The sequence below is a fragment of the Mixophyes fleayi genome, chromosome 2, assembly GCF_038048845.1.
Source record: "Mixophyes fleayi isolate aMixFle1 chromosome 2, aMixFle1.hap1, whole genome shotgun sequence".
NCBI classification, from domain to species: Eukaryota; Metazoa; Chordata; class Amphibia; order Anura; family Limnodynastidae; genus Mixophyes; species Mixophyes fleayi.
The window spans coordinates 375,661,012-375,733,100 of record NC_134403.1 but is presented as its reverse complement, the minus strand read 5'-3'; the positions used below and the strand labels follow the sequence as shown (position 1 = coordinate 375,733,100).

Here is a 72,089-nt window from a genome sequence, read left to right as displayed (position 1 = left end):
CCCAGCACAGAACCTTGAGGTACTCCACTTAAGACTTTTGACCAATTGGCGAATGTTCCATTTATCGCAACTCTGTTCTCTACTCCTGTATGTTCCATCGTCATGTGACCTCTTTCTGTTTTCCTGCAGATGTCGCGTGGAGTCGAATAGTCAGTGTCCCCTCCAGCCCACTCCTGCGGGTGGAAGGGACCGATGTCTCAATCGCCTGCAGTGTAACTGAATATGAGGGCCCCAGCGAGCAGAACTTTGATTGGACGTTTTCCTCTGGATCCGGGGGCGCAGTGGAAGTGCTTAGCACCTGGGATAACACGTTCACACACTCCTCGTTCTCCAGAAGGGTGCAAGAGGGAGGCATCAAGCTGCAGAGAGTGAGCAACAACGTCATCCATCTCCACATCCATCAGCTGAGGACATCCGATGCGGGGAACTATACCTGCTCCACGCCCAGCACAGACGCCACCTTCAGCGGGAACTATGATGCCCACGTACAGCTGAGAGGTAAGGATGAGACGGGGGCTCCCTGGCAGTGTCTCGTTGTACCACTGATAGTGATGTCCGATATTGTGATGTATCACAAAATACTGAAACCATTGCTTTACATTGTATGTATAATTCACTGGACTGCTACACCTTATAGTTGGGTACACCCCTCTCAGGACCCGCTGTTGTCAGAAGGATTCTGGGCTCCTGGCAGTCAGGAGATAGCGGTCACCCACACACCCTAGCTGTCCCAGCACCTCCTCCCCACGCTGTCCGCTCTGGCAGTGGTTACAATCAGGATCTCTGGGGTCTGTTCAGGGTTTTTCTGGGGCAGGCCGCATATTATTCTGTCTGCCATGGTCATAATTCTATTATGTCGAAAACTTCCCCAAATCTATTTTCCATTCACTATTCTGTAATCTCAATCCATCCGATGCAGCGTACTCCTACCCCCTTGTGGCACAGATGGGTACTGCAGAGCAGTTGATGTAGATCAGAGGTGCTGGGGGACAGTGCCCAATAAAACACATATCACTGAGCACAATCATTACATCAATCATACTATTCTTTTTATCATTAATCTGATAGAGATATATATAGTATGAATCTGACAGAACCACATCGCTGTCTTCATACCTATAACAAGATACTATCGGGAGATTAGGTGGTCAGGAGATCTGGGAGATCTCTTTCACTGATGATACGCATGGCCTGTTTGACCCTTGTTGAGTGTCCTTCTATGGACAGTGAGGCAGAAATGTCCCCCCCCCTGGTGACTGCCCTGATGGGCCCTGAGCTGGTTGTCCTCTGCCACAGAGGTTCTTTCCCAGTACCACTCAAAGTAAATGGTGAAACGCTGTTTAAAGAATGCCTATAGATAGATATATATATCACAATGTCACCAGAACAGGATTAAGGCTTTGCAGGGGATCTGAGATAGAGGAACACCCATAAAGACCCTTCATAAAAGAGGGTGACAACCAACTTGATTTCCAAAGAGTCTCTGCAGCAGCTTCTCCATTTGGGTAACCGAATGTAACTGTTTCATTACCACTCGTTGTCTTTTGTCGGCCTTCATCTCATTCCTCCTTTTTCTCCAATACAGTGATCTCTGACACCCTAAGACTCGGGGGCCCTAAGGGTCGTCTGACAAATGTCCGCAACGTGACAGAAGGTGGCTCTTTGCAGCTCCGGTGTCAGGCGTCATTTGACAATTCTGCAGCTCACACCCATCTCTCACTCACTTGGGAACGCCAAGTAGGAGGCTCTGCTTCTGAGGTTCTGACACTTACACACCTGGGGCGTTTTCAGCCCGGCTCAGAGTATGACGCCCGTTACAGCAGTGGTGCAGTACGTTTGGACACGACTGGAGCTGATATGTACCAGCTGACTGTAGATGGTGTTCAGCCGTCGGATGCAGGAGAATACAGCTGTGTGGCCGGTTCCTGGGTCCAGGGGCCCGACGGCTGGGAAAAAATCCAAGAGAAAAGAGTATCGGTTGCCCTTGTGGAGGTCCAGGCAATTGGTAAGTAGTTGGTGGGGAGCGGAGATGTCCAGCTTCTTGGTGGCACATTATATTGCGCAAAAAATGGACTAATTTTAATTATTTGGCTAATAAAGCAATTGGCGGACTGTGCCCAGAAATATGAACAGGCAGAGATGAGGTGACCTGAATGTGACCCGGGGGACTGACTGGGTAATGCTGAAGCCAGATAATCTTCTCTGATGACTGGACTTGCGGTTTTAGCGTAAGCTGACTGTGCCAGCGATTAAGTAGATAATGGTAATACCAGCTTATCTTCTCCTGGTCTGTATGGGCAGTGACTGGGTGAGATGGCTGTCCTGGGGGGAGCTGGGTGGGCAGTGACTGGGTGAGATGGCTGTCCTGGGGGGAGCTGGGTGGGCAGTGACTGGGTGAGATGGCTGTCCTGGGGGGAGCTGGGTGGGCAATGACGGGGTGAGATGGCTGTCCTGGGGGGAGCTGGGTGGGCAATGATGGGGTGAGATGGCTGTGCTGGGGGGAGCTGGGTGGGCAATGATGGGGTGAGATGGCTGTGCTGGGGGGAGCTGGGTGGGCAATGATGGGGTGAGATGGCTGTCCTGGGGGGAGCTGGGTGGGCAGTGACTGGGTGAGATGGCTGTCCTGGGGGGAGCTGGGTGGGCAGTGACTGGGTGAGATGGCTGTCCTGGGGGGAGCTGGGTGGGCAATGACGGGGTGAGATGGCTGTCCTGGGGGGGAGCTGGGTGGGCAATGACGGGGTGAGATGGCTGTCCTGGGGGGGAGCTGGGTGGGCAATGACGGGGTGAGATGGCTGTCCTGGGGGGGAGCTGGGTGGGCAATGACGGGGTGAGATGGCTGTCCTGGGGGGGAGCTGGGTGGGCAATGACGGGGTGAGATGGCTGTCCTGGGGGGGAGCTGGGTGGGCAATGACGGGGTGAGATGGCTGTCCTGGGGGGGAGCTGGGTGGGCAATGACGGGGTGAGATGGCTGTCCTGGGGGGGAGCTGGGTGGGCAATGACGGGGTGAGATGGCTGTCCTGGGGGGAGCTGGGTGGGCAATGACGGGGTGAGATGGCTGTCCTGGGGGGAGCTGGGTGGGCAATGACGGGGTGAGATGGCTGTCCTGGGGGGAGCTGGGTGGGCAATGACGGGGTGAGATGGCTGTCCTGGGGGGAGCTGGGTGGGCAATGACGGGGTGAGATGGCTGTCCTGGGGGGAGCTGGGTGGGCAATGACGGGGTGAGATGGCTGTCCTGGGGGGAGCTGGGTGGGCAGTGACGGGGTGAGATGGCTGTCCTGGGGGGAGCTGGGTGGGCAGTGACGGGGTGAGATGGCTGTCCTGGGGGGAGCTGGGTGGGCAGTGACGGGGTGAGATGGCTGTCCTGGGGGGAGCTGGGTGGGCAATGACGGGGTGAGATGGCTGTCCTGGGGGGAGCTGGGTGGGCAATGACGGGGTGAGATGGCTGTCCTGGGGGGAGCTGGGTGGGCAATGACGGGGTGAGGTGGCTGTCCTGGGGGGAGCTGGGTGGGCAATGACGGGGTGAGGTGGCTGTCCTGGGGGGAGCTGGGTGGGCAATGACGGGGTGAGGTGGCTGTGCCAGGAGACTATATGGTATTGGCTAGGGAAGACGTGCTGACGTATGTTCTGGATTTCTCTGGTATATTGTACATTACTGGAACCATCACTTCTTTCCTGTCCCCCCAAAGATCTGAGTGTGACCATCGCGGGGCCTGAAGTAGATGTTATGGAGGGAAGCCCCTTTGTTCTGACCTGTCGGGTATCGCTAGACTCGGATGTGCCACTGATAACCCGGGTGCGCTGGTTTGGCTCCAATGCGGAAGAGTTGTCCAGCGGGCCGGACCCTGACCCTACCCAAGAGAATATTATAACTTATCAACTACAGGTGCCAGAGGCGTGGGAGGCTGGTGAATACACATGTCGTGCCACTGCCTGGGCTCTGCTTGCCAATCGGACCTGGCATCCTGTTGCAGAAAAGATGTCCACCCCGACCAGCGTGAGGACGATCAAAAAGGGTGAGTGACCTCTGCACTGGCCGTGATTGTACCCAGAAACATACTGAGGGCATATTTTATTTGGGCTCATGTACCCATTTATTCACCACATAGGTGCCCATTATATCCCCTGTCTATTAGATTGCAGATACAACAGACAGTACTCATGGTGGCGAGTGTAAAACTTTGTCCAACTTCTTTCCTGACCATCCGCTTCATTCGTTTCAATGTCTACATTTTCTCCTCAAATACAGTTAGTATAGTCTCCTGTGCTTTAATCCCTGGGGTCGGGAACCCTGTTTCTCCCAGGGTCGGGACCCCCTCCTTCTCCCATCACCTATGGTCAGTTTCGCTCTCCTCCCAGGGTCAGGGAACCCGCCCTTACTGGTCTGTTCCTCTGGCCCCTTTCCCTCCTTAGAACCCACTGTCTGTTCTGTAACTGCTCTCTCTACATTTACTTGACCTTAATGTCTGTTTTCTTTTTTTCTTATTACCAGACCTCTCCGTCTCACTGAACACTTCCGTTACACCTCAGATGTCAGAGGAACCCACCGAGTTATTGTGTCACAGCAGCATGTCCGGAGACCCCCACTTATCTGTGTCCTGGTATTTCACTCCATCTCAGGGACAGGACACCATATCTCTATTTCTGGGGTCCCTCAGCCATGACTGGAGCCTGCGCGTGGGGGAGCACTACCAGCAGCGTCTGGAGAGGGGGGAGTTAATCTTCTCCCGCCGTGGTCCCCATACCTTTGTCTTGCGCATCCAATGGACATCTGAGGAGGACAGGGGAAATTATCACTGTGTGGTTACAGCCTGGAAGCCTCTGCAAAATAACAGCTGGGTACCGGCCGCCGAAGTGACCTCGAAACCGGTTAATGTCTTCTGGCTGATGGAAGGTGAGCAAGGACAACTTATTGTTTTCTGTGTGATATTGACTCCAAATTTCATTTAACCATCGTTGCTATTAAAGAACATAAAACCAGACTGCTTTGCTCCACAGCATTGTGAAACAATGACTGAACACAATAGTGGTGTTTTGGGGTCTGACGTAGACTTCTGCCTCCAAATTTGCAGGTCGCAAACCTCTGCTTTAACTTTAAGTATGGTCTCCACTAACAAATTTTAAAAGCACATACAAATCGAACACTACAGATGATGCTACGCTGCCTCCGATATTGACCAATCAGTCCCAGTGCGCTTTGTAATGTATATCTGGACAAGTTGGGGAGCTGTCCCTTGTCCGCCACACTTCAAAAATGTTTTTTTATAAAGTTGTGTATTTTCTCTTGGTGGATGGTGATTATATCTCTGTGGAGCATCTCATGTATGGCACCAAGTCTGCAAAGTGAACTGTCCTCTCCTCTTTGTGCAGATCCCGCTCTGACTGTTAAGGCTGGGCTGATAAAGATGGTGTCGGTGGCAGGAGGGACCTTCGAGATGATGTGTACGGTGCAGGCTCAGAACATCCCTTCCCCCCAGTACTCTGTGCAGGTGACACGGACGCCCCCACAGCACACCGCCGACCCCACCACTGTCATCACGCTGAGCCGCGATGGGACGACCCGGCGGAAGATGATTAGTGTCAGTAACACGGTGCTGGAGAAGGGGAAGGAAGGAGCCTATCTCTTCAGACTCTATCAGGCACAGAACCAGGATGTTGGAACATACCACTGTACGGTGGCAGCTTGGACACAAGGAGGAGGCGGGGCTTGGAGAATGGTGCACAATCGGACGTCCAATCCAGTGCAGCTGGAGTTCCAGACTTCAGGTTTGGGATCTCTCATTATTTCACTTGCTGGGGTAATATTTTGGTGACTTGTATTACATGTAGTTGAAGGAGAGCAGGTCAGAGACACATACACCAAATGCTAATGTTATAGAAGTACTAATAGCAAAGCAAATACTCGATGACCACTTCATTAACCACTCTTAAAGGCAGTTTCCAGTTAAACCAGAAATATTTTCTTTTCTGTCCTGATTTAACACTTTGCGTTAGATGTATGTGTTGCTATATACTATGTAGGAATTATAATATTATACGTTTTACTTATAATTTTCATCCAGCCACTTACACACAGATTCTGCTATACATTTATACAGTACAAATGGGTAACCATATACACTCTTAGATACTCATATCCTAGGAATAAAGATACTTATATCAGGAAAGATTGTACATAGATGTAGCGTCATTTCAGACATTATATAATTTTGTTAACATAATCTTACACATAATATAAACCAGTGTAACACAGGTGTGATGGGAGGAAGAAGTTATTTTCCCCATACTCTGAATGAAATATATATGGAGTAACCAGCTCACAACTGGATTTATTAATACATATCCTGCTCTTGACATATACTACAATGTGACAACCAGCGAGGAGGCCTTGTGCATAAATTATACAACAGAACTCGCTCTCTACCACAAATTCTTATGTGCTCAGCACCGTTCCGTTCTCATGGTGACTCCCAATTACCAGCAGGTTCACTGTTTGTGCCTGTGACCCGCTCTGTGCAGCACTTATAAGTATCCCTCAATCTGTCATGAGGGTCTATCTGAAGGGGATGATTTTGATATAACTCCAGGACATAAGTTTGTTCTCTTTCTCTTATCAGGTCCAGTGTTTAATGTCACCGCACGATCGGACAGCCTTAGCATATACCGCGGCGAGAGATCAGAGTTCTGGTGCATTATTACCATAGATGGACCAGCTGTGGATCCAGGTAAGTTACCCTATGGCAGGTCTCGCACACGATGTAGAGAGAGGCTGGTTCCTTCATTTTAGCGGTTGGACGTTGTCCAGTTCCGAACCATTGACCCAATTTCCACATAAACCATTCCAAGGCTCACACAGTCCTAGATCTAAACAAAGCACATGGGAGGATTATATATCCACAGACCTGCTTTATGTCGCCAATATTGTCCGTTATTCCATCTCCCTCTCTCTGGGTTAATTGCATTATTCTGTGAGTGATGTCACACAATTAGACATCCTAAGAGTGGATAACAACTGATCTGTAGTATGGTAACATGGATTCATTTTAATAAGATGTCTTTGGAGTTAAAACTGGGAATCTTCTGAAATAACCTGAGACTGATTTTACGATGTCCTTTATACAACTAAAGCACGTTGAGCAGAACAGGTTTCTCTTTGAGGCAGCCAGCAGCTTCGCCGTACAGTAAAACGCGTTGCTACTGGAGGTATTCTAGTGTGAGTGAAATAAGTGTGCAGCGATAGAGATATCCTTTAATGCTTGGGGTAAATGACGTGACTGACAGAAGCAGCGTAGGGAGAGGTTTAATGTATAGTCAGATGTTCACCTCTCTGCGTTGCTCCTCTCCGCAGAAGACCTGGCCTTTGAGGTGTCCTGGTACGTCCAGAGACCAGGGGGCTCCTCTGTGTTCTTGGTGGCAGCGGATCGTATGGCTCAGGTCCGGCACAACAGAAGGAACAGCAGCAGCGATGTAGCCCTGGAGAGGCTCAGTGATATGGAGTACAGGTTGCGAATCTATAGCTGCGAGGAGGAAGATGCGGGCAGCCATTACTGCATGGTAACCCCCTGGGTGCGGGGCAGCGAGGGCAGCTGGAACAGTCAGGAAACCATCACCTCCTCCTATGTGTCCTTGAGCGTCAGGATGGATTGTAAGTGATTACACATAGTGCTGAGTATACCATGTGAATCCAGACTTAATATTCAGTATATTCTGCATTGCGGAGGAAAGATTTATTATTTAATATTAAATATATCTAAACTTCATCTTTGCTAACCTAAATATTTCATCTTTGGACAGGTAGATGACTAATATTGGAGGCAGTCAGGAGGGGGCGCTGTGCTGGTCCCCCATATGTGATAGATTCTGCTTTATATTGTAGTATGAGATGCAGCCAATAGGGGCTCTCTCAGAGCTATAGATTGTGCTGCTGGGGGCGCTGTCACCTACTGGACAGGTGTATGTAGTGCATGGTGTACAGATTATTTATTACGATCTGTATTAACTGTAACTTTGTCCCACAGTGCTGAGCGCGTTCAGATATCCGCTGCTGATCGGAGTCGGCCTGTCTTTGCTTGCGGGACTCTTATCCTGTCTCATTGGATACTGCAGTTCGCGATTCTGCTGCAAAGCCCAGCCGGTACAGGAGAAGCGCCGGGAGCACCGCAGGCTCATGTCCATGGAGATGGACTGACGCTAGGACCGTGGGGAAAGGCTACGTCCGGTCTTACTACGCGTTTTGCCACAGACTCTTATCCTGGGGGTTACATATATGTGACTTTGGATGTGGGAGGATGGAACCACTAAGACCAAGGCGGGGTCTTCCCTACGCTCTGCATGGACTATAACGACGGTACGACATGGGGGACGTCACCGGTTCCTCCGTTTATAAAGCAATATCTCCCCTAAGTACCCGATAGAAGCGGTTACATTACCCCCCACATTTATATCGTGGGGAATGTGAATACAGCCGATGAAAATAAAGGGAACTCCGCGAGCTTCCCTCCAGCTGATGTCGGTGCTATCTACGGCTGTGCAACACTACAGCTGCCATATTCTGTGTACAGTGCCACCAAACATACCTGTGTATGAAGTGCCTCTTCCAGCGGGACACGCCATCTACATGAGAAGCACATCTTGAGTTTTTACAAATTGTTTTTTTTTTAAAATTTATTTTTAAGACTGTTCAGAAATGTTTTTGTATAAATGCTGTTTGTTTGTACAACTGTTCCCCAATCCAAAATCTGATCCGGTCCTCGCTGTAAGCCTCTCCCGGGCGGAGGCTCTGGCCCGGAGTTAACTCTTTGTCTTCCATAGCAGACATTGCACTCCTAAGCGGCAGAGAAGGAATTGCCATATTGTGGTTTTTGTGTTTTTATTCTGTCCTCTCGCCGTCCAAGCAATAAAAGCAGTTTATTTTTTACACGCATGTCCGTGACCCATGTGCTGGATATGATGGTAGTTGTAGCACCAGCTGGTAAGTGGGGCTGTAGAGCTGGGTAACCTGTACGTGGAGGAAGAAATATATATATCGGGTGCCACGTTTCCTTACAGTGCGCCACGCACAATGGGGTTACTTACAAGAGGATACAATGTTGCACAGGGATAGTTTGTTTCATACTATGGACATAACCAACGCTAAAGGAAAATTATACATTTGGTGGAATTGTACCATATACACAGACCTAGTATACAGAGGCAATAAATTATATGTACACATTACACGTGCACAATGGATATGTATATAGGTTTTTATGTGTGTGTGTGTGTGTGTGTGTAGAACAAGGGCCACAACATGGTGTAAGACATAATACAAATCCCCCCCTTTTCAGGAGACAGGACACAGACAATGTATAAGAAGGTTTTTCGCGGTGGACAGAGCAGTAACCCCAAGTGGACTCTGGTATCTGTGACTACTGAAAGGGGAATACTTGGAAGAGTCGTTTACACTAACTTGTCCCTGAGCCTGCGAAGTACAAGTATTAGCCTGAGACCATTGTCTATTCATTTACCCAATCCCAAACGTGTATCTGTAGCCGAAAATACAATCAGCCTCTTATCGATAGTTTCACACTTAATCAATTTTATTTCATATGTTCACCTTTCATCTCAAACATAGAACTTAATGGCAGATAAAAACCACATGGCTCATCTAGTCTGCTCATTGGTAACCTCAAACCCCATTTCATCCTTAGTTCTCTGTAAGGATATCCTTATGTCTATCCCAAGCATGTTTATACTGCTCTACTGTATTATACTCTACCACCTCTGATGGAGGCTATTCCACTTATCCACTACCCTTTCTGTGAAGTAGATTATCCTCACATTTCCTGTGAATCTCCTTCCCCCCAGTGTCAGTACATGTCCTCGTGTCCTAATACTTCTCTTCCCCCCAGTGTCAGTACATGTCCTCGTGTCCTAATACTTCTCTTCCCCCCAGTGTCAGTACATGTCCTCGTGTCCTAATACTTCTCTTCCCCCCAGTGTCAGTACATGTCCTCGTGTTCTAATACTTCTCTTCCCCCCCAGTGTCAGTGCATGTCCTCGTGTCCTAATACTTCTCTTCCCCCCCAGTGTCAGTACATGTCCTCGTGTTCTAATACTTCTCTTCCCCCCCAGTGTCAGTACATGTCCTCGTGTCCTAATACTTCTCTTCCCCCCAGTGTCAGTACATGTCCTCGTGTTCTAATACTTCTCTTCCCCCCCAGTGTCAGTGCATGTCCTCGTGTCCTAATACTTCTCTTCCCCCCCCCAGTGTCAGTGCATGTCCTCGTGTCCTAATACTTCTCTTCCCCCCAGTGTCAGTACATGTCCTCGTGTTCTAATACTTCTCTTCCTTTGTAGAATGTTTGTTTCCCTCCTGCACCTTGTTATAACCCTTGATAAATATGAAAGTTTCTATCATGTCCCCCCTTCACCTTCTCTGCTCCACACTGTAGATATTAAGATCTTTTAGTCTTTCCGGGTAAGTGTTGTGCTGTAGGCCATGCACCATTTTAAATACCCCTCTTTGTATGGTCTACTTAGATTATTAATCATCATTCCATTATCTTTACAGCGTAAAGTTCTATCTGGGGGAAACCTGTCTGGTAACATCAATCCTGTACATAACTATTTGGTGCCTGGTGTAGAAGGTTAATCCACCAACTGGGCCGCTGCTCCAGCATCCATTCTTTCATCTCCGGTGCGACTGTTCTCTCCAAATTAAATGCACTAATTCTGCACCAGATCCATTAATTCATCTTATTGCCAACTGCCACAACTGTGAGGTCTTTTAACCAAGTCCCAAAACTTCTGCTGGTAAGTTCTCAGGGTAATAACAGCACTTGAGGAGGGCCCTGTTTACCACGTCATAATCTGCACAGTCCTCTGGGGTCACTACGATAGGCCTTCACTGCACGGACTTGTACTAAATACTTGACCTACTCCTTTTTGGGCAAATCATGGAGTCTACAGGACATTTCAAATACCTGCAAATGTCCGTCTATATCTCTAAATGTGGTAAAGTGGATGGACCCTAAACTGGGCGCAGCAGATGACTGTTCAAGGGATGTTGGCCCCCATCTTGATCATAAGATTTTCAGGTTATTCTAATGGATTCATCCTGGGGTAGATGATTCTCTGGTAGTATGGAATCCCACCTTATACCATAGATATAGAATTGTATTTAGAGTAATGTAATCCTATAGCTATTAAACATCTCTTAGTGACTGAGGCAGATATGGGGAAAATGCTGCAACAATGATGTTTTCAGGGACCAATCAGACTGAAATGCAGCATAGGAGTGCTACTTGTAACCTTAAATCTCACGCATATATAAACATTCAGGTAGGACTGGAAACCACCAGCGCAGTCCTGACAGAACCTGGCGTTCACCCCTACAATCTATTTTACACGCAGCGGATAGTCTGATTTTTCTCACAAAACATTCTACTGCTGTCCCATTGGTTGTCTGGATTTTACAGAATCCAAAATAAAATTCTACTAACATACAAGTTCATTAACAAAATTGCACCGTCATACATCTCTCGTGTCTCAAAATATCTCCCAACTTGACCCCCTCCGCTCTGCTCAAGATCTGTGCTTCTCATCCACACGTTACCTGCTCCCATTCACGGTCACAGGACTTATTTTCAGGATGCTCCCACTTTGTGGATTTACCTCCCTTGTACAACAAGACTTTCCTCAACCTCCAAACCTTCCCTGAGCGCTCACCTCTTCAGGCAGCTTATCAAATTCCCCAGCCACCTTCATCACCTCCCTGGTACCAGCTCTCCATATTATTCTACCCTCTACACAGGTCACACAAAACATAATATTCTTTCTATACTCCAATACCCCTCTGACCAGCATTGCTGTTTGGATCAATATTCATGCATCTTCTATTCTCTCCTAGTCCTATTTCTGTATAGACTGTAAGCTAGAGAGCAGCACCTACTTACCTGTCTGTTAATACTCTTGTCTTGTGCCATTACTGCGCTTCTTCCTAATTGTAAAGCTCTACGGCGTATGCTGGAGCTATATAAATAAATGTTAATAGAGTAGTGGTGCCAGCGGTCCCTCTAAGCTGAGCAATCTGGAAAGGAAAGAGTTAAAAGATCACTCTAATGAGGGCTCCACCCGAAAGGTTTGTATTCACAATCTGCAGGATGTTGCCAGGTTAAGCTGGGTGCACACTACGGAATTTTCCACCAACTTTTTATGCCGATCGATTTTACATGCGACCGATGGTCCGATCGCTCGGTCCATGGACTGCATACACACAGCCTTGTTTTAGAAGATAAAGGGAAGAGCGGACGTCCCTATAGCGACTTTTTACAGCCATGTTGTGAGCAATGACTGTAATTTCATACACATCGGTTGGAAGGTTATACACACTACACAACGGACACCAGATTGGAACGAAAATATTAAACGGTGCGACCAACCAAATGAGGCGACAATCATCCATTTGGGCAGACTCGACCATCGTGTCACTACACACTGACCCGACTTCTGAACGAGCGGTCGTATGTCGGCTGATTGAGCCGCTTATTGGACGAACACCGTGTAGTGTGTACCCAGCTTAAGATACAGCTTTAACTCTATCATTTCCAGATTGCGCAGCTTGACGGGAACACTGGTGGTGACCTCATCACGGCTGGGACACTACTCAGACCAGTTATCAGTGTAATAGTTTATTCGTTAACAGAACACTGTTCACCACATTCCATCAACTGTTACATTGTTACAGGGCCTTGGTCAAGTGGGATCAGGACCAATAACAGAAGATATTATATTGCATAGGCAAACCGAGGGGGCATTTCCTAGTGCCTGGAAACCCCCCTTCAAGACTGGGGCACTGTATAATTGAGGTGGCTGGACCCTGCTCAGGCTTCACACAGCTCTGCTTGACAAGGGAGAGCAGTGTGCACCTGACAGTAGTGCACGCAGCATTGCCCATGTATATTATGGGGATAGGAAGAGTTGGAAAGCAGCCAAGCACTGTCTAATATTATAGCCACGCCCCCATGCATGCTGGTCACGCCCACTGGTGTCGTGGTGTGGAAACCCCCCTCTACAAATCCTGCGTTTGCCCCTGTATTGGGATTAGGTTCCCCAAGGACCAGGGATGGGAGATGATTGACTGGTCTTATTTGGGGGTATGGGACTGACTAGTGTATGTTATGTGACTACCCCCCCCCCCCCCTCTCCAGGGATTCTCCCTGAGACAGACTCCACTGAGGAGCAATAACCAGATAGTATCTGAGTAGAGGACGGGCTCTGTTAAAGTACAAGTTCATCACATTAGTGTAGGACAGTGTTAGCTAACCTGTGTCACTCCAAGTGTTTTGAAGCTACAAGTCCCAGCATGCTTTGCCAATATATAGCAGCTTATTGCTGGAAGGGTATGCTGGGACTTGTAGTTTCACAACACCTGGAGTGTCACAGGTTAGCCAACATTGTAGAATGATTCTTCTCCCCCTTTCTGGCCACCAGGGGGCCCCCTGCACCTACACATCCAGACATTGTTGAGACCAGGCAGAGATAGAAATAACTTGTACTGAAGATCTAACCAATGATCATACAGTAAGTTCATCAACAAAGGGGGTCAAATGCAACATAATGGGGATCATGTCCACATGGAAACTATAATGGTCAAACTATATTGGTATTATCCATTGGGAACATTTATTAACTACTCACCTATTGCCAAAGCTAAGTGGGCAAGATACCCACACTCCTTCCCTTAACTCCATTACCACTACTCTATACTGCCAGGGTAGTAGTAACATGCACAGCAGATACCAGTCCTCAATGGGAGCGACCGGCAGAAATACCCCCTAAACACAATTATATTTCAGCCAAGTGTTCATGACATAGAAGATGCTGTATGTCAGTAATACTACGGCTGGGTACACACTATACACGTGTTACACTATTTACCGTCAGATCTGTGCTCTTCATCTGTCATAAGCATCAGCTGATAAGATCATAAACTCTATGGAGATCTATGGACACTGCCGGGGGAGAGTGCGTACACACTGCAGGATTGGAACGACATTGTTCCATCATTTATGGATACTTTTTTTTTTTAAATCAGGTAAAATTTTATTGCATTTTTTCCTTTAAACAACAAAAAAAACAAAAACCCAACACATTAGGTTATCCCCCCAACTATACCCCATACAGTGATACAAGTATTGTCAAGTATATGTACACCATGCAGTTAGAAAAAGCAAAAAAACATTGACATTCGCATTTCCAAGTAGAGATATATACATTTTTCCAAGATATAGTGAAATAATAGTACAGCTTTGGCAATACAAGCTACAATCGTTGATCTTAATAACATAATAGGCGGCTGGATGTCTGCCCCAAGCTTCAATCAGGAGAGTTCCACTTCCCTCAATCCCTCCGTGACATACGGGGATATCCTCCATCTATACCATATTCTTTCATACTTAATTTATGGATACTTTTAGTCCGGTTATAAAGTCAAACAATACGATGTGCTGTGGTACAATACATCATGATCGTGGGAGCGTACACACTAATGCGAAATCGGACCTAAAGGTCGTTAATCGTGTGATTGACTGATAATCGGGTGCAATACTGTAGTGTGTACCCAGCGTAACACAGCCGGCAGCCTACATTAGGTGATAAGAGCTTGCACTCCTCTGTATACTGCACATACATATGGAGGTCTCATTACACATTAAGATACTTTTCATATTGTCTGACAGTATTATAGGGATTGGTGGTCTGGACCAGTGACTGGGGCCGTCTTTACATGTGACAGCTTCTATATCTATCTGATGACAGTTTTATGGTGTATTGTTCAGCTCTTACCTGGCAGCAAATCATTGTAATCACATCTATCTATCTATCCTCTATTCAGTACAATGGGAAACAGTCACAGGCATCAAGTGTCATTTAGATGCAGACCCGGGACAGGCCACTAGGTGGCAGAAGTGAGAAGGTACCACAAGTACCGTCAGTTACACCAGGCGGCAGAGATACAGCCCCTAATTCCCCATCCTGGAGGTGTTTGTCCCTAATACACAAACTGCTCAGTAAGACTTATGTTCTGTGTATATGTTATATGGATAATTAAACAGTACAGCCTCTCTTGTCCTATACACTGACTGCATTTCTCACAATTACGTTCTTTCTTCTTTTTTTTTTTACTTTTTTTTTTTACTTTTTTTATTAGGTTTTCAAAGGCAAAAGTACAACATATATAAAACAATAGTCACTTAGGTATGACAATGATATACATTACAACATGAAGAAAAATTATACAGCAAAATATAATACTTCTGGGCCAAGTTGTGGGGGAGACAGACTAAGGAGGGGGGATCAGAGTGAGAATTACGTTCTAATATAAGTCTTTAAAGGGAGAACTAAAGTGACGTTGTCCATGTCCTCTGGTCATGTAATGCTGGGAGTTGTAGTGTACTTGTGTCCAGGTACAGACCAGCAGCAGCGTCACCCCTGCATGCAGGCGGTGCCCAGGTGTGGGGCCTGGTGATAGCCGGGTGGTGGTAGCACTTTGTGTCCTGTGACTGACAGGGGCCAATCAGAAGCTGTGTGTCAGCGCATGTCACATCTAACGTCAGCGAATGTCCCAGAAACACTTAGTCACCATTTTTTATTTTTGTTTTTCATGGTGTTTTAAATTTAGATCTGGGATCTACTAAGCACTAAGCTCTGGGAGGAAGCAGCCACAATTGTAATCTCGTGTATCTCCGTATATTTATATGGACAGTTTTCTTTCACTAAATTTATATTTGCAACACAATACAATTAAATATTCACATGGTACTCAGTAGTGAGTGTGTGCGTAATAGACTGTGTATATCTGTTCACATGGCTGGTTGTAGTATTCTACTATTGTGTCACTATACGTTCTGCTTCCCAACAAGCAGCTCTTACATCTCCATTGGGTGCTGCTTGCAAGATAACTGCGGTGAGGACGATATGAGAAATAGATTGTCAGCTTGCAAGCAGGGCCCTCTTACCTAGGGACGTAGCTCATTGTCACCAGGGGGGGGGATTAGATATGTCAATCTGCTCCGGAGGACCTCACTCTGATTTTCTGTTCTGAAACTGAAAGTCTAAACAGGGCTTCACTGTGGGCCCACCTTCCCCCCATCGCCGTACCCCACCTCACAACAATGCACCATAGGCTGCATTAGTTACACCACTGCTCAGCCTTGTTTTATTACAGTATTTAATTCCAATTGTGCAGTGCTGCAAAGTATGCAGGCGCTATATACATAATAATAGTAATAATAACCCCGTGGTGTGTGAAGTTACACAGTGCACCTCCTTCTCCAGCCCTGACTAGCTGATGGGCATGGGTGTAAATGACCAGGGGGTCCCTGCACATGCAGGTGTCTCTTTGTAGTTAGTGGGACACAGGTGATGTCACTTTGGTGCAGTGTAATAAAAGTCACAATAATTTGGGCACCAGACCATCTCTATGATAAACTGAACTCTTTATTTACACTCCTCTTCTTGCAGAACAATAATCACAATGGCTGCAGTAATAAAGAAATATATATCCAGCTCCTCACTCTCTCCAGCTCAGGTCTTTATGAGCAATATGAATATGGCTGCAAATATCTTATTACTCCTCCTGCAGAGTTCTTAATGTTATCTAGATGTTATATAACACAGTTCACATGTCTCTTACACTCCGTACTTCACTGCAGTTCCCCCTTCTCTGCAGGGGCACTCACATGGATGCTAACAGGCAGACAGCTTCTCAGTGTAGTTCTGACACACTGTGTAACTCTTAGCTGCTGCTCACCCCTCCTCTGCGGGGATGATTTCTCCTTTGGGCTCTGTATACTCTCAGCCCCTGACTCTGACACTTCTCACTGTGTACTCTCAGCCCCTGATTTTGACACTTCAGCTACCATGCCTCTTGTTTGTAGCAGTGGCGGATCCAGGGGGTCGCCCCCCTAGCAGGGGCTTGCTGCCGACAGCTGCACACTGTGCAGGTCCGTTCAGCAGTGACAGTGTGTTTTAAACACAATCAGAGCAGCGGGACAGCACACTGCCACTGCTGAACGGACCTGTACATACTGTGCAGCCGCCGGCAGCCTTAGACATCAGAAAGGGGGCGGGGCCTAAACCGCCCCCTAAAATCGCCCGGGGTAAAGTTATTGTCTAGATCCGCCCCTGGTTTGTAGCAACCCTCACTTCAGGGTCTCTTCCATATAAAATATTCCCCCTCTCTCTCTTGGGGTTACCTTTAGTGATATGGGGCTCTCCCATTCTCTAGGATAAGGGACTCCTCCCTCTGTATATTCAGACACACTACTGTATGCAGCAATCCCCATTTTTCTTTTGGGGTCCTCCCCCTTATGGGCTCCCCCACTCTTGCTTACGGGATAGTAGTGATTGTCTCTAGGCAGCAGCTGCCACTAACGGGACCCTGGAACACCCACCTCCACTGTCCAAGGTCCCCAGCTGTCACATCTGCTGGTCCTGTATGTCTGTCTCTCCCTGTGTCTCTCTCCTCCCTTGCTGACAGCCCCTTCCTCTCACTCAGTCTCTCACAGGCTGGGCTATCACCAAGCTTGTGTCACTTTTCACAAACACTTAACTCACCCTCTAGGTGACCCATCCTGTATTCACTGGGGTGCAGGGTTTACTAAGACGTCCCTAGGGAGCGTTACATAAGAATGAAAAATAGTAAGGGAGTGGCAATGCCCTTAACCAATATTGCTGCTTAAGATAATATTTACAACATTTCCACCACTTTTAGCAACAATTACACCCCAACATTAACAATGCAACAAAAGGAAAAAATGTGGTCTCTATACAGAATTGTATAAATGAATGTAATGGTTAGGAAATGAAAGGAGTAACCAAGTATGTTGTAGTGACTTTATTGAAGAAATCAACAGCAGACAGGAACAAACACAGGCTGTGATGTAATGCTGGTATGATAAATTAACCACAAAGTTATTTAGGAATCATGCAGTAATATGGCAGTCTGAGGCAAAATATGAACAAGACACTGGAGATATTCTGGTGCAAGTTTACACAGTCTTAGGCTATGCAAGGTAGTAGATAATATCTCTTGTAGCAAAGCTGGGGAAAATATTCAGTAATCACTGCAAAGCCCTATTAGAGAGCAGAGGACAGTGTGTGGCTGGGGATTCTGAGCTGATGCAGACCAGAAGGCAGGAGCCAGGAGATAAACAGAAATAGAGCCAGGAAGCAGCAAACTTTTATGAAGCAATCAGGTATCAGGAGTTCAAAATGAGCAGAGCCAGAACCAGTAAAACTGTACGGTGCAGTCCAGCAGTCAGGGTACAGAATCCGTCCTCGGTCAGGATCAAACAGAATAAGATACAGGATCCAAGAATCAAGTGTGTCAAACGCTATCACTGGCAACGAGTACATGACAAGTGAGAGTTCATATAGTGTAGTCATCCAATCAGCTCACAGGGAAAGACATACCACATTACAGCTCAGAACTATCTGAAAGCAGAAACAGTTCTTCAGAGGGAGACTCACCGGAGTGGCTGAAGTACATAGCAGATCTGAGTGCACACAGGATGCAGGGCAGATTAATCCTAACAAATGCCCCATCTCACTCAGCTATACACTTGTAGAATAATTTTATAAGTGAAAATTTTCAGTAGGTTTTCGTGACCTCATAGGAGACAGTCGCTCACTCCCACACACTGGAGAGGAATTGTATATAGGGCAATCTATATAAACCTGGGTTCCTGTCATGTGTTTTGGTCCTAAAGACCATGAATATCAATTAAGGTAAAGATGCTTCAGTCTTGTTCTGAAGCAGATGATCAACATGAATATGACTGAGACGGTTCCCACCTGGACATCACAAGTCAGGGGATTGTGTGGTAAATGGTTCTTGGAGTGCAGAGGTGCTGGGAATGCTGGATCTCCTGCAGTTAACGCGTTTCACCAGTACATTTTGGGTAAAGTTCAATGAGGTCAAATAAAAAAACAGTTTTCCTTACTGGGTGCATCATTCGCTGGATCTACCTCAATACCTTCAGTGGCTACATTCCTCGTTACTCTGTACTCCGGGCCACACACCCACTGGCGTTTTGCATGTGTTATGATTTATATTGTTATCCACTTTTCAACTAAGGCTCCTCACATCAATACTGCCAGCCCTGGAGAGCGGTAGACATACAATTCGATTATGACCTTACAAACAGAGGCTTCCGGCTGTCTTTCGACACCTTACAAAGCAAACATCCTGAGCTTTCTCACAAGCTCTTTAATTATATGCAAATAGGACACTTCTTGGGCTCCCTTCCATCAAACAGGCTCCCCAGAAACCTCACTGACTTTGAAGGTGTCGGAACTACTCCAAATAAAGTGGATTCCTTTTGTTAAGCAAAATTTGCACTAGCCGATCAAAGGTGCAGAGTCGAAGGAGCCCTGAGGCTTTCACCAAGATCTGCCGCAAGGCAGTGTAGGCTTTGCTGCTGGCAAATCGCAGGTTGTGGTCATCTGAACTGCGTTTGGTGTAACATAAAGGTATGACAGAGGCGGCAGTGAAGAATGGAGAATGATCAGATGAACTGGGAACTGGTGCATAGGAGAGTCAAAATGATCCCGGACAAATCAGAATCCAAGAATAGTCACAGACAAGCCAAGGTCAGAATCGTCAGAAAAATCCAATAGCAGATAATCAGAAATTAGCCAGACGCTAGGGAGAAAACTTGTTGCTCTGACACTGCTGCAGTGTTCAGAATAGGTTTAAATAGCTTAGCAAATTTGAAAAAACTACCTCTGGGAGCGGTCACGTGCCTTCGGCATTGCAGCCCAAAATTGCCGCGTTTCTGCTGTATGCACCGTGCACGATTGAGACGAGCCTCACTGGACTCTGGAAAGGTAAGTCTGAGGTGTGACAGAAGGACTTTGCATCCACACCCCCCAGATGAGATTTCCTCACTTTTCAGAATACTGTTAGACGAAGTCCTTAGACCTTTGGGCAGGCATGAACGGGAGTGGGAAAGAAACCTAGGCCCCCCCTGACGAAGAAAGACTGTTGGGAGAGAATCAAGGAAACAATTAGCATCCAGCGCCATCTCAACCCTAATTAAATAAAATTCCTACAAAGTGTATTACCGGGGGTGCTACACACCTACCTGAAAACCTGGGACGATCTTCTCTTCTGCCCCTTCACTCTGTTGGAGGGAATGTGGTCAGAGAAGTCTGTACTACCATACTTGGTGGACCTGTCCAAAGATCTTCTTGCCAAACCCTTTGGTTAAAGAATCCTGTAACCTTTTCCTTTGCTACCCACTACAAGAAGCTGGCAAGTACTCTATTAAACTGGCTGTCCACATCTTGGCAGCAGCCAAATGCCTCATAGCTAAGTCCAGGAAAGAGTGTGACACACACACATATATATATATATATACACACACACAAACACATACATACACACACAAACACACAGACACACACACACACACACACACATGTTTCTGCTGTTAAGTCCTACATTTGTTTTGTCACACACATGAAAATAATTACTTATTAATCTACAGGACAAAGAATATACCTTTACTCAAGTTTGGCTCTTCTTCTAATGCCACTTTGCTGGTCCTAACACCCTGATATAAACCTTATCTCATTTGGATTTGACACTTAGCTGCCCTTCCCCAACTTAGTTTGATACAGGACCTGGATCATACAACCATTTCCTTCATGTTTCACACCATTTATATATATTTGGGCATGAAGGTGACCACCTATCCCAAGGCAGACATGAAAACAAAGGGTATGGAGGACCGTACTCATTAGAGAGCGTACAGTCTGAAGTCAAAGAGGACACAGCTGAAACAAGAAAAATAAAAAAACTGTATTTTAGGTGTTGATATTTTTTAGATCATGTTTAAACATGAAATCACATACAATTTTGCCTCTTGTCTAGGCAGGGGGATGTTGGTACCTGGACCACCACATTCCTGCTTGAGTGCAGTCAAGTAGGTCCCTGGGTGTCTGTACTAAAGATAGTCTGGAAATGTCACAATGATAAAGTTCTTTGCTAAATAACAGATCACTGTATATTGTATTTGAATCCCAATTTTAGATAACTCATTGTTCCCAGTGACAAGAGCTTCCCTCTGATGCTAAACATTAATATGTCGGTGAGTTTCTGGTGGCCAAGAACCACCAGGGCTAGTGGTCAGTAATGGCAGACTACTGTCAGTAAAAGGAGAACTTCAAGACAAGCGGAAAATTCACAAATAAACTGTCGAAAGGAAAAACAGGGTGGCAGAATAAGCCCGCCCTGCCCAGGTATGCCAACACAGGAAACAAGAGTTGCTTGCTTCAGATGCGTTTAAATGCATTTTACAAACAGTAAAACCTCATGCGAAATTTGTTTTAAAAACCGCCAGTGGGTATGAGGCCTAACGCTCAGCCTTTGTCACTGGTCCTACCCTACGCATTCGGTGGAGTGTGTAACACAATCTGTGCAGTGTGACGGTATTATAGTCGTAGGAGTTAGATAACTAAATTATTTTCTGGTTCCAGTTTTAAAGAGTCATTAGAATATATCTCACTCCCCCAAACCAGACTTTCATTAAAACAATCCACAGTCAGTTTTGCACAAAGACTGAATTCTCCGGCTACTGATAAAAGACACCCCGAGATTTGTCATCTCCTTCAAGGTGAAGCCCCTACATCTTCACAAGATAATAGGGAGTTTCAGTTTCAGGCTTTAGACTGTGTTGCGTGTGGTGGGACATTTATTCAGCAGATCTGAGCTCTGTATTGTGACACTGTGTGAGGTTACTTCTGTCTGTGCTCAGGAACAGACGTATCTGTCTGTAAGTCTGTGGTTTCCTGTATACCATAGTGGAAGCTCGCTAAGCCACTAGCATGACAAGATCTGTGTCTCACATAGAGGACAGAGGAACGCACAGCCTCACACCATACCCGCGCTGCTTGTCATGGCTCCTGTGTTTAGGGGGCTTCTTTGGCTGAGCATCCTGGGTAAGCACCTGTTATCTAATTGTTCATGTTGGGGGAGGTTGTTGCAGGAACAGGTAATATGAATATATAAGGATGTTTGGGTGAAATGCTTATATGCTTAGACTGAGATCTGAGAATTCACTCTAATTAATGTGTATAATGTCCAGATCACTATGTTATCTAAGTGATCTAAACAGCCTGATATCCACTAACTCTCTAGGATTCCAAGTTCCTCTTTCTTTCCATGTTGTCCCTCTTTTCTCTTTTGGGTCTGGTGTAAAGATCTCTATGGATGGTCTCATCCTGAAGTACACGATTCCTAAATCCATAATAACACTACACTGTGTCACATCTTGTCCTTTGTCACAGATGTATAGTAAGCGGTTTTATGCTTATTTGTATCTGACAGTTGCTGAGAATCATCTGTTTCCAGGAACACAACAAGACTTGTTCAATGATATATATACATATTGTTTTTTTATTTAGTCACCTTGGGATATATGGAGGGTGGAGAAACTGGGATGAAAGTTGTATACAGAAGAATAACATAAATATAACAGAAGTACTTCAATAACACCATAACAATATAACACAAAACTATTATAATGTTACACTTAAATCATGCTACACTAACATCACAGTATAATAACACAACATTAAAATAACAATACACTAACACAACAGTACACATATTTATCAAAGGGTGAAAAGCATTTACCACTGCAAAACTTGTTCTGGATGGTGATAACAGAATAAAATCATTGAAAAAAATGATTATCACTGTTCACTTTTCTCTTACTATATGAAAATACTGTACTCATACCTTTAATTTAATCAGCAACCCTAAGCGGGTGACCCCCTTATAGCATCACCCCTCCTTTCCCCCAGGTCTCAATCCTAAGGCTTTTTCTGCTTAGACAAGACATAAATTTAAATTCCTCCTGGATATTGTTCCAATCGCATTCTTCCCAGAGATTTCTGAGCTTAGTGATTGCCTTCATCTACCGACCTCCTCTTTTTTAACAATACCTCCAAATACGACTCCTCCATAACACCCTGATTGACCCGCGACTCCCCTGTACTCCCTCTCCCTAGAGACTTTCTGTCTTCATCAGTCCTCCTCCAAAGGACTTATTTCTATCTTCTATTTTATTGATACGTCAGATTTGTGTTGGCGAAACTGTGGCCAACAAGGAACCTGTACCATGTTTGGTGGAGTTGCCCGGAAATTGAGCCCTATTGGTAAGAGGTGTCTGACCTCATTTTTAGGATCACGCACCACTCCTTCCCCTTTCACCTCTCATTATTTCTCCTTCCTCGCCGGCCTCCTGGAATCCATAACTTGATCTGGAAACTCCCATCACACATCCTTACAGCTGCTAGATGCTTAATAGCTCAGAACTGGAAGAACCCAGATCTCCCTCTATTACATCCCTAATCAAAAATATCTGGCAAATCCATGAACTTGAACATATTACCAGCCAACTTCATGAACGTCCCAATCAATTTTTATCTACTTGGACTCTTGGACTGAATATTTTGATTCGGAAACTCGACTTGCATAATTTCTCTCTCTGACTAGGTTTGAGAACTCGACTCCTCCATCTTATCACATCTGCCTTCCTATCCCCCCCTCCTATACTAACACCCCTATTTCTTTCGTCCTTCCTCTTCCCTATGTCTCCACATTGTTGCTTCCTAATGCCTAATAACACTTCAGCGCTTATTGGCGCCTTAAGAAACGCTATAATCGCCACCACAGTGTTTTATCATAATGTCTGTTTGGACTGAATATTGACCTCCACCTTTATAGTTCCAATGTCCTCTGTACCAAATGGAAGACACTGTTATGTTATCTTATTCATGTATCTGCTCCCCTTATCTTTGTCCCACTCCCTTTGTTCTTTCTTCTTTCTGTATCCCGCAGGCTTTCCTCAGGTTTACCCAAATATTGTTTCAAAAAAGAAAAAAAATATTATTTTGAATTATTTTCCAATTTAGGGTTTGAGATTTCTTTTCGATCTTTTTCTTGATTTTATTTTAATTAGTGGAACTGAGCCCAAATCTGCTTAGTCAGCTCTCGCATGCGAATATCATCTGAAATGGGCTAAGTGAAGCTATAAGTTGACCTTTTGTTCCAGGCCAGTATCGCTTGAGAGGCTGTGCATCACTCAGCCGCCACGGTGATATTTTATTGCTGTGGTAAGTGATAGCATAGAGTTACAACTTAACCACGTTAGTAGTAAATGCAAAATGCATTACCCTATTGTACAATACATAATCAGCCAATCAGCAGCAGCTAGGTAGTGCTACATGTTGTTGCAGCAGCCCTTGTATACCTGTAAGAGATATGCCTCCTAATTATACCACACTTACGTGGATACACCCTTATTGTACTCTGCTTATACCAGCCACTGTCTGCCCTCGTTCCACCTCTCCAGACGTAAGGGGATGTAAGTCATTAATACATGAAATATCAATATGAATGTGTGCATAATACATTGGCATAAAGATATAGTACTGTACGTTCCCTCAGAGTTCATTCAAATTGTCTCTACACTCTCCTTCCTTTGGCATTGCCTTATAAAACAACTTTACTTCTCTCCTGTACCCCTCACCTGTATTTCTCACCTGTACTTCTCACCTGTACGTCTCACCTGTACTACTCATCTGTACTTTTCACCTGTACTCCCCACCTGTACTCCCAACTGTCAGGTGCCGTCTTCGCACAATCCACAGGCGCCGTAGACGGACACCTTCTCTCCGTAATCCACGTCCTGTTGCCTAGCAGCAGAACTCTATATCTACTCACCTGTCTGCAGCCAGCATGTCTAAACCGCCTAAATCTCCCTAACCCAATCAGGAGGCACATTAGAGTACTTAAAGCAGCCTCTGACACATGTCTAGTGCCAGAGTATTGGTTCTTCCAGCTCCAGCATTGTTGTTCCTGTGTTACTCCTGTGTATTGACTCCTTGGCTATAGTTTGACTTCTCTTCCGGATCAACCCTTGCTCTTCGCTGCCCGCACTGGTTTTGACCCTTGGACTGTTCCTGACTACGATTTGCCTTCTTTCCGTTGTACTGCGCTCTTCTGGTTTTGACTCGGCCTGTTTGACTACTCTCCATTCACTGCACTGGTAACTATCTGGGAGAACCGCGACCTGCTCATCACACGCAGCAAAGCCCAAACCTCCTTGCGGGGGTCCCTGGCGAACACCGGTGGTGCGTTAGACTCCGCACCTCTCAGTTTAGTTGCGCTAATACCAGTCAGTGATATTCCTAGTGAAATATGTGACAGAATAGTCTGACCATGAGTGGACCGTACGAACCTTCGTGCCGCGATTTATTACTGCACCTGGGTCAAAGAGTGGAACGGCAAGAATCCAATCAGTAACAATCGCTGCAATGTATTCTGGGAGTGGTCTCTCGTCTGGACTCTCTTCAAGCCTCACTACCTACTCTTTCCACGACCACTTCATCCTCCACTGCCTCAGCTCCTACCATCTCTTCTAGCACCGCAGCTGCCAGAAGCCTCCACATCCCTCCTCCTGAGAAATATAATGACAATCCACTGAAGTGTCGTGGTTTCCTTAACCAGTGCTCTATTCAATTTGAATGGGCTCATAACGCCAAAATTCGCTGGTCATGCTGGGGTTAAGAAGACAGTTGCTCTTCTATCTTGCCTTTATTGGTGGCCCTCATTGCCCTCGGATGTCCTGAAATTCATCCATGCTTGTGAGGTCTGCGCCCAACACAAGATCCCGCGGAGACCCCCTGCCGGTCTTCTCCATCCTCTGCCCATTCTGGACCTTCCATGGCTCAGTATCAGCATGGATTTTCATTACAGACCTTCCTGCCAGTCATGGCTTTAACACCATCTGGGTGGTGGTGGACCGCTTTTCGAAATTAGCCCACTTCATTCCCCTCAAGGGATTACCTTCTGCCTCCCAGCTGGCTCTCCTGTTCATCTGAGAGATTTTTCGCCTTCACGGCTGCCCGAGGGACATCATTTCTGATCGTGGAGTCCAATTTGTCTCCCAATTCTGGAGATCCTTTTGCAAACAGCTTGGAATCAGCCTAAAATTCTCCTCTGGGTACCACCCGCAAACTAATGGGCAGACTGAACGGACCAATCAGGACCTGGAGGCATTTCTGAGGTGCTACTGTTCGGATCAACAGTCGCCCTGGAGTGAACTTTTACCCTGGGCAGAGATTACCCATAATAACCACCAACACGAGTCCATGGGTAACTCTCTGTCACGGGCACTAGGAGTCTTTACCCAGGGATCACCAGATGGTAGGCTTACCAGAGCAATGTAGATGGTAATAGGGTACTCTGGTAGCTGGGTGATCACGGAACATGAAATGATGACCGATGAGATGCTCAGGAAAGTCTATGACTAGCAACACTGGTAATAATGAGGTAATGATACACAAGGAACTGTATGGGCAAGGACACGTGAAGGTAGTCAGTGGTCTGCGATAGCAAGTTGTACCACTGCTATAGTGAGGAGGAATGTCCAACAGAAACAAGGAGGTGATGAGAGTCAGCGGTCTGCGGGTAGCAAGTTGTACCGCTGTCTGAGTGAAGGAATGGAATCCAAGTGGAGGTATCCAGGTAGTCAGTGGTCTGCGGTAGCAAGTTGTACCACTGCTATGTGAGAGGATAATGGAACAGGTGATACCGGAAACAGGGGTCAGTGGTCTGACATCAGCAAGTTGTACCACTGAATATATATGTGAGGAGATGCACGGGGGAAGACTGCAACACAGGATATACACAGGCACCTTATACACGATCCACAGTAATATGCACAATATAGATATATATATATGAATGACTGATCAGGTCTGCAATCTAGAAAGTCTCTTGAAGTAGTCCAGCACAATGATAACACAGTCAATGATGGCAATAGACTCAACGGATAGCAGACTCCAGAGAGAACCAAACACAGTCCAGCAAGATATGCAATACACAGCACAGTCAATGAGAAGTATGCATACCGTGGTTCAGCAGTAGCAGTCAGATGGGATTGCAGCGGTACCTGAGCGGCTGGAGGCCGAGTGGATAGGAAGTCCCTGGATAGGTGAAGCAGCGGTCTAGCAGGTGCAGCGCACAGGTGAGTAGACCGACAGGGACACGAATCCACAGGAGTCAGCAACACGTGGAACTGGACTCATAGGAAACCCAGGAGAATGGAGATGATCCAGCAGAGGGTAGTAGAAGAGATACAAATCCAATGCTGACAGGAGGGTAGAGACCAGTGGAACACGTGAAGGCGTGGAGAGTGGATCAGCAGGAGATGGACGATAGCGCTGACCACAGCGGCAGGACTCAGCGGCACACGGAGGTAACCAGTAGCAACCACAGGAACCAACAGCGATGGGAAACAGGAGTGCAGCGCAGGGCAGGAGCTGTTGATCACGAAGTGTAACAGATGGTAATGAAAGCGGCAGTCTCGAGGAAGTCACAGCAAAGATGAGATGAGACTATCGTGCACAGAGGCAGCGCATAGTAGTCAGCTGGCAGTCACGATGTTGAACACAGGCGAGTTGCAAGCAGGAGACTGTAGTGCACAGAGGCAGCGGATAGTAGTCAGCTGGCAGTCACGATGTTGAACACAGGCGAGTTGCAAACAGGAGACTGTAGTGCACAGAGGCAGCGGATAGAAATCAGCAAACAGACTTGATGAGAAGCAGGTGAGTGAGGTAAAAGCTGGAGTGCACGGAGGCAGCGGATAGCAATGAGCAAACAGTCACATAGATATAAAATAACGTTGAAGTGGTGTAGAAGACTGTAGTGCACGGAGGCAGCGGATAGGAATCAGCAAACAGTCATGATGATACAGTTGATGGTAGAAGTGGTATGGAACCACAGTAGTAGAAGTGGTTTGGAAACCACAGGAATCAGCAGCGCTGAATACACGAGTAATACAGGAACACCTTCAGAGACTCATGAGGAATGAGACTCCAAGATCAGGCAACGTGGTGGTGACCACAGGTGCTTAATATAGGGAGGTTGCCTGATCTGCCAATTAAGTTAAAGGAGTATACACTGAAGTATAGAAAAGGGCTGCGCATGCGCAGACCCTCAGGATGGCGGACGGCCACGGTTCCTAAATGTCCGGGAAGAGGCACTCACGGTCCGGTGAGTGACACTCTCCCTTCTTTACCATCTTGCGGGGATCCCTGGCGAACACCGGTGGTGCGTTAGACTCCGCGCCTCTCAGTTTAGTTGCGCTAATACCAGTCAGTGATATTCCTAGTGAAATACGTGACACCTACTTGTACTTCTCACTCGTATTCCTCATCAGTACTTCTCACCTGTACTCCCCAGCTGTACTTCTCACCTGTACTCCTCATCTGTACTTTTCATCTGTACTCCACACTTGTACCCCTCAGCTGTACTCCTCACCTGTACTCCTTACCAGTACTCCCCACCTGTACTCATCATCTGAACATCTCACCTGTACTTCTCACCTGTACTCCTCACCTGCACTCCCCACCTGTACTCCTCACCTGTACTTCTCATCTGCACTCTTCACCTGTACTCCCCACCTGTACTCCTCACCTGTACTCATCTGTACTTCTCACCTGTACTCCTCACCTGTACTCCCCACCTGTACTCCTTACCTGTACTTCTCACCTGTACTTCTCATCTGTGCTTCTCATCTGTACTCCACATTTGTACCCCTCAGATGTACTCCTCACCTGTACTCCTTACCGGTACTCCCCACCTGTACTCGTCATCTGTAATTCTCACCTCTACTCATCATTTATACTTCTCAACTGTACTTCTCACCTGTACTACTCACCTACACTCCCCACCTGTACTCCTCACCTGTACTTCTCATCTGCACTCCTCACCTGTACTTCCCACCTGTACTCCTCACCTGTACTTCCCACCTGTACTCCTCACCTGTACTTCCCACCTGTACTCCTCACCTGTACTCCTCATCTGTACTTCTCACCTGTACACCTCACCTGTACTCCCCACCTGTACTCCTCACCAATACTCCCCACCTGTACTCCTTACCTGTACTTCTCACCTGTACTTCTCAACTGTACTTATCATCTGTACCCATCACCTCTATTTCTCACCTGTACTTCTCACCTGTATGCCTCATCTGTACTCCCCACCTGTACTCCTCATCTGTACTCCTCATCTGTACTTCTCATCTGTACTTCTCATCTGTACTCCTCATCTGTACTCCTCATCTGTACTCCTCACCTGTACTCCTCACCTGTACTTCTCATCTGTACTCCTCATCTGTACTCCTCACCTGTACTCCTCACCTGTACTCCTCACCTGTACCCCTCATCTGTACTTCTCATCTGTACTCCTCATCTGTACTCCTCACCTGTACTCCTCACCTGTACTTTTACCTATACTCCTCATCTGTACCCCTCATCTGTAATTCTCATCTGTACTCCCCACCTGTACTCCTCACCTTTACTCCCCAACTGTACTTCTCATCTGTACTCCTCATCTGTACTTCTCACCTGTACTTCTCATCTGCACCCCTCATCTGTAATTCTCATCTGTACTCCCCACCTGTACTTCTCATCTGTACTCCTCATCTGTACTTCTCACCTGTACTTCTCATCTGCACCCTTCATCTGTAATTCTCATCTGTACTCCCAACCTGTACTTCTCATCTGTACCCCTCATCTGTAATTCTCATCTGTTCTCTTTACCTGTACCCCTCACCTTTACTCCCCACCTGTACTTCTCATCTGTACTCCTCATCTGTACTTCTCACCTGTACTTCTCATCTGCACCCTTCATCTGTAATTCTCATCTGTACTCCCCACCTGTACTTCTCACCTGTACTCCTCATCTGTACTTCTCACCTGTTCCCTTCACCTGTATTTCTCACCTGTGCTTCTCAGATGCTGAGGTCTAAATGGAGATTGACAAAGACAAAAGTGTAGGGGACAAATATATTGTAATATAATTTCTGTGTTATCCTCACACATGCCTAATAAGAGACACATACAATTTAGTAAAGAGGCAATCGCATATCTGATGTTCAGCAACACATTTGCTAATCCCCAAGTCTGCAGAAGTTCCACTTTTCTTTCCTTTGCTTTAATGGATTCTCTGTAACTAATAAGTAGTGGGGGGAGGGGAGAAAGTAAGCACCAAAATTGTGCAATATTACCTAGCTGTCTTTAATTCCCACATGATAAAGGTATAAAAGTGTAGAAAATGCAAGAATTGTAAAACAGCTTATTTAGTTTCTGAAGCCTCTGTCAGAGCCCTGGCTCAATCTTGTATCCGAAACTCCTCTGTATCCGAAACTCCTCTGTATCCGAAACTCCTCTGTATCCGAAACTCCTCTGTATCCGAAACTTTATTATATTCAAAACTCCTCTGTATTTGCAACTATTCTGTATGTGAAACTCCACTGTATCAGGTGCTCCAAGTATCTGGAAATCTCCTGTATCCGGACCTTCTCTGTATCTAACTTTATATTACTATATATATATATATATATATATATATATATAAATACAAAAGAAAAGGGGCGCCAAACATAGTGCATTAAATGTATGACATAATAAGTAAATTCCACATATAGATTATTCCCGTACCGAAGATCCAGAAAATAACAGCTTAATCAATGCTGATAGGTCCTCTCTGGATACCGTCTGTATTGAATCACTGGACCATAGATAGATAAATATAATGTAGACTCCTCACAATAGAGACTCCAGAGTGACTAGAACTCAAAACATATCACAATAGTATAACACCATCACAAATAAAATATGATGAAACATTATTTTAATAAAGGCAACAAGCCTTAATACTGCAACTTTAGTAAAGTAATGCTCGTACATAAAATCAAATAAAAAACAGCTTATCTGTCCTGTCCACGTATAGAATGTAAATCTAGCAGGGCAAAATCTGGCCAGTAATGTCCACGCTACCACAAGTCCAAAGACAGTCAGCAAACCACGTCCAACGCGTTTCGTCTACTTAAAGACTTTCTCAAGGGGTAATGGTTAGAACAGCAAACATCCGACTTAAGTAGTTAAGTACAAACTCCAGATCCAATTGAAACATCTCCAAATTGTGGGCGGAATCCCGGCATTTCCCGATACCTCACTTTCGGTATCTCACTTCCGGGCAACGGACAGTACAAATTTACAAGTATATAAAATGCTAAAAACAAACTGACATGTTAAGAACATTGATATAAGGTGAGATAAAGCTGGATATATTTACATGTTTTAAAGCTGGATATTTTCAAAACAGAAACGATGCGCGAGTCACCATAGCAACATGCAAACCGCATCTTTAAGCTAAGGTGACGCCCACCAGAATGACAGATGCCTGTCATTACCCTATCTGATGCTGTGGATTTTTTACTAAGGGGGCCACTGCCCAAGTCACAAACAGATATACATAAGTAGCAATCTAGACAAACGTATATATATATATATACAATCCTTCCTATTAAGATATATTAAGTATTGACTTTACATATTACTATATTACTATTATATAAAAATAATATAAGCAATTAATTACCACTTCTGTGTTATTAAAAATGTGAATTATATTTAAAATTGTATATCTAATATTTACAAAATAATTTTTAGCTACATTTAAACACATGCACCATACTCAATTTAAAATGAACTTAGTGTCTATACATCAATCATAACTGAAATCTTGTATCCAGGTCACAAAGTAAATATCTAGAACATTCTAAAATATGACTATAGTCTAGACCATCATTTATCCATAGTACAGGGTAGGGTACTATCTTACATCCATTCTCAATATCGTCAGACCCTTCTTTGTACATACATATACCAGGGAGATACATAATAGGAATAATATGATCCTAATTTTTAAAAACATATATAACGCTAGAGAATTTACAAAAAAGGATATTCAAAACAAGATCGCTGAGAAGCGCCTGCCCAACTTAATACCGGGACTGCAGTTAGATTTGGCCAGTATATAAATTAGTAGCACATTGCAAGATTATAATAAAACAATGTACGTTTTACACGGAAATAAGCTACAATTTTATGGCACATTTAATACAGATAAGAAAGAGATCAAAGAGCTGGAATAACGAGAATGATAGAGCGTTGAGTAAAAAAAATCTAAAACATTTCTTTCTAAGTCAACTTTTTCTAAAATTCTCCACCTTTCCATCTAATGTAAAGTGTTATATTCCCTTGAATGTTAGTTGAGGGGAGCACACAGGGTTTCACTATTTACTTGAAAACAGTTTTTTTATTTTTTGAATCTGTAAATGATCTCTGTTCTGTTATATAGAAAGCTGCATATATAGTGCTGTCTGCACCCTTCAGACATCCTCTACTTGGCCATACACCGACATCCTTATTTACTGGTTGCATTTTACAGTAACTTGAAACTAGTATTTTTCAAATTTGTTAGCACTCTGAAATAATGTCACTATTTTGGGGGTATTACATTTCCAATTAATGTGTTTTCTAGTGAAATATACCAACCATTCCCCAAGATAAATATAATTATTTTGACTTCTGGAGTTTGTTATAAAACTGAAATCTTCATTGTCCAGTTTCCTTCCTTTGTCTAATTATATCCAAATCTGTTTTGTGTTCTACTTTTATTGACTGTATATTTCACTACAGATCTTTAGTTGGTACTTTACCAAATATTTCCACAAGATATTCCAGCCAGTTCCTAAAAATGACCTATATTACTACAGTTTCTCCCTACCCTTGTCAACTGTGAGACGGAGATGTTTATTTTCCATCTCTCCATTTAGCTACTGTTTTTGGTATAGGTTTTGTAATTATTGCTCTTTGTTGAAGCATATTGCTATTCTCCAACAAAAGGTCCAAAAACTCAGTATTATTAATACTATCAATTTTTATGGTATAGATGAATTGCAGGTAAAAAAAACCCCCATTATGTTCAATCAAGAACTTAAGAAGCTCGTATTTCACGTAATGGGCAGCATGGTTGCTCAGTGGTTAGCACTTCTGCATCACATCACTGGTATCATGAGTTCGATTCCCAACCATAGTCTTATCTGTGTAGCGCTTGTATGCTCTTCCCGTGTTTGCGTGTGGTTTCCACCCACAATCCAAAATATTACAAGTAGGTTAATTGTCTGCTACTAAATTGACCTTAGTGTGTGTGTGTGTGTGTGTGTGTGTATGTTAGCAAATTTTGACTGTAAGCTCCAATGGGGCAGGGACTGATGTGTGTGAGTTCTCTGTACACCGCTGCGAAATTAGTGGCACTATATAAATAGCTGATGATGATGATAATGTTCTGCCAAAACATATAATTGCTATAATGCTTTTATGAAATAGGTTGTATTCATAAACCTAAATTTGCTCCCAGTTATCTAGAGTAACTAGGAGCATATGTTGTTCCCATTACCATCCCACAATATTGGAGGTTAACAATCCAGAGAATTATCTTTTGGTCAAAACACAGAACCTGGAACCAGCATAATACAAGTAATTACCAACTGCCAGAGCCTGGATCTAGTGCTATACCTACTATTACCAATGGCCTTAAACGTGAACTTGACTGGAACATTGCTCACACTCATTAATGTGTTCAACTACTTTTCTTGATTCACCATACTTCCAACTCTATCTCTGTCAGAAAGCAGTCAGCTAAGCAGTATTCAGACTAAGAGGTGTTATATCTGTATCTTACTCTCTCTCTCTCTTTCTCTCTCTCTCTCTCTCTATATATATATATATATATATATTTCTTTCTAGCTTTCTCTTTGTAAAATTAGATTCCTCTATAGGCTCTTTATTAAATGTAAGTTTCTGGGGCGAGAGAAGAGGTTTCACTAATTACAGGTACATTGTTTTTGACAATATATGAAAAAAATATAAGAAATAAAGGAGAGTGACAATGGTGTATTATGTTGATAAGTGCTCATTACCATCACCATGTGTAAGTTGATTATTGGCTTGCAAGCCTTGAGACAATTATCCACTGTAAGGATGAATACAGTACTGTCTGTATATAAAGATAGAGGTCTTGAACCACTTGTTATTAAAGAGCCATAATAGTGTATTATAAAAGCTGCTTGTTTAACAACAAATGCTTAAAATGATATACAAAATACATTTTGAAAAATAGACTTATATTAGGAATTAGTCCTCTCATGCTGGCCAAGTTTGGACTGAAGCCCCCAACAAGAGCCGGCACTGGTCATTGAAAGTAATCACAGAATCTTCCGCCCATACGCCGTATGCAGTAGCCAGATAGAGACGCAGAACAGAATACTTTGCCAACTCATTTAGTGTTTGCTCTCTCATCAGGGAATGGCCAATCTGCTTCCACTTAAGTTTTATATAGTACAAGCAAATAGCCTCTGATAGGCAGGTGGCACTTCGTTTAACTATAAATATAGAAGAAGAAATGTATATCTTAAATTACACTGGACGTCTAAAAAATGAATTATAAGTATATATTACATTGTAAAAAAAAATACTCCAAACTAGACTCTATGGGGTAAATTTATCAAACTGCGGGTTTGAATAAGTGGAGATGTTGCCTATAGCAACCAATCAGATTCTAGTTATTATTTAATTAGTACAGTCTATGAAATGATAGCTAGAATCTGATTGGTTGCTATAGACAACATCTCCATTTTTTAAACCCCGCTGTTTGATAAATTTACCCCTATATGTGTAAACATAAATTATATATAAATTGCCAGATGCAAATCAATACATGCTTATATAATAAATAAACACTATGTCAAAATTACATTCATCCATACTTATTTAAATAATACAAAATAACACATATACTAGCTAAAAAAACACAACTTTTGGCAAATTATAAATGTACTATGTGAAGAGGGTATATGTAGGTGGCAATTGGACTATTAAAAAATGTAGTAAATCCCTAGGAATATACAAAATAATTATTAGAATATGCATGGCATTATTAGCCTAATGGGACTTATCCAAAATGAAGTATAATAAATTACGATGGGCTGCTAAAATAAATAAAATAGAAATATATAATTCCATTGTAAAATAAAAATGACTCCAAAATGGAGGCTATTCAGAGTAATGTATCTTAAACATAAATCACACCTCATGTCTTTTGGTTGTTCCAAATTGGGTACAACTTAGTGGCCTGGTGTGCATAATAAGGGGTATAGTCACGTGCATCCAAAATGCTATGCCACCCCCAATGCCTCAGCAATGAAGGGGCACCAGTCAGCTGGGCACACATCCCAATGGGCACCCCCCCCCCCACCAACTGTCCTGGAGTCAGGACATAAGTACTAATATTTGTGACAGGTAGTAATTGGACTTAGGAATATACAAATCCATTATTAGATTACACAGGACCAATAATACTTATTAGAAAAAGAATAGGAATTAATAAGGGCAAAAAAGACATCTTTAAAATGGACGAAAAACAAACTTTATTATTACAGGACTTTGTCGAAATGGAGTATAATAAAATATATAAATATAAGTATACCTTTACAATAGTCTTAATGAACATCTATGTTGTGTACCAAAGAGCCACTTTAAGTATCATTATAAAGAAGCCAGAGATAAAAAACGGAAGTTTTCATAGGAACGATATAACATCAATGTCCTAGTTTATATCAGGAAGCACCAAGGATATGATCCAAAAGCAGCCCAAATTTGTTCTACCTATTCCCATGGCGTGGAGTCTAATGTGACGCCAGTCCTCACCAGAGCCCACCGCAAGGCGGGATGGAAGTGGCTGTGTGCGCCATGCAGGTTGCGGCCCCTGGGGTAGGTCTTCAGCATGGTTTGTGTGCTGGAATGGGCTAAGTGTGGATAGATAGATAGATAGATAGATAGATAGATAGATAGATAGATATAGATATAAATCAAGAAGTACTGAAATATAGGTGCAGGAACGACACCAGAAGAAAAAGGTGCTATAATAATAGAGGTACAGTGCCAGCAGTAGGAACTGCACCAGAATACTAGCAGTATATGTCTGCACCAGAATACCAGCAGTATATGACTGCACCAGGATTCCGGCCTTCTAGAATATAGAAAACTAATAGTGCAAGGGAGCCAAAAACAACCTAGACAGGTGTCTAAGATAAATGCTCTGGCCTCCTAACAGTACACAGAGAGGGCTTAAATAGCTAGAGAGAGAGAGGGGGCATTATGGAATAAGACCTTACAGTGCTGCGATGTAGAGCGCACTGGACCAAAGTAAGTCTAGTGTGTGACGGGTTCGTCCTAAGGGAGCGAGAGTGTTACATTTATATATCCAATATATCTCCTCTTGGATAATAGAAGCCGCCTATCAACCCCGATTGGGCCTACTTTTAAACATACAATCACTTCAGACTTTATTGATTTGGGATCTTGATTAGAAACAAAATGATGAGAAGGAGTATGTATGAGTTATTCATTCTTTATGTTTCTCAGGTTGTCTTGAATTCTGACTTATTATCTGACTTAATTGTCTTTTTTGTTTTTCCCACATACAGAAGATGGCAGCTACAGTATAGTGAATAGTTGATAGAAATACACATATTGAAGTGCAAGCATTGACTGCCTGTATTCGTGGTTTTCTAAACCCAGTTTATTTTCACATTACCGGTAACTGATTTTTACTGGTTAATAAAAGCTTTATATGGCAAGGGGGCAACAATGCCCATTTTTTAAATTGTTGATGGTTTTTGGGATGTGTAAAATCTACTATGGGTACTTTCTGGAGCATTTTCTAGTGTCTACCTAAAATAGACTGTATATTAATTTTAGAACTTGTATATCTCATAATAAATGGGCACATCTGGACTGGCATGGGGTCTACATTGAAGTTCACAGAGATTGCTTTTTCTTGTATTTTTATACTTGAACAAACTCGTTCTGTCAGTGTTTAAAGCATTTTGATAGTCTTCTATAGTCTTTTATAGTACCTATAAAACAGTTATATTATATAGTCTATTACATTATATAATATTATATATTATATTCTATAGTGAGATTCTCTAAAAACATTTGCATTACTAGAGACAAACTTAGTGCCCATGGCCGTGCCCATAGGTTACCAGTAATAATGATCAACAAATAGGAAATAATTTTGATAAAAATGTATTGAATGGAGTTAGGTATGAATTTAAGTTTCATATTCTTTACATTTTGGTTACATTTGAACTATCTTTGAATTGAGATTTAACAGCTGCCAAACCTCTGTTGTGAAGCATAGAGGTGTACAAGGCTAGCACATCAGTAGTTACCAACATGGACAGTTATTGCCCAAACTACATACTCTAATGACTGTAGAGTGGTAGAATGGCAATTTTATTACAAAATGTAAATTATGGTTAATAAAATCAGAAAGGTTGATTGTTTTTGTATTAATACCAGAAATGATTGTTCTTCCAGGTGGGTACAACAATGATTGGATATAGATATGGTATGGATTTGGATATGGTAATATATAGGAATAACTGGAGAAATTGTTCCACAAATATTGAAATGAATGCTTGGTAACACTCCTCTGTTTGTAGCCTTTATTTGTTGATAGATAAAATTCCAGGTCATAGTTTTCTGTGGGATTAATGTTCAGTTTCATATAAGTTTCAGTATCTACCAATAATTGTAGACTTTAAAATATGAGTTGATATTGCAACAACTCCCCTGATTGGCCTGTTTTATTTTGGTGGTAGTATCAAGGTTTAAAATTTTAAAGATTATGAGAAAAGGTAAAACTGGTATTATCTAACTTTTGAAAATGTGATTGGACCAGGTCATAGAAAATGTCAATAAATCTAATCCTGGATTGAATTAGATGAAATCTAGATGGTCTTAGTGGCCTTTAGAAAATTATGTTGTCGTGTAAGTGTCCTAATATATGTGTTTAGATCAAAGAAGAGTTCAAACTTATTTGGTTAGTTACTTGGCACATATTTCAAACTTTTTTCTAATAGTTTGAGTACTTGTCCTGTTAGCGATTTGGGGGCAGGTTGACTAATCCTCAGGAGCTCTGAAGTGATTGCTTATTTTGGAATATGTCTTCTCTGCTCTCTTATCTCTTCTAAATATAATTTTGTTCATGAAGTTGACTTCAGTTGTGTTTGAGATGTTTCTTTTCCCACATTGTGTTGTGGGAAATATCTGTGATTTCCCTTTAAAAACCAAATTTGTGATCTCATCTGAATCGTACAGAATTCTAATGATGCATACTTGTGCTTAGAATAGTAGTATTTATATTGTGGTTGGTATATTAAGAATGCAATTAACGCACTACATATGTCTTCCTCACAGGCGTGTCCTGGGCCCAGCGACAGGTCATCGTTCAGCAGGGACCCCTGTACCGGACCGTGGGCTCTCACATTAGTATCTGGTGCAAGGTGAGGGGCTACCAGGGCCCTTCCGAGCAAAACTTTCTCTACTCCATCTACCTGCCATCGGCCCCTGACAGAGAGGTCCAGGTGGTGGGCACAGGAGACCCCTCTTTCTCCTACGCGATATACACCCAGCGTGTCCACAGCGGGGACGTATATGTGGAGAGAGTGTCCGGGGACCACACAGTGTTACACATCCAACAGCTGCAGGAACGAGACGCCGGAGAGTACGAATGTCACACGCCCAACACCGACCCCTCGTATCATGGCAGCTACAGCGCCAAGATGAACCTGAGCGGTAAGATGCCGCTTGGAGCACACAGAACATTTTCTAACATTAATGACTTTATGGTGGAGACATTTTTAAAGCATATGTTATTGAGGTTGTAACAGTACATGGCAATTGTGTAAGAGAAAGCGTCACAATAACATTTGACAGGACAAGCTGAGGCTATGAAAAGTTGTAATATTATGCATACCATAACTCTATATGAGGTTATTTTACATCATAGCATAAAGTGTTCTGTGCTGACAGCCATTTATGTTAATGAAGGAGCTAGATGATAACAGGTTACCTCGATAATAATGTCATCTACCCAGGAGCTACATAATTAATCTAATATCATTGTAATCTCATTCCTGGACTAAACTTCTAGCAAATAACTCTATCAATGTATTTAACTCTGTACCTGTATAATATCAGGGTACTTTTATACCTTATCTTTACTGCACCTAGATAATAGCAGGTTACTCTGCTAGCAGAGTCTTCAACCCAACATACACATGATATCAGGTGAATGTGCTGCTTGTGTAATACTTTCCCTCTTCCCATCAGTCATACCAGACACGCTCCAGGTCACAATGGTCCACCAGGCATTGGAGAAGACCGAAGGGGCCTCCTTGGAACTGACCTGTCAGGTATCCAAGGCATCCTCCCAACACACCCACCTCTCAGTCACATGGTTTCTTACAAGTGACAAAGACACTGAGATCTTGTCCCTGTCCAGGGATTTTGTTCTACTCCCGGGAGCAGGGTACTCGGAGAGATTGACCTCTGGAGATATACGGATGGACAAGCTGGGTGATACCACTTACAAACTTTCCATCCAAGCACTTCGTTTGTCAGATCAGGGTGAGATCTTCTGCCAGGGATCTGAGTGGATCCAGGATCCTGATGATACATGGACAGAAATCACAGAGAAGCAGTCAGAAAAAAACAGTGTCAAGGTGTCAGCGGTGAAGGGTAAGTGTGTGACGTGAGCCAGCAGTGAGACCTTATTGTAGTCTCCAGGGGGACAGAACAGCTGTGAAGCCTTAGACAACACAGTCATTATGGTTTGTTATCTCCACTGACTGATGACTGAACCATTATATATACAAGTACATGAAGTGTTGATCCAGAGCAAGGCAAACAAAACTGAAGCTGTCAGTTTAAAGGAAATGACATTATTTATTTATATTTGATTTCAAAATAAATGGAGCCTGTATACTTAAAGAGAATGAATTACAAAAGTCAACAAAATGATGTTTATTGTCCCATTTAATAGTACTGCTGTCAGGCGGTGGTTTGTGGAAAAGCCACATAGTCTGGTGGCCCTTGTGTTTGTTTTTATTTTGTTTGATTAAAACGTTATTTTCATAGTTTTATGTTATAAAACTAAAAAAGACTGATTGCGTGTGAGATGTTCTAATCAAAGTGAAAAATTATGAAGATGAACATACAAATGACTCAATATATAATTGTACCTATGTTTACTCCAGCAACAAATAAATACATAAAATAATTAATATTCACATGAGAAAATAGACAGGCTCATCAGGACCTGTGTATGTGAGAGTTCCAACAGGTGTCTCAATATAAAAAGGCCTGGATACTTTCATAAATCAGCGTATCAGTATGACCAAAAGAGTAATAGCTCTGTATAAGGATATAGATAGAAAAAGCTCTATTTCACCAGATTCCGGCTATTAGATTAAAAGTCAAATTCCCACAAGTGAGGCGGTAATCAGATGTGTAGCTCCATAGCATCAACTGTAAAGTGATGTATTAGCAGTGGAGCGTAGATATAACAAAACTTCTTCCGCTGTAAGTGGTATTCATTCAGCCGATAATTTGTCAAACTGGTAAATAAATAGACCATCCAAAGCTTACCCGCTAAAGGGAATGTAAGTCCGAGTCCCCTTCATGCCACACATGCGGCTCAAACGGCTTGAGGCTCCACGATGTATCTTGTGTGGTGCGCTAGTCTGTCCAAGCAGACTTTTTATTTTAATCTGTTTTAGTTTGTTTTTTAATGATAATCTGAAACAACTTGTTTGTATTTGTAATTGTTTTTATACTGTTATGTTCAGTTCATAATAACATCGTGGAGCCTCAAGCCGTTTGAGGCTCATCTTTCTCTCACACCGCTCCTCCTCTGCCTCCCCTCTCTGCCATGCCTTACACTGGCTCCCCATCCCCTACAGAATCCTCTTCAAACTCCTTATCACCACTTACAAGGCTCTCTCCCTGTCTACTGCTCCCTATATCGCCAACCTCCTCACCATTCACACTCCTGCCCGGTCCCTGCGCTCTGCTAATGACCGTCGCCTCTCCTCCACTCTAATTACCACTTCCCACTCCAGAATCCAAGACTTCTCCCGAGCTGCCCCACTGCACTGGAACGACCTCCCTCGTTCCATCCGTCTCGCTCCCAATCTGTGCTCCTTCAAATGAGCACTTAAAACTCACCTGTTCCTCAAAGCTTATCAACCATCCACTTAACCCCTCATCTACTCTGCTCGCTATTCCCTCTCTCCCCTGGCATCACCAGCTCCCTCTCCTGTCTGATTTGTCCACCCTCCCTTAGGATGTAAGCTCTTATGAGCAGGGCCCCTCTTCCCTCGTGTCTCCATACCTGTTCTTTTGCTCTGTCCTTACTCCTTATGGCTGTCCTGGAGTTACTGAAGCATTGGTACTTTGTGTTTATCGTTCTGTACTGTTTAACCCTGTACGGTCTACTGTTTGTACTATGTACGGCGCTGCGGAAATCTTGTGGCGCCCAACAAATAAATGATAACAATAATAATAATATATATAGGGGCCCCCTTAACTTACCTTAAGTCCGATCCCCTTCTCTTCTTTTTTCCACGTTCTCTTCTGCACTCCTCCATGCTGTGCTTGCAGTGAACGTTGGGCGTGACATCACGCCCAACATTCACTGCGACCACAGCACGGAAGAGGGGACCAGGGAGGGACCTGGATCGCTGCTGATGTGACCGTGTGACTGCAAGGTAAGTATTCTCTTTTTTTTTTTTGCAGTATTTTTTTTTCAGTGCTGCCTCGGACGGGCACCCTTGCCCGCAGGGCCCCCGGGCACCTGCCCATTGTGCCCAATGGAAGAGATGGCCCTGCATGATGTGGGGGTGTTATGTGACCCCCATAAAAGTATGAGATTGCAGCAAAGTTCTGTTATACAAGTCACAGGGATTGGAGGTAACTTTGTTCCTTTTACTACACAAGTTTTCCTTTACAAGGCAGCGCCGCTTTAAATTTTAGCTGTCATCTCGCCGATCTCGCGCGGGATGCAAAAACCTGTCTATGATACATTTACCCCCAGGACTCTCTTCTCATAAACACCCTTCACTCCCTAGGTCTTGATGAAACTGTCCACTCCTGGTTCACCTCCAACCTCTCTGGCCGCTCCTTTAGTGTCTCATCTTCTAACTCTTCCTCCTCCCCTCTTTATGTCTCTATCACCTCATTCAAGGCTCTGTTCTTTGCCCTCTGCTCTTCTCTTGCTACATGACCTCTGTCGGCAAATTTATTCAATCCTTTGACCTCCACCACTACATCTACACCAATGACACAAATCTATCTTTCCTCCCCTGACTTCGCTCTTTTTCCTATTCCATGTATCTAGCTTCCTGTCTGCTGTCACTACTTTGCTTCCTCAAACTTAACATCTCCAAATCTGAGCTCATCATCTTTCCACCTACTAATGTTCCTAGCCCTCCCGGTATTTCCTTTATGGTTCATAACATCATGCTCTCCCCTTCCCTTATGCCTGCTACCATGAAGTTGCCATTTACTCTGCCTTCAGCTTTACTCCTCATATCTAACTTCTCACTAAGTACTGACACCTCCTCCTCTGTAACATTACTAATATCTGCCCTTCCTCTCAGGAAGTAATGAAAATCTTGGTTCATTCACTCATCATATTTCATCTTGACTACTGCATCCTCCTTCTCACTGGACTTCCTGGCTCCCATCTTTCCCTTCTATCTCTCCAGAATGTTGCAGTTAGGCTCATATTCCTCTCCTGCTGCTGCTCTTCTCCATAAATCCCTTCACTTCGCTACTTATCTGTTCTAGAATTCAGTTCAAGCTCTTCACCCTCACTTACAAAAGCCCTTAGCAACATATCTCTCCCTTAACTCTCTGACCTTGTATCAAGGTACATCCCAACCTGGCCACTCCGCTCTGACGCCTCCAAGATTTCTACTGTGTTGCTCCCCACCATTGGAACTCTTTAAACTACCTCAGCCGGCTCTCTCCCAACTTAGAAACCTTTAAACGCTCCCTCAAAACCCACCTCTTCATGCTCATCTATCCTACCTCCTCTTGATCATCTTGCCCACTACCACCCTCTTCCTTTGCCCACCATCTCCATGTTATTCAAGTCACCACTCCTCTCTCTCGCCACCCCTTCCTCTAGAATGTAAGCAGTCATGGGGAGGGTTCTCTCTACCAATTTTCTCATTATTGTTTTCCTCACATGCTGTTGTCATGTCTTTTGCTACATTTTACGTGAGTCCCCCTTTTGTTTTATTTCTACTCGAACTTGTTATTTATCTAAGAGCGTTATAAAGAAATAACTGTGTATGAACATTTGCAGCTAAACAGTCCATTTGAAGCACCACCATCGTTCTTGCTGTATTGTCCGTCAGGTCTATCACTGCTCCTTCTATACTGCAGCTAGTAGTACTTTATATTCTTATCAGACATCTATTTAGAGGGGAGGAGGATGAAAGGAGAGTATATGGGAGAGAGAAGAATGGATCATCATGGCTGTCCCACAGAAGTGTCTATATCCAACAATAGAACATGAAAAAATATTTTCACATTTACTTCACTGAAAGATAATGGCTGACAAATGTCTTTTCAGGGGGAGAATTTGAGGTGCAGATCCAGAGTACAGATACAACTCTCAACTCTGGGAGTCCTCTGGAGATCATCTGTTCTGTCACCCATCTAAATGCTGCCCGAGGCCACCTCCACGTCGCCTGGCTATTTGATAATGACAAGGTGGTGACTTGGGAACCGTCTGGTGTTATCACCTTCGGGAAGCTGTACGGTGCCCGGGCTGCAAAGGGACAGCTGTCAGTGGGAAGGAGAGACCAAGAGACGTGGGCTCTAAGGATTAACTGGGCCCGTCTGGAGGACGGGGGATTATACATGTGTGCGGTTACTGAAGAGGGGTCCAGCAAGATCAAACATTCCACATTTATATCTGTGTCTGTAGAACCAACCGGTGAGTTTGAGAAACTATGAATCTAAGTTCTACAATCTATCTCCAAAACCTACGTTATTCTTATATATTCATTTGCAACATCTGAAATACTTGGTACAGGTAACCACAAGTTTATCCTTCCTGTAACACAACGTTATACATCTTATACTAATGATATGCAGGTTGAGCTCTCTAGAGATCTGCAGAACATTGCAACAACCGAGTGCCCCCTGTCATATACACACTGATAGATTCCGCAGAGCATATAATAGTTAAAAACCAAGAATAGCCACAAAAGGTTAAAGAGCACTGACTGATATATCTGGGCTTTCAGCAGAGTCATTATATAAGAAATAAAAGGTGGTGTTATAATGACAGTACAACACGGTTCTGTGGTGAACCCAGCAATGATTAGCAGTAGATATGATTAGAGAGGAAGTAATGTCTGTCTAATGGTCTAACGTAAGGATACATTTTATCATATAGAGATATATATTTGATAAGAGGTGGTGTCATAATGAACAGTATTACACATAAAGGTTCTGCGGTGTTACATGAATACTATATGAACATCACAGGTAACGTTGTATTTGTTATTGCAATGTGATAGATGTGTCTGCTGCCCGCTGGCACCCACGCTGAAACCAGCATTTTGCATTTATCTTAGTGAAGGGGTAGGCAACCTTCTTCTATCAGTGTGTCGGCTAAAATCTAGTCAAGCCCAAGTATGTCAATTGTACATTTTAAAAACATGATAATACTAATAGCGGTCATCATCATCATTTATTTATATAGCGCCACCAAGTCCACAGCGGTGTACAGAGAATATTTGTAAGTTATATCAGTCCCTGACCCATTGGAGCTTACAGTCTAAATTCCCTGCTACACACAAACACACACAGACACACCAAGGAGAATTTTGTCAGCAGCCAATTAACCTACCAGTATGTTTTTGACGTGTGGGAGGAAACCAGAGCACCCAGAGGAAACAAGGAGAACATACAAACTGCACACAGATAAGGCCATGCTCAGGAATCGAACTCATGACCCCAGTGCTGTGAGGCAGAAGTACTAACCACCGTGCTGCCCATATTATGCAGATAATAGTGTCTTTAGTTCATATTATACCACACTGTAGTAACACCAATTTCATGTATACACACAATTTACCATTAAAAACATATATTAGTAAAACATATGTGGGCAGCTCTGCTTTCTTGCGTCTGACTCACCTCTGGAGACAGCACACGGGGGTCAGACGTCTTCAGTTCTGAAAAGGAACATGGGAATAATTGTTGTACATGCGCAACAGCTCTGTTTTGCCCATCTCTATCCACTTGAATGAAGCAGAAGCTCGAAGTTCCGACGTGTGGTTGGTGGCTGACCCCTGAACTAGTGTGCACTCACTCACTGCTGCTGAGTACAAGATACAGTGTCTGCCTGGGTAGACCTACAAGATGGATACACCAGGGCTGAGTAATATGAACAACATAGGATCTAGGGCTGGATGCCTATCTCGGGGGGAGGAAACAGCAGACAGTTTTAGGAAGGGTCCCTTTAAGACATTAGTGCGTCTAGGGTAAAAGTCACATTAGTTGGTCCCTAAAGTCCTTTGTAGGACACAAAACACACAAGAAGAATCGTGTGACTGTTTTCCATAAATACAATGCATCAAGGTATTTCAGAGCAAAAACGTTTCAACTGGTACAAAGTAGACTTTGTGACGGGTTATTATGTACTTAGAACCTGATGGGATCTGGATCTTGTAGGACTCATAATAGGTCTTGGCCAGTTCTAGGGTTCTAGGACTTGGGGTAATATAATGTTTAGTATTAGTTTAATAAGGTTTGGGCTGGTATATATGGGGTTGATTATTTTACTTTTCTTATTTTTAGGAGTGGTAGGTGGATTAGCAGTTATATTGCCTCTGGAATCCAGACTCCATTACTAGGATACATAGCGGTGATCCAAAATAGGCACCTTTTGCACCACTACTAAAACAGATAGGGGGTGGGGGGGGGGGGGCTAAGAGAAACAGTAACATCTGGAAAAATTAATGATATAGGAACAAATGGAAGATTCCAGCAATAACAATACAAAAAAGAACACATTGTTTTCAAGGCAATATTGACTAAATTGTAAACTATATGTAAAACATGACCCATTAACTCTTATGTTTCCAGAACACCATAACCGCCAGGTCATACTCAGCACTGATGGATCAGAGGTCTATGAAGGGAATTCAGTCAAGTACCAATGTCTGGTGTCTGGACCTCCCATGTCGATGTCTCTAAGTTGGTTTAGGATGGCGTCAACGGGTCAGTGGGTGGAGATGGCATCGTTACGGCAGGATGGAGAGTTGGTGGTGGGAAAGGATTATGTCCAAAGGTACAGTAGTGGCCAACTAGTGGCGCAAAAAGTGAGTCCTGGACTCTTCTTCTTAAAATTGGATCGAATAATGCAAAGCGATGGTGGAAAATACATCTGTCGCGCAACAGAACGGATACAGGAGCAAGAGGAAGTCTGGAGAAATGTGACCACTGAGAGTAATATCCTGCAACTACGTATCACACCCCTAGGTAAGTGCCTTTTCTACCAGCTAATATGGGCCAAAGCTTTGTAATATGGGTCAAGTGTCCTCTTCTTACATCAATGTGGATCATTGTTCCCCTCCCTTCTTTCGTGTCCATAGACTGTATACGCATAAAAGTGTGCCTTAAATGAACGCCACACCACTTAGGTCACCAAAGTACTGTATTTCTACCATATTGCCATAATGGAGTTGGATATAAATCACAGTTCAATATCTCAGCCAGGAGGTGACATCGTCAATTATTCTTATCTTCATACAGATATAAAATAGGGTAAACAGATTACTTGGCTTTCAGCAGCAACAGGGTAACACACTCCCCTGTGTGGACCCTCAATCGCTATTCTGGTGGTCAAAGTGTCTGCAACTGGTAACCAGATGGGCAAAGAAGAAGATCACAATTCTGATGTGACGGAAACATAACAAGCACTATAAGTATGACGCTATGTACAGGTTAATCATCAGGTGTATGACTCTGCAGAACCAGAGAAAGGACAGGCATAGGTAGGTCCAACATGGACAGACAGGTAGGGGGCCTGTGGATGGAGATTCCACGAATATAAGTATATGCCACTTGTGTTATCAGATTGCCAGGTCATGTTTGCAGCCACAAAGCTTGTGTTAGATGTGTTTGTGGTTAGAAGAGCAGACAGGAATTACATCGCACAAACCACAAAACTGAGAAACATGTCACAATCATCTCTGAGCCGTGAGACATTGCAACTACAAATATTTCTTCTATAAATAATTTCCCACTGAAATCCGCATGTTTTACAAGCAACGGGAGGTCTGCGCTCATCCAAGATGTCAGTGTGACACCAGCATGGGAATAACTGGGAACAGTCTGTCAATATAGATAAGACACACAACAATAACCAGGTCATTGTCCGGTAGAAAAGTGTTAGTTAAAATAGTCAAGAAAGCACTGTCTGAATGTCTGTGTACAGGCGTGTGATCCCTGCCTACATGTATGTACCAGTGTTCTCTTCCACAGGTCTGACAAGTACATTCTTTATAATAGTGTGTACAAGCATGTAAGCATCATACTGTATGTAAGTATGTATGTATATATGTATGTTCATAGATCATGTCAGGGATGATAAATACCAATTGATCTGAACAAAAATGACATCCAGAAGTGGCGGTATGGAAAATCCAAGTGACTGGAATGTGATAGTGTTACAATAAAGACAGTAGGAGAAGTGGCGGTATGACATACTCTGTATACCCGTATACCCCCCACTTCCACCACTGTATATATATATATATATATATATATATATATATATATATATTATTATTATTATTATTATTATTATCTTTGACTTATAAGGCGCCACAAAAGGTCCGCAACGCCGTACATTACATATACAGAAAACAGAACCAAGACACAACATGATACAAAAATATATACAAACACAGGTGACAGGGTAAAGCAAATCAGATTATATCTGGGACAGATAGTGGAAGGGATGGTAGAAATCAGCAGGAAGAAGGCCAAAGCTTAATACAACAGGTAAAACAGGGCTAGCGAAGCAGCCAAGTGGTACAGAGGGTGAAGGAACAGTAGATGGAACACACAAGGAAAGAGGGCCCTGCTCATGAGAGCTAACATCCTAAAGGGAAGGGGGAGACACAAATAGGGTGGTACTAATTGGGGGAGAGAGCCAGGACAAGGAAGTTAGGAGGACTGATAGAGTTGAATAAAGAAATGAGTCTTAAGGGCACGCTTGAAGCCTTTAAGAGTAGATGCTAACCTGATGGAACGTGGAAAATCGTTCCACAGCAGGGGAGCAGCCCGGGCAAAGTCCTGAAGACGAGAGTGAGAGGAGGTGATCAGTGAAGTAGTGAGGCGGCGGTCAGAGGCAGAGCGGAGGGGGCGGGTAGGAGAGTAGGTAGAGATGAGATTGGAGATGTAGGGAGGGGAAGATTGACTAAGAGCTTTAAAGGTGAGGGTGAGGAGCTTAAATTTATTTCTGCAGGCCATGGGGAGCCAATGTAGTGACTGTTGGAGCGAGACCGCAGATACAGAGCGGCGGGAGAGAAACATGAGGCGGGCAGCAGCATTGAGGATAGACTTAAGAGGGTCAAGGCGAGAATCAGGTAGCCCAAAGAGAAGGAGGTTACAGTAGTCAAGGCGAGAGATAACAAGCGAGTGAACAAGGGTTTTCGTGGCTTCCGTGGTGAGAAAGGGACGTATCTTAGATATATATATATAATATAAGTGACTGGAATGTGATAGTGTTACAATGAAGGCAGCAGGAGAAGTGGCGGTATGACATACGCCATATACCCCCCACTTCAACCAAAGGTGCCATTATATTCTGTAGCATGCAAGAATGAATCTAGTTACATAATATCTATTTTACAACATAAAAACCTGGATTTTGTGAACCGTACAGTGGGTGAGCTAAATAAACATCCGTTCCAGCTCAAGCCTTGGGTTTTTCTTGTAGAAAATGAGTATCCTTACCCTGGGTGTTCTGCCAGCCCATATACATTTTGAAAAAGATTGTTGAAGGTCTTTAAGATCTTTGGTTGGGAAGCGAACTGGGAGGTTCTGCCATAAGTATGTGGGCGCATGCTTGTTCACCTACCCCATGTAGAGGTGCCAAACTCAAGGTCCTAGGAACCGCCAACAGAGAAGCAGTCTGCTCCTCGCCTTTCCTGGTGGAAAAGGTCACTTCAAAGTCCAAACTACTTACACTTTGGGACCACCCCCTTAATTCATTCCAATGTTTCAGTGTCACCTAAGATATGTAACATACCTGAGTCAGGAGCCCGATGTAAAACAAGTGTCTGACCTTGTTGCAGACAGCAGGTCAGACTACACAGCGGAGTCCACACTAGGAGCCGAGTCTTCAGATGTGGAGTTGTGTTAGCGTGCAATGGATCTAGGGGTAATGACCGCACAAGGAGAGGGTCTAGTAGACATTAATACATTCAGCACCTGTTCCCTTACTGAGGGGTTTGTCTGCTTGTTCTGGCAGATAGTGGAGGGTTAACACTGAAGATACTGTACGGTACCATAGAGCAAAGAGTTAATACGTGTAACAGGTCATAGTTTTGTAATGTGTTTATCGTTTAAAATTCTCCATTATTTAAAATCATAACCTTTATGTATTTATTTATTACAAAATTATATATCATCATCATCAAAAACCAGCAAAATAATTTACAATTGTGTGATGTGTGAGTACAATGAACTATACGCTGGGTGCTATTACTTATTGTGTATTAATTCATTCCTTCAGCGTCTCTATTTATTCTCAAATTCAGCATCCTGTGATAATAACTACCCCAGTATTGTGTCCATTGGTTTTGCATTCAGTGTATGTCTGTGACTGTTGGTTACTTATATATTAATAATAACAGTCTCAGTGTATTGGGGAATCTATGCTTATAGTAATTGCTGGCTTCAATTTAATCTACACCATGGGGAGAGGAGAAGCTTTGTAATGCGATCACTGCACTTCATTCCCTATATTTCCCCTTAGTTGCAAATGAAGCTATAGATCTTGTGTACATTTCTGACACATAAAACTACACTTATTAACTCTTTGTTTTTTTCTATTGTTCTGAACATATGAAAGTTAAGTAGTAGAATCTCCCTGAACTCGAAAATGATTATCGGCTAAGACGGAAGACTGTAATGCTCACACAAGGAGCGTCCTAATGAATTCATAGGGCCCTTGTGGAGTAGTAGTCAGGGAGATGTACACACTGCCAAACAGAGGGAGGACTTCTAGTCCCAGGATACAGGACCTGCACTGAGATAGCTGAGGTCAGACGAGGAGACAACACTTTTATGTGATTCACAGCACTAGAGGGACCCAGACACAAGGGGCTGAGTGATCAGAGGTCACAGTGCAGCAGCCTGCAGACTATAAGGATGGGGAAACGTGCAGGGAAACCTGTTCGGTTCAGCCGTATTTGTGCCTTACATTAATTATGATCACAACTGTCTCTATTACATGTATGCATTATCTCTGTACCTGGAACGTGTATTATAAATATAAGGACACAATCTCTCAGAAGTGCAGGAAAAAATCAAATTGTTTTGCGAGGTGGAAGAGGCGATGACCCATAAGGCAGGACACCCTGTAAACGCCCCCACTCAATCACATCTCAGAATCGTCATCCTGCACATGGAAAGTCTGGATTTGTAGGTTGGTGTAACAACACTCATGAACCTAATCCAGCGGGAATGCTGCCACAGAACCTCCCATCGCTCTGTAGGCAGTTTCTGCACTAGCTCAGAGCGGGAGTTCATCTGGTTTCATCCTGTGCTGTTAGTCCGGCCTGTCTTATGTCTCCATGTTGCTGCACATATGTACAGAATTGCCACATGTAATAAACCAGCCCCAATGATCCCATAGGGGTATATTTACTAAACTGCGGGTTTGAAAAGTGGAGATGTTGCCTATAGCAACCAATCAGATGTTAGCTATCATTTATTTAGGGCATTCTACAAAATGTTAACTAGAATCTGATTGGTTGCTATAGGCAACATCTCCACTTTTTCAAACCAGCATTTTAGTAAATATACCCCTTAGTCCGGCGGTTCCCAAAGTGTGCGCCGCGGCTCCCAGGGGTGCCGCGGCGCTGTCACTGAGGTGCCGCGAGCCAGCCATAGAAAAAACCAAAGAGCACATAAACTTACCAATCCACGCAGCGCCGGGACCCAGCAGACTCCTCTCTCCCGCAGCTGTCACTGACGTCGATATTCAGTGACAGCTGCGGGAGAGAGGAGTCTCCTGGGTCCCGACGCCGCGCGGATTGGTAAGTTTATGTGCTCTTTGGTTTTTTCTATGGCTGGCTCGCGGCAGAGGAGTGAGAGGTAGCGTGACAGTGGGCAGACAGAGGGCAGGAGCGTGACAGCGGGCAGACAGAGGGCAGGAGCGTGACAGCGGGCAGACAGCGGGGTAGGAGCATGACAGTGGGCAGACAGAGGGCAGGAGCGTGACAGCGGGCAGACAGAGGGTAGGAGTGTGACAGCGGGCAGACAGCGGGGCAGGAGCATGACAGCGGGGCAGGAGTGTGACAGCGGGCAGACAGAGGGCAGGAGCGTGACAGCGGGCAGACAGCGGGGCAGGAGTGTGACAGTGGGCAGACAGAGGGCAGGAGCGTGACAGCGGGCAGACAGGCGGGCAGGAGCGTGACAGCGGGCAGACAGCGGGGCAGGAGTGTGACAGCGGGCAGACAGCAGGGCAGGAGTGTGACAGTGGGCAGACAGAGGGCAGGAGCATGACAGCGGGCAGACAGCGGGGCAGGAGTGTGACAGCGGGCAGACAGCAAGGCGGGGAGTGTGACAGCGGGCAGACAGCGGGGCAGGAGTGTGACAGCAGGCAGACAGCGGGGCAGGAGTGTGACAGCGGGGCAGGAGTGTGACAGCGGGGCAGACAGCGGGCAGGCAGAGGAGTGTGACAGCGGGGCAGAGGAGTGTGACAGCGGGGCAGGAGTGTGACAGCGGGCAGACAGCGGGGCAGGAGTGTGACAGCGGGCAGACAGCAAGGCGGGAGTGTGACAGCGGGCAGACAGCGGGGCAGGAGTGTGACAGCAGGCAGACAGCGGGGCAGGAGTGTGACAGCGGGGCAGGAGTGTGACAGCGGGGCAGACAGCGGGCAGGCAGAGGAGGATGACAGCGGGGCAGAGGAGGGTGACAGCAGGGCAGAGGAGGGTGACAGCGGGGCAGAGGAGGGACACAGCATGAGAGGGGCAGTTTAGGGGGACACAGCGTGACAGGGGCAGAGGAGGGGGACACAGCGTGACAGGGGCAGAGGAGGAAGACAGCGTGAGTGGGGCAGTGGAGGGGGACACAGCGTGACAGGGGCAGAGGAGGAAGACAGCGTGAGAGGGGCAGTGGAGGGGGACACAGCGTGAGAGGGGCAGTGGAGGGGGACATAGCGTGACAGAGGCAGAGGAGGAGGACAGCGTGAGTGGGGCAGTGGAGGGGGACACAGCGTGAGAGGGGCAGTGGAGGGGGACACAGCGTGAGAGGGGCAGTGGAGGGGGACACAGCGTGAGAGGGGCAGTGGAGGGGGACACAGCGTGACAGGGGCAGAGGAGGGGGACACAGCGTGACAGGGGCAGAGGAGGAGGACACAGCGTGACAGGGGCAGAGGAGGAGGACAGCGTGAGTGGGGCAGTGGAGGGGGACACAGCGTGACAGGGGCAGAGGAGGCAGGACACAGCGTGACAGGGGCAGAGGAGGAGGACAGCGTGAGTGGGGCAGTGGAGGGGGACACAGCGTGAGAGGGGCAGTGGAGGGGGACACAACGTGAGAGGGGCAGTGGAGGGGGACACAGCGTGAGAGGGGCAGTGGAGGGGGACACAGCGTGACAGAGGGCAGAGGGGGGGACACAGCGTGACAGGGGCAGAGGAGGAAGACAGCGTGAGAGGGGCAGAGGAGGGGGACACAGCGTGAGAGGGGCAGTGGAGGGGGACACAGCGTGAGAGGGGCAGTGGAGGGGGACACAGCGTGAGAGGGGCAGTGGAGGGGGACACAGCGTGACAGGGGCAGAGGAGGGGGACACAGCGTGAGAGGGGCAGTGGAGGGGGACACAGCGTGACAGGGGCAGAGGAGGAAGACAGCGTGAGAGGGGCAGTGGAGGGGGGACACAGCGTGAGAGGGGCAGTGGAGGGGGACACAGCGTGACAGAGGGCAGAGGGGGGGACACAGCATGACAGGGGCAGAGGAGGAAGACAGCGTGAGAGGGGCAGAGGAGGGGGACAGCGTGAGAGGGCAGTGGAGGGGGACAGAGCGTGAGAGAGGGCAGTGGAGGGGGACACAGCCTGAGAGGGGCAGTGGAGGGGGACACAGCGTGACAGGGGCAGTGGAGGGGGACACAGCGTGACAGGGGCAGTGGAGGGGGACACAACGTGAGAGGGGGCAGTGGAGGGGGACACAGCGTGAGAGGGGCAGTGGAGGGGGACACAGTGTGAGGGGGCAGTGGAGGGGGACACAGCGTGACAGGGGCAGTGGAGGGGGACACAGCGTGACAGGGGCAGTGGAGGGGGACACAGCGTGAGAGGGGCAGTGGAGGGGGACACAGCGTGACAGGGGTAGAGGAGGAGGACAGCGTGAGAGGCAGGGCCCGGTGCTAGGGTTCTCGGCGCCCTAGGCAAATTTTCAAACCGCCCCCCCCCCCCCCCCCCCCCTGGCGAACACACCAAATACCCGCCTCACAGACCCTTACATACTAGACTTAGTGCTTTCGTGTTTTAAAAAAAAAGAAAAAATATATAAGCCTTACCTTCTCCAGCAGTCCACATGCAGTACGCTGTCCAGACTCCACTGCAGACACAGGATTTCTAGAGGGGAGGTATCCAGGTGTTAGATTTCGGAACCAAAATCTTGACACAATAAGCCTATAAATTATGCACTTGTAAAAAGGCAATGGACGGCCCTAACATGTCCCTTCATCACACATATGTTACTGCCTCACACCACTGCACCCCCCTCTGCCTCACACCACTGCACCCCCCCCCTCTGCCTCACACCACTGCACCCCCCTCTGCCTCACACCACTGCACCCCCTCTGCCTCACACCACTGCACCCCCCTCTGCCTCACACCACTGCACCCCCTCTGCCTCACACCACTGCACCCCCCTCTGCCTCACACCACTGCACCCCCTCTGCCTCACACCACTGCACCCCCCTCTGCCTCACACCACTGCACCCCCCTCTGCCTCACACCACTGCACCCTCTCTGCCTCACACCACTGCACCCCCCTCTGCCTCACACCACTGCACCCCCCTCTGCCTCACACCACTGCACCCCCCTCTGCATCACACCACTGCACCCCCCCCCCCCACTCTGCCCCACACCACTGCACCCCCCTCTACCTCACTTGCAAACTATAGTGTAGAAATTCTACCCCATAGTTTGCAAGTCGAATATAGTGCATGAGGTGCCAATAAAATAGTCATTTCTCCACCATAGTTTGAACATAAATATAGACCATGAGGTGGCAAACGGTATAAAAATGACTATTTACCATCTCATGCTCTATATTTGATTTTCCAAAGATGGTGGATAAAATAATTATTTTATTGGCACATCATGCTCTATTTTTGACTTGCAGCAAGTCAATAATAGAGCATGAGGTGCCAATAAAATAATTATTGTATCCACCATAGTGTTTAAATCAAAGATAGAGCATGAAGTGCAAAATAATAGTCTTTTTTCCACCGCATAGTTTGCAAATGAAATATAGAGTATGACGTGGAAAATAGTCATTTTTATACCATTGAAAAAATACTATTTTCCACCCCATGCTCTATATTTAATTTTCAAGCTATGTGGGAGAAAAACTTATATTATTTGGCACTTCATGCTCTATCTTTGATTTAAAAACTACGTTGGATAAAATAATTATTTTATTGGCACGTCATGCACTATTATTGACTTTAAGCAAGTCAAATATAGAGCATGAGGTGCAATAAAATAATTATTTTATCCACCATAGTTTTTAAATTGAACATAGACCAGTGGTTCCCAAACTTTTTGCAGTTCGCGGCACCCTTAGGGTCTCCAAATTTTTTCAAGGCACCCTCCAAAATAATTACTGAACAGTCCTGTTTTAGAAGTAGTTGGGTCAAAAAATTGTAATAAGTATTTAGGTCACGACAGAAATACTTATTTAGTTGTATGCAAAAATGCCCCCTCTGCATCTAGACAGTCTGCCCTCTCTGCATCCAGGCACACTGCCCCCCTCTGCATCCAGGCACACAGCCCCCTCTGCATCCAGGCACACTGCCCCCTCTGCATCCAGGCACACTGCCCTCTCTCACGTTGCCTCATCTGCCCTCTGTCACGCTGTCCCCTCCTCTGCCCTCTGTCATGCTGTCACCCTCCCTCTGCCCTCTCACATGCTGTCACCCTCCTCTGCCCTCTGTCCCCCCTCCTCTGCTCTCTGTCACGCTGTCCCCCTCCTCTGCCCCCCTTCTCTGCTCTCTGTCCCCCTCCTCTGCTCTCTGTTCCCCTCCTCTGCCCTCTGTCCTCCTCCTCTGCCCTCTGTCCCCCTCCTCTGCCATCTGTCCTCCTCCTCTGCCCTCTGTCCCCCTCCTCTGCTCTCTGTCCCCCTCCTCTGCCCTCTGTCATGCTGTCACCCTCCTCTGCCCTCTCACATGCTGTCACCCTCCTCTGCCCTCTCTCACGCTGTCACCCTCCTCTGCCCTCTGTCCCCCTCCTCTGCTCTCTGTCACGCTGTCCCCCTCCTCTGCCCCCCTTCTCTGCTCTCTGTCCCCCTCCTCTGCTCTCTGTTCCCCTCCTCTGCCCTCTGTCCTCCTCCTCTGCCCTCTGTCCCCCTCCTCTGCCATCTGTCCCCCTCCTCTGCTCTCTGTCCCCCTCCTCTGCCATCCTCCTCTGCCCTCTGTCCCCCTCCTCTGCCATCTGCCCTCCTCCTCTGCTACGATCCCTCTCACTCTGCCCCGCGCCAGGCGCCAGCTATAGAAAAGAGAGAGCAAATAGAAACTTACCAATCCGCGCGGCGCTGGGACCCAGCAGCCTCCTCTCTCCCGCAGCTGTCACCAACGTCGATATTCAGTGACAGCTGCGGGAGAGAAGAGGCTGCTGGGTCCCAGCGCCGCGCGGATTGGTAAGTTTCTGTTTGCTTTTATTTTTTCTAGGGCTGGCCCGCGGCACCCCAGTGACAGTGCCGCGGCACCCCTGGGAGCCGCGGCGCACACTTTGGGAACCGCTGACATAGACCATAAAGTATGACATATTAATAAAAAATCCCACCCCCAACATTTTTTTGGCCTCCACACTTGGCCTTTGGGTACCCCATTTTTTATAAAATTAAATTAATAATACCAGAAAAATAAAAAAATAAAGATACTTACCATTTTGGACCATTTTGGACCCTGAAGGCTGGTCAGATGCAGGGAGGCTCTTCTGTAATGGCTGCCCACCGCTCCTCAGCTTCTTTACAATAAAGGAGAGGGGTGGAACAGCCAGTGCATGCTGGGAAGGGAGGGGGGCGTTGGGTAGGAAACTTTATTCACACTGTCTGTCACAGACAGACAGTGCGATATTCTACACAGGCGCAGCGGCCGCCGGGTAGAGAGACCTGTCACCTGATCACTGATGTCAGTGATCAGGTGTGTGACAGTGCGATGCGCTGGGCAGCCCGGGCGGACAGTGAACAAACAGTGGCGGCACCCGACCGCCGCTGCACCTCTCCCCCCTCTCTCCGCTGACTAGATTTTCAAATCTAGTCAGCAAGCAGCGGCGCCCTGCAGGTCCCAGCGCCCTAGGCAACTGCCTAAGGTTGCCTAATGGGAGCGCCGGGCCTGGTGAGAGGGGCAGTGGAGGGGGACACAGCGTGAGAGGGGCAGTGGAGGGGGACACAGCGTGACAGAGGGCAGAGGACGGGGACAGCGTGACAGAGGGCAGTGGAGGGGGACAGCGTGACAGAGGGCAGAGGAGGGGGGACAGCATGACAGAGGGCAGAGAGGGCAGTGTGTCTGGATGCAGAGGGGGCAGAGTGCCTGAGGGCAGAGTGTCTGGATGCAGAGGGGCATTTTTGCATACAACTAAATAAGTATTTCTGTCCTGACCTAAATACTTATTACATTTTTTTGACCCAACTACTTCTAAAATAGGACTGCTCAATAATTATTTTGGAGGGGTGCCTTGAAAAAATTTGGAGACTCTAAGGGTGCCGCAAACTGCTAAGGTTTGGGAACCACTGCCTTAGTCTCATGATTCAGACATGAGACTAAACCAAAAAGCGTTTTAGAACAAAAATGTAAAAGTTTTATTTATGAAAGGGGTGGAATTGCTCCTCCTTTCCACACATCGAGGCACAGAGGCAGCTCCTTAGAGCGGAGGGTAGGGTCGCAACTTGATATACACAAATAACAAATATATTACACTAGAGTAAGCTTTGAAATGCACTTGTTTAAAACTGACGTGTTCAAATTACTATTATCTTTAATAATGTTTTTCAATATTACTTTGTAGAGTATTATAGCCTTTTTTAACATAAACTCAAAAAGTTGCTGCCCCCTAGAATAATGTAACCCCAGTTACATGGCCGCACAGGTGAAAGAGGTAAACTCAATACGGATTTGGAAAATGCTGTAAAATGGGAGGAACTTATGTATCTCATGTGATCATTTACGTTTTCGAAGTCTGAAGAAAAGTAAATAAAACATTTTTAATTTTGGCCCCTTTAGCAGCAAACATGGGAGTAATGTTTCCATATCTTCTATCCAGAAAGTTTGGAAAACTATGTAAAATAAAAATAATTTTTCCCACCACAACACAAAAAAACTGGTGCAGACACGAGAATGTGGAAATGTTTGAAGGGTTTATATAAGTCTGACACACAGAGATAATCTTTGTCATAACATTGAGGAACCTTGGTCACTCTGCATGGCCTACTCTTTGTTATGGTAGCTACAGCCCCGTCGTGTCCTGAATGGACTATCTTCTCCCCTCTTCTCTTTGCAGACCACTCACTCACAGCCGCGTTAATGACGAGGACCGCGCAGGGTAACGTCAGGAGACACCTCTACTCTCTTCTGTAAGGTGGCCACAACACATAGTCTGCTGGATAAATTCCTAGTCTGGTCCTGGGACTTTCAGCCTGGCTCCAACCCAAAGGGGCCATTTCAGAATGTGGCTCAAGTGTCCTGGAACGGCCTGTCTTGGGGGGATTCATTGTCCAGCTTCCAAGAAAGGCGCAGATTTCAATACAGGGAAAAACTTCTACTTTGAGAATTTTCCGAGTCCAGGAAGGGCAGCATGATGGATCATACATGTGCCGAGTTAGGGTCCTGGATATAGACAAAAATGTGACAACGCCTTTGGTCTCCTCCAATGTCATCGCCATAAGTGTGCAACTACCACGTAAGTACAAACCGTTACCGAGCTCCCTGCAATACCAGCGTATCTCTAATAGTCACTAACCCCTGATACATAATAACATTATCATACACCAATAACATCTTCTCAGAGGATTGTGGATAGTCTCTGAGATAATAATAATAATAATAACAGCAATATCTGGTAAACACTAACCAGTCCCACTAGTCCCTGCCAGTATCATGATGTTGCTGAGCAGGTTAGTCTCGCCCAGTGAGTCTTACTCTGTCCCAAGAACAGACAACTCTAAAGAGAGACAGCGGACTGTTGGACACTGAGAGCTCATACAGACAAGAGCTTTTTTTCAGTAAGTACCATTTGGATTGTAGGTAGGGATTTATCCATCCTGTGCCATGATGTGTATTCTATCTGCACACGACAGCACCAAAAGTCATCTGCAGATCCTTTCTGGCACCAGGCAGGGTAAACGGTTGTACTTTATTAGCAATAAATATCTATATAGAACAATTCAAAGCTTAAATCCCAACAGCTACAATATTATATAACAGATGTATTAATTTTTACTTGAATGTTATATAAATGCCCAGTACAACAAATGGTTATAATAGACTTTATCCTGCACAATAGGGTGAGGGGTATTTACTGACAGAAAGGGGCAATCTGCACTGTAGCCACCACAACCTATCAGACACCAACGTTTATTGTGTAACTTGCACTAGGCAAATAAAGTGATGACATGAGGAGGTTTATTGGCTGATACTGGAGAGATACTGTATATCAGGAGATCTTTATGTACATGAACGACCCTCCAGTTGTGGCTGCCCCGCACTGTACAGACTACTCTGCAAATCAGTGACTGTAAGTAAAGAACAATTGATGCGCCAACATTTTTCCTTGGACAAAACGCTCTCATCACTTACAAATATTATGAGATCTATTTAGAATTAATTAGCCACAATTTGCATCATTGTGCGGATGTCTCTGATATATTTGGATTGAAACACTATATATCATTTGTCATCCTCAGAAAATGAACGTTTTTAGTATAAACTTTTCAGCAGCATCAGGGAAACTTAAACAGGTTCCCTGGTATAAAACAGGTTCCCTGCTATATGAATTTTGCATATTTAAATGTTATAAAAAATATGCTTAACTTTCATAAACCTGATCTGTGCTGGTTACGCTGCCACAAATATGGTTGTATTCTGAAATTGGTTTTATTAAAATGTATTTCAATTTATCTGTAGTCATAATTGTTTTTCAAATTAATTTTAATTCTACATTCTATTATTTCACTTTCTTTCATCTTATTTTAAATTTCATTTTCTCCCGTTTACATTGTGTTCTCATAATTCTTGTTAGTATCTATATATAATCTCGTGTTTTTATTGTTACAAAACCACCATACGCAGACCCTCACTTCACCACGTTACCCTCACACTCCACAATCGGACTTATATATAGAAAACCAGGCTGAGAAAAGCTGATGTGTGGTTGCTCTGATTTGACTGCAGCTTCGCCCCCCAGAACGCCTTATTTCTTGGTATATTTACATTTACTGGTCGGAGCACACTCAGTATACATGAAGTCCGGCATATGGGTCATTTACATCCAGTTGGTGAAGCGATTATATTCAGCATGGTGTCATTGGCATCTGGTTTTATGCTGTGGCACAAGGCTTCGTGTGGCAGAAAAGCACTTTTGTGTTGGTCCGTTGAATACTCTGCAAGATGGGTTTGTCGGGACCATCTGTATGTAAAAAGATATTCTAGCAATTGTGCTCTGGTCTAAGCACCATAACAGCTAGAATGGGACTTTGCTATTCACGCTAGATATATAAATGATCTCCAAAGCCTTCACCACCTCCGTCTCCTCATTCCCTGAAGCTGGGGAACCACCAGAGATTATGTCAGACTAAAGAAACCTAATTATCTCAGACATGACACGTGCCTGTACTTATTGTACTTACTGTCCCTCTGCTCTATAGTCAGTCGTCTAACGTTGGACACCACATCTCGGGTGCTGTCAGTGACCAGTGTGCAGGATGAGGCTGCTGTGACCTGTAACATCAAGACTTGGACCCCTGGCACTGTTCTCAGTGTTGTGTGGTTCTTTCTCCCACACACCGCAACGTCTCCAGTGGAAATCCTGAGTGTGGACCAAGAGGGCGTCATCTCTCCCAAACCATCTTTATCCGGACCCACTTCCAGGTTCCTCAATGAACGTGTCTCTCTGGACGCAATCATCCTGCGGATCCTAAGGCCGGGCCCGGGGCAGTTGGGATTCTTCCACTGTGTGGTGCAGGAGTGGCTGAAGAAGGAGAGTGGGACCTGGATCAGACTGGGACAGGAGAAGTCTTCCGGGACCACACAAATAACGTTCAGTGTTTCAGGTATTAAATGTGCTCTATATCCAGATCTCAGCAATGTATTTATCATGACAATATTCCACAGAATTATCACTTATCCAAATACAGCTACCTGTAAAATGCTGCGAGTTTTGTCCGAGGACAACTGAATGTAATTACCGGAATTGAGGTCCATTTGATCATATAGAAATAAAACACATAGGGCCTGATTCATTAAGAAAAGGAAAGAAAAAAATGAGTAACTTTGCTCCTTGGCAAAACCATGTTGCATCGGAGGGGGAGCTAAATTTAAAATGTGGGGACAGATTTATAGTTGGGGTAGGGCATGTCCTAGATCAAATTTACATTTCAGTGTAAGATATAAAGCTATCAAGTATTTGTGTCCTACATGAAAAGCAGCCAGTATTTAAGTTATGTGCAAAATAATAAACTAATTTGCACCCCTTGTATTGTAACATGGTTTTGTCCAGGAGAAAACATACTTGTCTTTTTTACTTACTTTCCTTAATGAATCAGGCCATAGTACATAATGTTAATATTTGTAATATTTACCTCGTTCTGCGTTTGGCCGTAAACTTTCTCACATTGGCCGTAATTCCCATTCCTGCCCCAAACACAACAAACAGCAGAGTATTCATAGACTACTCATTCCGCAAAATGCAGGTGTACAGATCAGAATGGCGAGGAAATAGTGTAACCCATTGTTTCGTCAGAGCTTCACACCTCAGTGAAACAGCCTGATAAAACGTTTTGTCTGCTTTCTAATGTCATGTGCAGCAAGGAATTGGCTGTTTGCTCTGACCATTAACGTGTGTCTATTGTCTACACGTTTTAGTGAACTGATAGGCGGCATTCACATGAGTATTGGGTCGGCCAAGAAAATGGCCACCTCCTCTGCGTCTCTGTGACAGGTCCTCTAGAAGTGGACCTTTGAGAGATGAATAGAGAAGACCATACACACGGCAAATTTTTCTGGAACACGACATCGAGAACAAGTTGTATGAATTGTAGCTGCTATACTATAACTGTGCTGCAGCTGTACCTATGCTGTCCTGAACTCGCAGTACTGAGCTACAATATGCTGTGCACTCAGTCTGACAAAGTGATCATGAGTGTAACTAGCACTTTGCAAGTGAGACATGCCACAGGCAACTATCATCATCAACATCATCAACATTTATTTTTATAGCACCAGCAAATTCCGTAGCGCTTTACAATTCGGAACAAACACAGTAATAAAACAATACTGGTTAATACAGACAGACAGAAAGCTAAGAGGGCCCTGCTCACAAGCTTACAATCTATGGGCCTGAGTCATAAAGGAGAGCAAAGTATAAAAAGTATAAAAAAGGAACAACTTTGCACCTGGGCAAAACCATGTTGCATAGGAAGGGGGAGGGGGGTAAACTTAAAATGTGGGGACAGATTTATAGTTCAGGTAGGGTATGTCCTAGATCAACTTTAAATTTCAGTGTAAAAATAAAGCTATCAAGTATTTGTGTGCTACATGAAAAAACAGCCAATATTTAACTTATGTGCAAAATAATAAACTAATTTGCACACCTTGTATTGTAACATGGTTTGTCTCGGATATTTTTGCCTTACTTTCCTCAATGATTCAGGCCCTATAAGTTTATTAAAAACAATTTCTTAATAGAACACAATAGTACAATTCTCATAGTGTGTGTCAACCAGACCAGATTGCAAACAAAATAACCAGTACTAGAAATATTAATTTTGGCACACCAAATCAAGATCAAATTTATTGTATGATTTTCAGTTGCGGTATCCATGACTCCTGCAATCATTTGCTCTGCTAGCCTTATCCCTATTTCTGCACCACACAGCAGAATAAATTCACCGTTAACATCCCAGCTCTATCTGCATACTGTTAAAATGTGAAATTACAGTTTAGCGTGGAATAACAATCTGCGAAAAGACAAAGTAAATGCAGAACACAAAGGTCATATATCCAGAACTCTGTGTCTCTGCAAAATTGTCTGAAAATTTGCTACAATTTTGTTAATCTCTAATATTAACTCTTTCTCAACCACTGACACATAAACAGTGAAAGGGTAGTAATTAGTCTTCATTCCTCTGTACTTTTTGTCTCCATATGTTATATTAGGTTTAATACTAGGGAGGATATTGTATTAAAGTGGAGAAAACTGAAACTGTTCTTATGAATGTTGGAATGACTATTTAATTATGGTGTAAAAATTTCTTTTTACTCTTTAGTATTTTTTCCATGCTCTTTATAGACATTTTTATAATAGTTCTTTTTAGAATGGATAGTTGAAAACTTTTTTTTTAATGTGCAGCTGATTCAGCTGGAAAATATACATAACAATGGCTGCATAACTTGTATTCTATGAAAGAAACACCCACTCATTAGCATGAGAAGAAGCAGCAATGGTGGAAGATTGGTATTGATATAACAAGAATATGGAGGACAAAGAGGTATTATCCTAAGGACAGAGACAGAATTTATGTTCCTCCTCTCTTATAAAATATCCCCCATAGTGAGGGAACTGAGTCTCAATCAACCGGACGTTTCTAGAATTTCCACTTTTTAATTTTTTCCCTTTGTAATCCACAGATAAAACTCTGAACGTTCCGAAAGAGAATGTGAGCTCTGAGGTTCCTGAAGGGGGTGATGTTGTGCTACCTTGCCCCTTGGGTGTGGCTCTCAGCTCTACCTCCCTCTACTCAGTGACCTGGTACTATCAGAGGTCTGGCTTCTTTCCTCCCACCCTATTATATCGAGCAGGATGGGAAGGAGTTACAGAGTACGAGGAGTCACTAGCCAGAAGATTGCATTTTGTGACCACGACCCGGGGAAATTACAGCTTGATCCTGCAGAGTGTGGGACAGGAGGATGCAGGAACATACTACTGCCAGGCAGAGGAGTGGAGGCTGCAGACAGAGAGTTGGACGATGGAGGCCTCTGATCAGTCAGGTTACCAGAAGCTCAGAGTCACCAGGCCAGGTAGGTGTCAATCTCCTGAAGATCCTCTCTTCATATTCTCAGTGTACAGGAAGCCACGAGTGCTGATCGCTCTGTCTATGGTAATTGTACAAGGACAGAAACTCTTCTCAGAGGGTTTGGGGTTCTGGACGACAATACTTATCAGAAGTTGTAAACTAATAGAGATTTCTGTATTAAACAATTTATAAACTAGTTCTGCATTAGGCTATTTATAAAATGTTCTGGATTCATTTATTGTAAATATACTTCTGGATCCAGATTTATAATATAATCCAGGGGTTTTGGATCATATATTATTATGTATTCAGGGGTTCTGGATCTGGGTATATACACTTCAAGGGATCTGGATTAGACTATTTTACAGAGAAGTTCAGTGGTTTTGGCTCTGATGATTTGTCCTTCTCGCTAGTTCACTGGAGCTGAATTAGGATATTGTTTACACAGTTGGATGGGTCCAGAAATCCTTGGCTAGTTACAGGTCACATATCTACTGTAGGTACTGAAATGTTTTTTTGCAAGCAAAACACATTTAATCTGATTGTGTCTTACTTTCATTCTAGGAAACAATCTGAGTGTGAACCTCACTACATTAACCTATATAGTGACAGACAATTCCAGCCTAACCTTGCCCTGCCAAGTGCTGTCATTGTCAAAACCTGGCTCTGCCCTCTCCACCACCTGGTGGAGGTTTCTGGGCCCTGGGCTCCCAGAGCAGCTGGTGTTTAATGCCAGTCACATTGGTCTTTTTTTCTATCCCAGCGAGGACTCGAGGGGAAGCCGGCTCCAGTATGAGAGACCTTCAGAATTCACGATGAAACTGAGGATCCTCAACACTCATGAGGAGGATACCGGAGTCTATTACTGCAGTGTCCAGGAGTGGGTGCTGAGTCCACGAGGGGTCTGGAATCAAATAGGAGAGTGCAGATCATGGAACGTTTCCATCACTATCCAAATAGCAGGTACAATAATGTAAAATGCCTAAATTGTCCTTCTGAAACATAGAATCTTGGAATGTAGTTTTCTCTCCTTCGGGGAGCCTCTCTGAAGAATGTAGTTTTCTCTTCTTTGGGGTCTCTTTGTAGAATGTAGTCGTAGTGTTCTCTACTCCAGGACCTCTCTGTAGAATATAAACTTCTCTCCACTGTGGCCTCTATGTAGAATGTATTCTTCTCTCCTCATAGGCCTCTCTGTAGAATGTAGTCTTCTCTCCTTTGGGGTCTCTTTTTAGAATGTAGTCTTCTCTACTCCAGGGCCTCTCTGAAGAATGTAGCTTTCTCTCCTTTGGGGTCTCTTTGTATAATGTAGCCGTAGTCTTCTCTACTCCAGGACCTCTCTGTAGAATATAAACTTCTCTCCACTGTGGCCTCTATGTAGTATGTAGTCTTCTCTCCTGCAGGGCCTAGTTGTAGAATGTATCCTTTTCTCCTTTGGGGCTCTCTGTAGAATGTATCCCATTGTCCTCGAGCCTCTTTGTAGACTATAGACTATAGTCTTCTTTCCTCAAGGACCTCTTTGAAGAAAGTTGTCTGTTCTCCCCGAGGCCCATCTTCGAATGTAGTTTTGTCTCCTCTGATGCCTCTCTATAGAATGTAGTCTTCTCTCCTACAGGGCCTCTCTATAGAATGTAATATTCTCCCCTCAAGGACATCTCTCTAGAATGTAGCCTTATCTCCTTTAGTCATTAGCTTCAGTGGCCTCTTTATCTTTTCAGATGCTTAATTTCCCCAAATTATAGTTATAAGTAGATGACATTTTCAGCTGTTTTTTTTTCCACCACAGGTGTCCACTCACAGGTCTGCTCATCCCAGCTGGTCTTCTCCTTTCTTATGGTGTTTACAGTTCTCTTCATATTACTGTTGATATTTCTTGCATGGAGGTATCTGAAAAAAAAGAGAAACAAGACTGGAGTTCGCAACCCCAAGAGCCAAGATTTTCTGTTCTCTCCTGTTACGATGTCTGAGATGAATGGTAGAGATGGAACACAGGAGAATCACAAGACAGAGGAGACAGAATAAACTCCTGTTTCTCTCACTTCAATTCTGTAGAGTCATTATAGTCATTGCTGAACAACGCAGCCACGATCTGTGTCTAGATCCCCAGAGCCAGAAGCTGAGGGCCAGAAGCTGAGGGCCAAAGCCTTCGCTTTCCATGGTTCTCAGTTGACCAGTCCATAGTATCAACACTTTCAAAACACAGAGATGATGTATCTCTATACTAATCTTTTATCAAATCATTGACTCAAATTTGTGTTGTATAAATATACTATATTAACCTGAATACTAAAGTACAGTATATGTAAACTGATATAAGGAGAGCTATATACAGAAGGCAAAAGGTTGTAAAAACTACAATGTAAAAAAATTATTATTTAATAGAGTATCTAAATAATTCTCCAATTTTTATTCAAAGATGAGAGACATAAGGACAGATTTATCAAAGCTCAAGAAGGCTTATTGTCAGTGTAGACTCTGAGTAACAGAAACAGATACACTTGAAAAATAAATTATCAATGTAATAAATATATTTTTATCAGGCTGGAGCTTTTTAAAATGAATGGGGGTATCTTACAACCCCCCACCCCCTCCCCCCTTCCATATATATATTTTTATTTTTTTAAGTCACTTTGTTTAGAGAGCTTTCAATTTTTTTTGTAAGAAAAAGCGGTACAATATACAAAGCGTACATACATTGTGCAGTGAATGAATAGATAAAGGTATATATAGCTGAAATATATGTAAATGGCAAAAAAAATCAAAAGACAAAAGTCCAAATACCACAACAAACAGAAAACATGTATGTTATAGAGGTGTCAGAATTGAACTGATTGGGATGTGTGAAAGAGGGATGGGATTCAAGGAAATGCGTGTGTGTGTGTGGGGGGGGAGGGGGGAATCAAAATGAGGTATATTCAGGATGTGCCGTGCAAGGTCTCATGGTAGGTATTCCAGGGTATTCCATATTCCCTCTTAGAGACCTACCAGATGCGGTTTACAACCTGTTGGCGAGGGGGGATTGTGCTTTTTCCAATTTCGTGCTATCTGATAATTTGGCTTAGCAGGGAATGTGTAAGATGAGTTTGTCAATGGACTTGTCGAGATGAGAGAGAAGAGCGCATAACAGGAGCTTATAGATTGTCAGATTAATTCGGTAAATTGTATGTAGGCGGGTGGGAGCCAGATACCACCTGGTGAGGACTTTGTAGGAGTTCTCCATAATAGTAACGCTAATGGAACCTTTGTAGACCTTAGCATGGATGGTTTCCCATACTTTGTTCTCAAGGGGAGCACCCAGCAGGGAGATGGCCCCTTGTGGTCAGCATTATATATGCATGTGAGCTCAAATTGGAAAAGGGAAATCTGTATGAAGTGGCGAATTTGGAGATATTGGTAGAATTTTGGATTAGGAATATCTGGTGTCTTTCATGTATATCAGAAAATGGTTGTGCGCCAAAGTCTCCTACAAAATGATGGAAAGGCATGATCCCTGCAACCCTCCGCCCCAAAGCCATGCTAGCCTCCCTCCCAAGGAGGAAAAGAGGGTGATCCCAGATTGGAGTCTGGAGAGTGATGATCTGACAGGTGGAGACTCCTATTCACAGTGTCCCCAATGGAAATCGTAAAGCATACGGCAGGTACTGAACACACTGAGACGGGTCTATGTGGCTTAGGAAGCCAGTGAAAGAATACCAGGGAACTGGCATGGATGAGTTTGTTTTCTAGATCGACCCAACGTTTGATATGTGGGGTGATGTGTCAGGTCATCATTTGATGGGTGGCTTGATAGTATCTGTGGAATAGGGTCAGACCCTCACCATATATTTTTATATACAAAGTTTTTGTTTGTTTTTTTTAAAACGAGCTTATACATTATACCAAAGCTCAATGTAAGGGTCTATGGTGAAAATCATTCATTAGCCTCAGTTCCACAGCAAAGCCAGCACCAACCACTCGAGGCTAATAAGATCTAACCAACTTAAAACACATATCACATAAACGGGGTATTGACCTTGGCACATAAAATTGCTGGAAATGTATTTTGTTTGACGGAGGCTTTCTTCTGTATTCTTAGAGACAGAAAACTATATAAAAGATGCCCACCTCTCAATGCAAACCAAGAAGCCAAAGATCACCATATAATATGTTGAAAAGGACAAATTAGAGTTCTCAAAGTAGTTGTGATGTACAGCTGACAAAGATAAACCTTTAACACTGTGATGGGACAAAACTGCATTTAAGGAAGCATTGAGTGGCATGCCACCCAAAGCATTTCCCCTTTTCTCTTACAAATTGTTGAGGTAGTGTCCTGGTTTGCGCAGGGATGTCTACCCGTGGAACTGGCTCCCTATTTATGATGAAAAGTGAGTTATAGAGGCCAAAAAGTTTTCCTGAGACACAATTTCCTGTGTGGTGGTAACAGACCCATGTTGGTAGTAACTGAATGGAATTTATTGCTCGTTCTTTTAAATCAGTGTTGGGTGTTTACTGTTTAGCTGTCATATCCGGCTTTATTGACTGTCTGGACTGACACTAGGGGGTATATTTACTAAACTGTGGGTTTGAAAAAGTGGAGATGTTGCCTATAGCAACCAATCAGATTCTAGCTGTAATTTTGTAGAATGTACTAAACAAATGACAACTAGAATCTGGTTGGTTGCTATTGGTAACATCTCCATCTTTTTCAAACCGTCAGTTTAGTAAATATACCCCTAGGAGAGAGAAGAGGGGTTTCCGGTGATTAATAGTGCAGAATAGGATTTTCCATCAGTATGTTACATTGGAGAAGTAACTGAGTCCTTCCCATTCTCAGGTACTATCTGGCAAATGTTCCCCATGTTTCCCTGGTGTTGTATCTCTGGACCAGATCTCCCTCTCTCATCCTCTCGCTCCTCTATATCCAATGCATCACTCTACAAATTCCTGCTCAACCTCACCTTCAAAGCCCTCACCATCTCTTCCCCATACATCTTTGACCTGGTCACAAGATGTACTCCGCCATCTTAGATATGCCTCCGAGCACCTGTTGCTCCTGCCTCCAAGGCTTTTCCGTGCTGCTCCCCACTTTTGGAACTTTCTATCTAACCTGACCAGACTCTTTCCCAACCTTCGGTCATTCAAGCACTCTCTCAAAATTCATCTCTTCAAAATTGCCTTTCCTACCTGGTAATACCCCCTCTGCATGTTCCTGCAGCTCCAGTAGCAATCTCCACTCTGAGTCCTACTAAATCATATTGTCTTAGCATTGCCATATCCCTCTAGAGCAGTGTTTCTCAACTCCAGTCCTCAGGACCCACTAGCAGTACATGTTTTCCATATCTCCTTTCTGGAGCACAGGTGTATTCATTACTGACTGACACAGTGTTGCAGGTGGTATAATTATTTCACTGGTCACCTGGCAATCCGGCACTGTTAGTGGGTCCTGAGGACTGGAGTTGAGAAACACTGCTCTAGAGTGTAAGCTCTCACAAGCCTCTGTCCCACATCTGCACCTCCTTTGTCACCTACGTTTTGCTCTTCCTGTTTTTATGTATGATTTATATTTTGCATGATTCATTATTCTGCATGTCTGGCACTGTGAAATTTTTTAGCTCCTTACAAATAAAAAATGATGATGAAGACATGTATGTTTTATAACATGTACCAGTGTATGCTGGTGTCCATATCTTATGCCTCTGTGCCAGTATCCTGGTTACTCGTAAGCCTGGGAAAGAAGATATTCGGCAAAATACATCAATACCCGTTTTCTTTTCCCACTCTCTGATCGAACCCCTTCAGCTGTGCTTCCTCTTTCTTCACTCAACTGAAACCAAAGTGACCAATGACCTACTCCTAGGTAAGTAAAAACATAATTTCTTCCTCCTCATACTCCTTGACCCCTATGCCACTTTCAACACTCTTGACCACTCTTCTTGATATGCTTTACTCCATTGGCCTCCGTGACACTCCTGGTTTGCATCTCTTGGGTCGCTCCTTCAGGGTCTCTACTTTAGATTCTTGCTCCCCTCCTTCTCCTCTCAATTTTTGTTCCCAAAGGTTCAATTCTAGGTCCTCTGTGTTTTTCTATCTATACCTTCTCTCTCTGAATTTATCCTCAGCTTTCATTACCACCTCTATGCTAACAACACCTAAATCTACATTTCCTCACCAACCTCTGATCCTTTTTGCTATCTTGCATATCCAAATGCCTCTACACATCTGCACCTGGATGACTGGATGCTTCCTCAAACTTAACATGTTCAGGTCGGAGCTTATCATCTTTCCCCTGCTAACATCACCACCCCTCTTCGTATCTCCCTCACAATCAACATCATCACCCTCTCCTCTACAAGAGCAATGTCTCTGAGAATCCACTCTTAGCTGTACCCATTACATACAGTCCCTCTCACAGTCCTGCTGCCTCCATCTCAACAACATTGCCAAAATACACCTCTTCCTCACTCTAGAAGTAACCAAATCCGTGGTCACTTGCTCATTATTTCCCGCCTTGACTACTGTAACCTACTCCTCACTGGCCTCCCCCACCTTTCCTCACTTCAATCCATCCTGAATGCTGCGCGTAGACTTCTGTGCTGCTCCCCACCTATGGAACTTCTTGCCTCGTCCTACCAGACTCTGCCCCAACCTTTAAACAATCCTTCTATACTCACCTCTTCACGCTCTCCTACACTCTAAACCCGCATGTCCACTCCATCTGTTCACCACATTCACTCATGTCCCATTTGTGCCATTACCCCCTCCCTCTAGATTCTAAGCTCTCACAGACAGGGTCCTCTCCTTATTATGTTTCACATCATTCTCCCTCCTTGCTGTCATGTTAATATGAATCCTCTGATATCTCATGCTGTTATTGCCAGCTCTTGTCACTGTTATTATCTGTATCTGTCATTATATTTCTAGGACTCATGTTTGTCATATCTGTGAGATGATTGACCAGCGCTGCGGAATCTGTCTCAGCTTATAAATAAATGATGATGACAATGACATAATTTCACATTATATTTTATTAATAATAGATTTCTAGGAGAACATAAATCTTATTCCTCATCTTTTTCCATATGAATTGAAGTTTTATATTTGTAGATCATAAGGTAGCCTTATTGTGTGATGTATGGTATAGAGAGTGCTGTTTGTATAAGATCATTTGTGATCTACAATACTAGCAGTATATGAAAACGTATACCATTACAGGGCAGAATTACCTCAATCCTCCACTAGATGGAGAACTGTGTCTTTATAACCATGGGTAATCCGGTAAACTGTTAGGAAATCACAGTAAATGTGTGAACAGTACATATATATATATATATATATATGTGTGTACCCCAATCTTTTCTCACACTGGCACGATGTTACACTCATTACATGGTTTAGCAGAGCTCCTCACAGTGAGCAGTATGAGACGTTCAGTGATCATGTCTGTATGTGCATCATTGCATAGCAGCAATCATCTCCTTTTTTTCTTTCTGGAGTACACGATCTGGCCAGAAGTAGACGGACACCACTAGGTCAGGGAAGCATGGACAGTATGGCAGTGTCGTACCCTATACTCTCCTCTTGTCTGGGGAGACGGTGATCACTAGCCTGGCGATGAGATAAGTCTCGGCAGTTGGGTAATGTAGGCCGTACCGGTTGAGCTCTGGCCATAAAAATCACTTATCACCACAATTTACCACAGATCACTGGGCAGTCCATGCGGGTCCATGTTTGACCTTTCAGTTCCACTAATGCAAAAATAAGTTATAAAGTAGATATTATTACTGTTTTTAAATAGGCTTCCCCAGCGTTAACCCTTTCATGAAGCCCTATTGTCGTCAATGGGGCTCTTCACCCATAGATACAATTTCCATATATTTACATCCTTCTGGAGATTTGGCCTCCAGAACTGAACGCAGTGTTCTAGGTGTGGTCTCACCAATGACCTGACCTATGTATGTGTTATTCCATGTACCATTGTATGCTGGTGTTGTTGTCCATATCTTATGCCGCTGTGTCAGTATCCTGGTTGACTGTAAGTCTGGGAAAGAAGATATTGGGCAAATTATAATGAATACAGGTGTGGTCTCACCAATGACCTGTGTCTTCCACCTTTACCACACCAGAAATAGGGACTCCATTCCCTTGATCAGTTTTTGTGCCATTAATTCCATATTCTGCTTGTGCATGATCTTGATCTTTTGTTACCACACTGTTGTCTATTCCTCCTACATTGAAAATAGACTTCTAGGGGGCATGGCAATTCATTTTAAACAAATTTGGATGCAAAATAATAATGTAATCAATAAATTATATTTTCAGTGGTCTCTTCCGTTAGCTCCACCCTGAGATATCATATCTATATTTATAACATATCTCAGATATGTTATAAATAGCCCCCAGTGTTTTTGCTGTTCGCCAGCAATAACCCCCATTATATATAGGGCAAATAGAATAAAGCCGGATATATAGGACTTTACACTCTGTCCAAGAACTGTCCAAAAATAGTTTACAAGAATAAA

General features: G+C 44.4%; 3 protein-coding genes across 4 annotated transcripts in view; all 3 read left to right on the top strand.

The window, feature by feature from the left end:
• The window catches only part of PTGFRN (prostaglandin F2 receptor inhibitor), a 25,162-nt gene extending 16,248 nt beyond the window's left edge, over positions 1-8,914 (top strand). For both annotated transcript variants that reach the window (XM_075197508.1, XM_075197507.1), the window contains exons 2-9: positions 130-498; positions 1,586-2,005; positions 3,687-4,013; positions 4,490-4,891; positions 5,368-5,763; positions 6,615-6,722; positions 7,346-7,642; positions 8,016-8,914. In XM_075197508.1, the coding sequence (XP_075053609.1) occupies positions 130-498; positions 1,586-2,005; positions 3,687-4,013; positions 4,490-4,891; positions 5,368-5,763; positions 6,615-6,722; positions 7,346-7,642; positions 8,016-8,185 (2,489 nt within the window). In that variant the 3' untranslated portion in view covers positions 8,186-8,914. The remainder of the gene's footprint in view (positions 1-129; positions 499-1,585; positions 2,006-3,686; positions 4,014-4,489; positions 4,892-5,367; positions 5,764-6,614; positions 6,723-7,345; positions 7,643-8,015) is intronic.
• A 12,922-nt stretch (positions 8,915-21,836) lies between these two features.
• Positions 21,837-57,951, top strand: LOC142139682 (immunoglobulin superfamily member 3-like). The gene is made up of 6 exons (XM_075197505.1): positions 21,837-21,984; positions 38,239-38,616; positions 39,154-39,561; positions 43,466-43,831; positions 45,994-46,389; positions 57,867-57,951. Exons 1-6 carry the CDS (start codon positions 21,942-21,944, stop codon positions 57,941-57,943), a joined length of 1,668 nt encoding a protein of 555 aa, XP_075053606.1. The 5' UTR covers positions 21,837-21,941; the 3' UTR covers positions 57,944-57,951.
• Positions 57,952-58,172: 221 nt separating this feature from the next.
• On the top strand, positions 58,173-65,977 carry LOC142139683 (immunoglobulin superfamily member 3-like). The gene is made up of 5 exons (XM_075197506.1): positions 58,173-58,265; positions 60,229-60,633; positions 63,209-63,598; positions 64,159-64,557; positions 65,378-65,977. Exons 1-5 carry the CDS (start codon positions 58,175-58,177, stop codon positions 65,611-65,613), a joined length of 1,521 nt encoding a protein of 506 aa, XP_075053607.1. The 5' UTR covers positions 58,173-58,174; the 3' UTR covers positions 65,614-65,977.
• Positions 65,978-72,089: the final 6,112 nt, after the last annotated feature.

What these genes read in the sequence shown, in the direction of transcription:
- LOC142139683 (XM_075197506.1), top strand. Translation starts at nt 58,175, where the DNA reads ATGTGCCGAGTTAGGGTCCTGGATATAGACAAAAATGTGACAACGCCT. An exon ending in AATAACGTTCAGTGTTTCAG is followed by an intron (nt 60,634 to 63,208) that starts GTATTAAATGTG and finishes TGTAATCCACAG; the next exon opens with ATAAAACTCTGAACGTTCCG. An exon ending in CATCACTATCCAAATAGCAG is followed by an intron (nt 64,558 to 65,377) that starts GTACAATAATGT and finishes TTTCCACCACAG; the next exon opens with GTGTCCACTCACAGGTCTGC.
- LOC142139682 (XM_075197505.1), top strand. Translation starts at nt 21,942, where the DNA reads ATGGCTCCTGTGTTTAGGGGGCTTCTTTGGCTGAGCATCCTGG. An exon ending in CGCCAAGATGAACCTGAGCG is followed by an intron (nt 38,617 to 39,153) that starts GTAAGATGCCGC and finishes TCTTCCCATCAG; the next exon opens with TCATACCAGACACGCTCCAG. An exon ending in ACTACGTATCACACCCCTAG is followed by an intron (nt 46,390 to 57,866) that starts GTAAGTGCCTTT and finishes TTCTCTTTGCAG; the next exon opens with ACCACTCACTCACAGCCGCG.